The sequence below is a fragment of the Rattus rattus genome, chromosome 7, assembly GCF_011064425.1.
Source record: "Rattus rattus isolate New Zealand chromosome 7, Rrattus_CSIRO_v1, whole genome shotgun sequence".
Classification (NCBI taxonomy): Eukaryota; Metazoa; Chordata; class Mammalia; order Rodentia; family Muridae; genus Rattus; species Rattus rattus.
The window spans coordinates 40,854,652-40,926,740 of record NC_046160.1 but is presented as its reverse complement, the minus strand read 5'-3'; the positions used below and the strand labels follow the sequence as shown (position 1 = coordinate 40,926,740).

At 44.6% G+C, this 72,089-nt stretch overlaps 1 protein-coding gene across 1 annotated transcript; it reads left to right on the top strand.

Annotated features, from left to right (window-relative positions):
* The first annotated feature begins 45,727 nt into the window (after window positions 1-45,727).
* Sox11 (SRY-box transcription factor 11) lies at window positions 45,728-54,072 on the top strand. The gene has a single exon (XM_032907554.1). It carries the CDS (start codon window positions 46,398-46,400, stop codon window positions 47,583-47,585), a length of 1,188 nt encoding a protein of 395 aa, XP_032763445.1. The 5' UTR covers window positions 45,728-46,397; the 3' UTR covers window positions 47,586-54,072.
* Window positions 54,073-72,089: the final 18,017 nt, after the last annotated feature.

The window sequence follows — 72,089 nt, the reverse complement described above, 5'->3', positions numbered from 1 at the left end:
CCAGCAAAATGAAGGGGAAAAAGAAAAAGAAAAAGAAAAAGAAAACCCTCAATTACAGAAGAGGAAGCAAACAAAAACAAGAAACGTGGAAAGGAAATTCTAGAAATGGTGATCTCAGATCAGGATTCCTAGGTAATCAATCCACACAGGAAGAAGGGTGACTTGTCTGAAGAGGGAGGTCAAGTGGTAAAATGTGTATCTACGTGATTGAAAACACACAGAATCCTAAGACAGAAATCGTTGCTCTGCCCTCTGGGTGGGGGTGGGTAAGTGGGAAGGCAGGGAGGGGAAGAAGAAGAGGGAGGGGGAGGGGTAAAAGGGAGGGAGAGGGGAAGAGGAAGAGGGAGGGGAAGCAGAAGAGGGAGGGGGAGAGGGAGGAAGGAGGGGGAAGAGGGGAGGGAAGAGAGAGGGGAGGGGAGGAGGAAGGGGGGAGAGGGAAGGGGAGAGAGAGAGAGAGAGAGAGAGAGAGAGAGAGAGAGAGAGAGAGAGAGAGAGAGAGAGAGATGTTGGTTACTGCTGGTCAGGTTGTCTAGGAACCATGAAACAGTAGTGAATGTCAGCTCACAGCTGGGTGAGTGTCTTAGTCTGAGATACAGATGGGAGTTACTGCAGACAAGTCTTCTAGACAGCGGGGTGGGACTGTGGGGCTGCCTGCTCAGAATATGTGTCCTGATCATCAAGACTCTTTGTTCTTCTCCTATATAATACAGATTAGTGTTGTGACAGAAATTAAAAGGAGCAAACTATGAATAAAGAGGTTTTCTCACAAAGAGAAACCCTGAGGCCCTGGGATTATGCAACTCCACTCTGTTTAGGACTTGTCTCAGACACCCAAAAGTTCATGAACTGCCTCTAAATCCTTACCATGCAGAGAGTCAGTATATTATAGACGAGTTTTCACACCTACCACGATGCTCAGCAGACAGCTCTGGCGACTGTTTCTATGTGGAGCTTCTCGCTGCTGTCTGAAGAGTCAGATTTACAGAGACAGAGCAGGAGGAAGGCAGGAGGGGCTGCTGGGGGAGGAAGTGAGGGATTTCAGCAGTGTCAGGTTTGCAGGGGAAGAGGTCCACAGACATGCACCAGGGAAGGTTTCATAGCTGGGGGCTGTTCATAGGGTTACTGCACTGTGCCCTGGAAAATGGCTAAAGCTAAGATAGTAAACTTTACCACAGTTTTAAAAGTAGGAGGACTGAGGGTGTGGCTTAGTAGAGGACTTGCTTAGCATGAATGAAGCCCTGAATTCAACTCTCAACAGCACATTAAAACAAAGAGGGAGAGGGAGAGAGGGAGAGAGGGAGAGAGGGAGAGAGGGGAGAGGGAGAGAGGGAGAAGGAAAGAGAAAGGAAGGAAGAAAAGAAAGGAAGGAAGGAAGGAAGGAAGAAAGAAAGAAAGAAAGAAAGAAAGAAAGAAAGAAAGAAAGAAAGAAAGAGAGAAAGACAAAACAAAAACAACAGGGATGGTGGCCTCTATGCTGTAATCCTAGGTGGTATCAGGGATTCCAAAGTCCAGAATTATCCTCAACCATATATGGGTTTTGAGGGGTCATTTAGGGCTCCATGAGAACTTGTCTGAGTAAATAAAGGAATGAATAAATAAATGAGTACATTCTCTCTAGCAGTTAAGAAGTGCATATTTTAAAAGATAATTTTTAAACTGTATACTCCTAAACTTGGGTTCACTGACTGGGTTACCTGGGCGTCCACTTATGATATAAATGTGTTAAAATAAGAGTGAATCAGAATTGCTTCTTTTCATTGTGAATACCCTTGGTCAGCAAGTCTATCGGGAAAACTGCATTCACAGTAGCTTCTGACCTTGAAGGACACAGACTGGACAGGTGGAGAGAAGCTTGAAGTCACTGGGTCACAGTGACAAAGTCACTGTGTCTGGGATTGCCATCCTTGCGCTTCTCTCATATCAGCCACACAGGACTGGCTTGGACAGCCAAGCTTACGGTGAAAAGGTCATCCTCTGGACACTAATCCCCCTGAGACTGTGGACTCTTCCATGGTATCTGTGTACAGCTATCACCCTTTCTCCTACACCACGGCTACCTGGGGCTGGCTTGACAGAGACAGCCAAGCCAAGCAGAGCCTCTGGGTCAGGGCCCAGCAGTTGCCCTGGAGGAGGCATGTCAGGTATGCAAAGCAACAGCTGCCGAGCTGCCCTGGGTGGGGGAGAATTCCTACCCACCATGAGGAGGCCACCCTGGCCCTGCAGGACACCAGAGTGACTCCAGGCTCCCGGGTGCAGCCCAGCTAAGGGTGTGGCCATGCGACGCAGCCAGCCGCCTCTGCAGAGGGCAGGTGTCAGGGAAGGGCAGGGAAGGGCAGGGCAGGACAAGTGTAGCCACAACGGAAGCAGCACTCAAAAGCCAGGTCTCCTACACAAAGAGTAACTATGTGGGTCCTGGTCGTGAGTGACTCACCAGGGTGCTCATACCACGGCTATGTCTCAAGTCACTGCAGAGTGGTCCAAAAATATCTCCAGATTTATTTTACACATGGAGATCATTTTATTATTATTTTTGTTATCATTTTTATTATCATCATTAGCATTGAGTATAGGAAAGAAGGTGTTATCTGTGAGGCCAATCCAGGATGAGTCTTCCCCCTCCCTGATACAACTTACATTTAAGGACAGGAAGACACTTGTCTTACAAGAAGTGACAAATTACTACAAATTTATTCATTTCGGACTTTTCTTATATAAGAATGTAATATCTTGACTTTTTTTCTACCTAACTCCATTTTATGACTTCTGATGTACAAGAAGCCACTGCCCCTGCACTCTTGTGTTAAACCAACTAATTGCAAATAAATGTATTTACGGTCTATGCTGACCACGCATGGCACAGTGTTCCTGTTGTTACATCTTAGCAGGATCTAGAGACATTTAAAGAGTACAGGAGGATGTGTGTTGGTTAGAAGCAAAGTCAATGTTATTTTCTAGGCATGAATAGAACTCCTAGGGCTTTTAGTATGCACAGGCTCCAGACCCAATCCTCCCAGGGCAATTTCTGAGCTGTTCCACTCTCTTATTCCTTTCTTTTCATTTTCATTTTTCTTCTCTGTGAAGTACTTTGTAATTTTTTTATTTTTCCCCCTTTGGCTCAGGTATTTTTAGGAACATGCCACTTAAAAAATAGTTGAGGGTCGGCAGAAGTCTCAGTGAGGCAGAGTTTGATTTACGGAACCCACGTAAAGGTAGAAGGAAAGAACTAAGTGTACAATGTTGTCGGAACTTTACAGCAGAGTTTCAGCATGTATGTTGGTATGTATAGACACACACACACACACACACACACACACACACACACACACACGGCGAAGGGAGAGAAGGATAAATAATATTAAAAATTTGTAAGTAAAAATAACCAGAAATATCCAGGTACCTCTCTATCCTTGGCCTTTAGTTGAACATAGCTTGTGCTTAAAGAACACATCCCATGTAGCCTAAGTGCTTGAGCATGCACTCTGGGTAACTTTTAGGGATTGTATAATAGAGTCTCATGGGAATGCTTCACACAATTTGAAAGAACCCATATTTTGCTTTTGTCGGATGGGAGGCTGTGGAGGGGCCTAGTACATAGGATTGAGTCAAGTATATCTGTGCTCACCAGGTACTAACTAAAATGATGTGTCTGACTATTTATGGATCTCTTATCCCATGAGACAAGACATATGTATAAAATATATATTTCATCTTTTAAAAAAAAGATGGCTAAGCTTTGTCTTCCGTCTTCTCGGTGGTTCTCTATGTTCTCCTTCCATCTGTTTCCCAAAAAAAGTTGGTGAGCACAGCAGTAACTTTATTTGTCTGAGTCTTTTTCTTCATGACAATTAGCTCAGAGCACACCCAGCACCAGTATCTCCTTGCTGAATTGGCCTCGGTCATATACCTTGCCTGTTCTCCAACAAACATTAAACAGAAAGAGATAATTTAGCAGATTATTTAAAGTCCCTGCAGCTATTGACAGGGCTGAAACCAAGTCACCATCTCATTTGTTTTGTATTTTAAGATTTCCTCCTTTTTTTTTTTTTTCAACACAGTTGTCTGTTTTAAAACCTAGATTGGAATGCTTTAGAGAGCCTGCTTTTGATATCATAAATTGCTGGTTAGCAATGGTGGTTTCCCTTTTAGTGATTCGCCCACTGTTTTCATTGTGTTCCCCCAACTTATCATAGCTTCATGTAGAATATAAGACTTTACAATCACATAATTTCATATCTCTGAGCTGTTCCGTTCCTTTATTCCTTTCTTTTCATTTTCATTTTTCTTCACTGTGATTTTATATGATTTTCTACTAACAGTACCATGCATTTTACCTCTGATATACCTATATGGCATTCACAACAAACCCCATAATGCACTGCTTTTATCACCCACAAGGCATTGCCTTTTTTTTTTTTTTTTTTTAATTAAACGACTAGCTTCTCTGCACGCTGACTTCCTCAACTCTGTTTTGACTTCGTTTAGCTAGGATTTCACTGTGTAATCCTGGCTGGTTCCAAACTTGCAATCTTCCTGTCTATCTCCCATGTGTGAAAATTACAAGTCTGTTAATCCCATTTCCTTTCCATTGGTCTTTACTCCATCTCCTTGGCTGGGATATGAGCTTTGGAAGGGACGGGCAAAGTCTGGGACTTTGTCCCTTGGCTCTCACATCACTGGCCCATGTTTTGTTTCACTCTCTGTGAGTGTCTGAGGACAGAATGGATGGGTGTTCTTGGTGTCCATCTTAGACTCATGTCCTGTATTTCTTCCAGGTCATTAGTGACCCCAGTATAACCACTGCTGTGAAAGTGGGTTTCGGTGAGTGTATTTTGAGTCCAGGGTTGAAGACAAGCAGATAGAATATTTGAACTCTGCTCTTCTTAATCTCATTTGAGCAGTAAATAAAGACGCGGAGGCTCAGGGAATAGAACAGCAGATGTTCTGGGGTAATCCTGTCCTCTTTTAGTCAGATCCCTGGCTGGAGCACTGACAAATTCCCCTTGAGTTTTTAAGTCCTTGAGTTTTTGAGTCCCTGGTGTAGGTCCTTCTCATATAGTGATAAGAATCCTTTACAGGACAGCCCCAGTAAGGAAGTGAAGGGATTACTGATTTCCTGTCTGGGTTTGCAGCTCTGTTTCCAACCACATCCATGCCTTGCTCTCCCCCTACCCCACGCCCAAAACAGCCAAATGTAAAGAACAGACAGCACTGAGACATACACACACACACACACACACACACACACACACACACATGCACATGGAGGGAGGGAAGGGGTCTATGAGCACACATGAGCAAGCACACATGAGGAAGCACACATTCTGCAGGGATTATCGTTGTCATTCCACAGGGTAGGGAGGTGACTTGCTGTGCCTGAGGAAACATTAGTGTGTTGCTGGGAAGACTTTTCAGTCTGTTTACTTTTGCCAGCAGAGTTCATGGTCTTTCCACTGTATCTCACCATTTTCGGCCAAAATTTATAGGTTAGCTTTGTATAAAGCACAGAAGCCTTGGTATTGAATGACTCGTGGTGTATTAGAGTTGTAGGCTTATGAGGTCACATTGGACGTCTTGGTGTTCTAGCTTTGCCTTGTTTTAAATTGATTCTTTAGTGCATCTTCAATGTCTTCATCTGTAATAAGATTTTATATATATATAAACACACACATAAGCACATACACACATACACATGTATATACAAAAAAAATCCAAGATGTTTATTTAAAACCGGAATGATTTTATATGATTTTATATGTGATAGGCAAAATAGTTCTGGCTGAAGAAATGGTGGCTGAAATGGGGAGGGAGGACCAGCCATTTTAGAACCTGAAGCAGCATCTCAGAGTCACCCAAGATGTGAGAGGGAACAAACACTGAAAGGGTTGTTTATGGTTAAAATTGGAAGACCATGGGACTAAATTATTTGTGATGTTGTGAACTCTGTGAAGACCTTCAGTCTGTGGCTTTGGCCAAGTGCAGAACTGTCCGAGCAATTAGCCCAAAGTCGGGTGAAAGAGGGCCACTGGCCTTGTTTATGAGTCTGGCCTGACTCTTCCTGTGGTCTTTCTTTCAAGGTTGAAGAGCCTTGGAAGAGTCTCACTGCCTCTGCCTGTGCTGGCTGAGATGGAATGCAGTGAAATCCTTCCCCAGCTGTGAATTCTGTTCATGTGAAGCTCTGCTAAGCACGGTTTTTATCCCATAAGGGCATTTCTTTCAGCAAGTACAAGCTACATCTACTGGGAATGTTAGAACAAGATAACTAGGTTAGAAACAGGAAGGGAACGGGATTAAAAATCAAACAGCACATAGCACAGAGCAAGCCAAGCAGGAGGCTGACCTCTGCACTGGGTTACAGGAAAGAAGCTGAGACACAAAGCTTCTTTCCTCTCAGGAGCCAGTGGGGATATATGGAGAGGCTTCTCTGTTGCTATGGTGATGTTGTCACCAAAGGGGGCAAGCAGTCCTCCCGAACCATTCACTTGGCCAGTGAAAAAGCCCAACCAGAAGAAGCACCACTTTGTGGGTTTACTACCTTCAAGAAAGCAGATGAGTGTGGGTGGGTCTGGCAAGGAGATCCTGGGAAAATCCCTGCAGCAAACATCAGATAAAAAAGTACATTGAGATTCTCCATTACAGTTACATTTCATGTCTTCGAAGATTAAAAGTGAGCTTCAGGATAATTTTCAGAGTGATTTGTTCCTCCAGGTCCCTGAGTATCCTTTCTCAAGACTACAACTCCCTTGTCTACAAACTATGGGATGTAAAATTGTTCAGAGGCCCAGTTCTCATGCCAGAGAAGTCATTCGGAGCTTCAGTCAGCTACTCACATATCAGCTCCAAAGACTGTAACTAGGAGAGTTTACGTGAAATGAATCAACAGTACTCCACAGTTGAGAACACACACTAAATGCACACACACACACACACACACACACACACACACATGCATACACACAAATATACACATGTGCCCCCACACAAATGCATATACAAACTTGCACACATACACAAATATACACACATGCACATACACAATACATGCACACATTCATACACACATGGACACACACTCAGGACCTTTTCACTTTTACTTCGCATGCACTTATTTAGTTATAGAAAACAAAACACTGTACTGAGATGCTAAAAAGAAAAGCTTGACTTTCAAGAAGCCTAGGGTGACCAAAAAACAAAGAAAACATATATAATATGCTTGTTATTACTTACACGTTTAACTGGGAGTAATCACATCCTCATGTTTCCCACATGCACACATTAAGAAAATGTCAGTAATTAGTGGAAAATTCAACATAATGAATCCATGTCAAAGCAAGGTTTTAAATACAGCGTTTACACAGGTTACAAATTCCAACTTGACAATCAGAGCTGTACTTTTTTTTTTGAGTCATCGGGAAGGGCGGCCTTTGATATTTGAGTCCTGCTAGTTTACTCAAGCTCCAAATAGGTATTCTGGCATTTTTCAACCAGGTTTTAGTCTTCACAGTGAGAAAGGGTCAATCTTACAGTTCACTGTAAACAGCCATGTCCCGGAGATGAATGCTATGAACCCATACTGGGGCAGTTGGTAGATCACAGTTTCAAAGTCCCCTCCTCAGGTTAATCTAGGGACACATTTTCAGTTTGGGCAACTAATGATGTGGACCGTTCTCTAAATACCAAAAGCATTCTCAGCCATTGATAGCTGCTCAGTGACAGAGCTTACCATGCTCTGAAAACCCAAGAGGCAAGAGGAACTTGGTTGATCCCTTAGGTTGAAAACGTTCAAAACTAAATACGAACGTCCCTGATTTGCTTGTGAAAATAAACTGCACTTTTCATGTTGGAATATCTTTTAAAAGCAGCTATGTTTATGCAACTGGGGCTGAGTGTGTAGAGCAATGCAGGAACCCATTCTCAGTAAGGAGTTTCCCTGTAGGGAGAGATCAATGCTTTCCTGAGAGAAAGGGGAGAATTATACTACTCACAAGAGCTTGGCTTGGCACAGACATGCGTTCTACAGTGGCTCTAGCCCAGGTGAGTGAACCTAAGGATTAACTTGTCTAGTTTTAACTAAACCAAGCTCAATGGAAGATTAAGTGGCTTAGAATGTTTCCTGCAAAGAAATAGAAAATTCAGATTTTTAGGAAAAGCTAGAAGAGGGATCTATTGGAGCAGCGTATGTTATTGTCTGCCACATTAAACCAAGAACAAAATGGATAAAAAATTGAAACCTGGTGGTGCAGGCCTGTTACCTCAGCATTGCAGAACTGAAGGTGGAAAAACATCTGTGAGTCTGACCTCAGGCTGGGCTACACAAGAAGTTCAAGGTCTACTTGCGTTCTACAAGACTGTCTCTCCAACCAAAAGCATAAAGATAAAACTAAAGAAATAAGGTAATAGGCACTAGAAAATCAATATGCATGTCTTTTAGATAATATTTAGGAATGTAAGTATGAGATTGCTAACTAAGTAGATGTCAGGAGGAAAGGGATTGCAGTAAGCTGCTGTCAGGTGTGATTGTGTGAGGTCTCAGACTACAGAGTTTTCTAGTCTCAATTTCAGTGATCAGCCAAGAAAGAAATAGCTACTTTGGGTACTATTAACCTTCCCAGCAGAAGTCCTACCTATATTCTATGTACTTAGCCTGACACCCAAAGATGTGGGTGACTCTTACCCCTCCCCAATGAAATACTTCTTTCTGTAGCAGAGAATATTATAGAAAGTTATAGTGGTGCAAAGTGTAGAGAACTAGGGGCCATATGATGCCAAGCCCCAAATGAGACATCTGCAACACAGCACCTTACTTATGGCTCAGGGAACATGGCGGAAGAGGGAGCAAAAAGTTCTCAAGAACCGAAATCAGAATATTTAACCTGAAAGTGTGTCTTCTCTCTGTGGCAGAGAACAATGAAATGTCAACAGTAGGGTCATGTAAGGAAGACCCCCACAAGCATCCCATAACATATGCACACATATACCCACATACACATGTATGTTCACACACAGAGGGCAGGGAAGCTATAATAAGATATAATGCAATATAATGTAGACTATTTTGATGTATATTAAGATATAGGTATGGTTCTTGAAAACCCTTTTTAGTGAAGGTTGCTGGTTTCTATGGGAAAATGATTTAAATGATAGGCCCATCTAAAAATAAAGGTTATGGATTTCTCTGACAGAAAGAAGTACGTCATGCACACTCTACAGGGCTTTGTAGCACATGCTCAGCCGCTCACCACAGCCTGAGCCATTAATAAGAGGAGCTTTTGAAAAGTGAACTAAATCAACTGTAGCTCCAGGAAACACCCCTAGAGTGGACCATCAATAAAAAACTGAAGTATTCCTGGGGAAGCTGAGGCAGGAGGGTGATGACTTCAAAGACAATCTGGACTACAGAAAGTGTTCCAAGCTAGCCTAGGCCATATAGCAAGAAGTTGTCTCATAAACAAACAAATGAGAGTAAGGTTTGTTCTCATCTAGTTTCAAAATATAAAAAGATGTAAATCTATATGACCTGATCCACTTTGACAAAAATGACTAAGCATCTGCAAGTTCTTGGATATGATACCTTGCTGAGAGGAAGAAAAGACAAGGGTATTGGGAGGGGGAGGAGGGTGGCATTTGGTGACATGATCAACAGTGTTTAGCACCTGAACAGCTGAAGGGCAAAGATATAGAAGACAGGACCACAGTGGCCTCTGGTGCACAAGCTGCTTGGGTACCATCTGCAGACATCTGAGGCATAGCTGAAGCAGGGGACACACCTCAGGGACAGACCCTTTGTCAATTTTCAATAAATGGCTTCACTGAATGCCGACTCAACATGAAGAACAAGCTAGTCCACTAAATTGGGTGTAAAGTACAGCCTCCCTTTGCACATATCCATGGTCTATCCCCTGTAAAGCTTCCGTTTGCACATATCTGTGACCCTATCATCTGTAAAGCTTTTATTTTGTACATATCCATGGCCCTATCTTTTTATAAAGCTTTCTTTGCACACATTTGTGGCCCTATCTTCTGGATCCCTCATGAAACTGTTTCTTGTCCTCTCACCAAATTATGTCAGATAAAAATGAAAGTACTACAGACATCACGGGACTGGGCAGGTGAGGCTGGGCAGTCCAGGGCTATGGGGAGAAGGGTGTGCTTTATTTAAGACTCTGCCTGCACTCTGCTTTTGCTGGTATTGTCCCCTGGGTCCCCTCCCCCAGGGACTACTCTCATTACTGAGTTTCCAGTTCCTGGTGTAACCCTCGGGCTAGTAATTCCATACCTGTTTCTCCAATAAGCTTTTCATTGTGAGCACACAATATTTTACTGAGAAATCGGGTAGGGTCTCAAAAGTGTCTGGTGACACTGAAAAGAAGGTCTCATTCTTGTCTCAGAAAGCTCTCTCTCTCTCTCTCTCTCTCTCTCTCTCTCTCTCTCTCTCTCTCTCTTTCTCTTTCTCTCTCTAAAAAGCCTATCTAGATGTATGTTACTTACATTTTAACAGGAATGTTTACATGTTTATAGATACTTGAAAGTAAATGTGAATGAACAGAAAAGCTCTTTGGTCCCTGTGATCTGTCACACACTTAGGAAGCATGGCTCTTATACACATCAAACACGCTATTCCTTTATAAAATGATCAGAGGAATACCTCTCTTGGCATTCATAAAACAAATAAAAAAGCAGACAGCTTCCATTGGTCTTCTAGATCCTTCCTTCTGCAATGTGTTACAGGAGTATCTACTTTGTTTATGAAGTGTGCAGACTCTATGTCACATATAGCTCAAACTCTACTAGGAATTTGATCCAGGCAATTAGATTTTTTTTTCCTTTATTGCTTCCCTAACTGGAAGAAAGGCTAATTTCGTCACTCATCCTTCCAGATGAGCCCACATTAGGTCCCTGGAAACCATTACTGCTGTGATCAGAAGTCTTTCTCAGAGCTTCTCTGAAATATTGCCTGAGAATATCTCTCTCTCTCTCTCTCTCTCTCTCTCTCTCTCTCTCTCTCTCTCTCTCTGAATAGATGATATACTGATAGATAGATAGATAGATAGATAGATAGATAGATAGATAGATAGATACACAGATACATAGATGCATAGATAGATACATAGATGCTAGATTGAAAGACAGTCAGATGGATAGGTAATAGATAAACTCTCTCTCTCTTTCTCTCTCTCTCTGTGTGTGTGTGTGTGTGTGTGTGTGTGTGTGTGTGTGTGTGTTCATAGCTGTGGAAAAGGTGGCAAATTGTAGCACATATCTGAGTTTCAAAGTCAGTCCATTCTCATCATTATCTATTTAGCTTCATGACTATGAAATCTATGAACTTTGGTTCCCAGGCTTTGGGATGGGGATATCAGTGTCTATAATACAGAACACGACACACGTGAAACAAATGAAGAGCCAAGTGCTCTGAATGCGAAATGGGGTAAATGCTCAACAATACATCAACTCGGCACAGAATGACGGCCACAGACAAAACCAAAACACACATTTGTAAAACTGAAGTCCAACCCCATGGGTTGGTTCCATAGAATTATTAAATCCAGACTGGGTCTTGAAGCATTCTGGGGCTTACTAAGCCAATCTTAGTAACTGCACAAAGTAATGGAAATGGATGCAAAAATAATAAAATAAGGTGATATTCAGGCCACCATGTATTATATGCTGAATTGGTAAGCACAGACCCTGAGCTGAAATGAAACTGCCTGATCTAGGCAATCTCTCAGCTCACATGCCACAGATTTTACCTTCTAAACCCACCCTGATAGCTGGTGTGTTGGCCTTTCTTGCTTAATCACATCTTTGAGTTAACAGATACCATTGCATATATCGTGTGCTGGTCTAGGCTCTGTTCTATATGCTGGCTGGAGACAAAATATGTGGATACCAACATCCTTTGTGCACACTGCTGTGTCTCACTTATGTTCAACAAGTTCTTTTTGGTTCTTTTGGAACCAAATGGAATAGGTATAGAAATAGGGACATAGACGCAATGCGCATACTCCAATTTGCATAACATGCTTCACAACTAGTAGGAAGAAACCATGGACAACATTCTGTTTGCTTCTCTCTCAAACACTCTCCAGAAGGTTTTTCTCCCTATTCCTGAGTGAAGACTATGAGAACCGAAAGGGGAGGGGGACTTTCCAGCATCCCATGTTTACAAACATCCAACAGTGGTCTTCTAGGATCCTGTATAACTGAGTCCGTGTGCCTTGCTGACTAGAAAGGGATGTAGGGCAGTAATCCAGCAAAGCATGGTACCCCACGGATTGACTGAGGCTTTTCTGGGTGTTCATCCTTAGTGCAGAGCCTGTGAGCCTTATCCTAAGGTCACAAGCATTGTCATCTAGGTCTGAGTCCAGGTAAAATAAAATCTATTCCGTGTAGGAATGTCTACCTAATGAGAAAAGACTTTTGAAAAACAAGGAATCAATACTGACATCAGAGGTCCAGCAACATGAAAATGACAGGTCCCCTTGAGTGCCAGAGTCACAGTAAACAGCTACCAGTGTACTACGATTCTAATAAATCCAGCTAGAACCTACCTCAGTAGCCTTGTCCTGAGCCTCTGCTTTCCTGGGAGCCATCAAATAAGGAAGGCAAAGCTCTGGCAGACATCTGAGTCCACACAGCGGCTTCTGGATACCTATAAAAAGAAATATGCTGCCTGTTTGGGAAGATGGCTTAGTACGTGAGGGCATTATCACTAAGCCGGATGACCACAGTTAGAGCTCCAGGACTCACTTGGTGAAGGGAGAGAACTGACACCTACAAGTTGCCCTTTGACCTCTACAGGTGTTATAAACCAAAATGATTTAAAAAGTGACGCCTTAGTTCTGCAGCAGTAAGCTGGATGCAGAGTTCTCCCTGACCTTGGGAAACTGTCAGAAGCAGCATGTTGGGGTTTAAATTTTTAAGACCTTATAGGGTGATTTGAAAAAAAAATGTAGAAACTGAAGTCTGAATCAACATGAACACATTAAAGACGACTTTCCCTCTGTAAAACAAGACCCCAGAGGAGCCATAATGTTGCAGCAAGGGAAGACCAAAAATAAACCCACCACCCCCTCCACCTCGTGTCTCAGCAGGAAGTTCTCAGTGGAGCTGAGGGAAGTGTGGGGAGACCGAAGCAGTAGTGGGAATTTACAATCTGAAAAGCTCCGGTTGTGACATTCACTTAAAGTTAGGTTGCTGTGATACCTGGGGAAATGCGAGCACGGTCCTGGTCGTTCTAAGGACTTCTGCCTTCAGAGCCCACCCAGAGAAAGGAAGAAGCTATGGTGAGAACAGGATGACAACCATGATAACCATAGAGAATCAACAAAGCGAAAGGAGGAGTCTGCTCCATCGAGGGCCCAGATCAGAGTAATCAGAAAAACATCTTCCTAAACGACCCTTCTCATTACACATAAAGTCATAAGAGGTTTGAAATAATCTCGGAAAGAAAATTCTGTCCAAAAAATAAATAAATAAGGATCAGCGTGAGTGGAAAGAAAACAAGAAAGTCTCCTCAAATTGAAAAATACAATGCAAAGAATTGCCAACTCAGAGGCAACTTGACTGTTTTGAAACAGCTGAAGAAAAGATCTGTGAATGAGACAGGAAAAAAAATTATACAAGATGCCCTACAGAGAAACAAAGAGTTCATAAATAAATGCAGAGCTTAAGACAAAATTAAAAAGACTGTGGGAAACTTTATACATGCATTTTTCTAGAGTTCCAGAGAGAGTGGCTACAGAGACAGCATTTTTATTTGTATTTTATATTGTGACCAACAATTTTCTGAATCAGAGGAAAGACAACAGGAATTTCTCAGCTCTGTAACACCACAGAGTAAAACCACAGATGTGGCTTAGCCTAACAATGAGGGTCTAGCCAAGAAAATGCATCATTACTGAAAGTTTAAGTTCAAACACAGGCAATAATTCTAAACCTACTGAACTTCCTAGTTAACCTTGGCCCGCCCTAAATACTCACAGGACGCTCGCTGATCACCAAGCAAAGTCACAACGCAGATGGCCGTTGCGTGTAAGATGTTCTTGTCCCACACAAGACACAGAGATGAGCTTTGTGTAGGCATGATGAAAAAGACAATGTGTTCCAGTCCTTGGATCATGTCCACAATACAGCATGCACTCTGTAGTTAACAGGAAGCCTCTGCCCACTGCTGATACTCAGCATCTCAGAAGTGACTACACATTCAAATATATGAGCCTACAGATGCCATTCTAGTAGTAGTAGTAGTAGTAGTAGTAGTAGTAGTAGTAGTAGTTTGTAGTTATTCACTTTACATCCTGATTGCAGTCCCCCTCCCTCCTCTCTTCCCAGACCCACCCTCCTATCCCCCTTTTCCACTCCCCCTCCCCTTCTCAGAGAAGGGGGAAACCCCCACCCGAGCTTTGGCACATTCTCAACCTGCATCAGGACTACATGCATCCTCTCCCACTGAGGCCAGACCTGGCAGCCCAGCTAAGGGAAAGCCAGGCAACAGAGTCCTAGTCAGAGACAGTCCTGCACCAAGGATCAAATAGACCTAGGAAGTAGATGGGTGTCATTCTTATTCAAACCTCCACGCTGGGGAAAAGGTCTACAAATGAGCCATGCGGTTCCTAGGGTAGACACAGAGGAGGCAGCTTCCTATCTCTGGTGTAAGCATATTTTCGTAAAAAGGCACATATTTTCCAGTCATGGCCACACACATGCACTTCCTCTTGAAGCTGGAAGTAACATCTACTTTCTATTCTTCACTCAAAGAGATAAGCAAATGTTTAATGGCACCTAACCATTTCTAGGGACACTTAGGTTCTCATGGTAAAATAAAGAATGATATAGAAAGGTCCCATCTTTATAAGGTACATATCAAAACATAGAAATGTATCCCCACAGTTCAGTTGTGGAAGGGAAATTTCCCACTCAGCCAACACTGCCTTGTGTTTGCCCATGCTAGCATATGAATAATTAGTCGAAATCATCCAGTTGGTAACCCTTGGGAGAGGACAAGAGGGCTGGGTTACATTCAAGACATGTACCAAATATTTGAGGGCATTTTTAGCAAATGGGCAAAATGACTCTCAGGAGACATCAAGCTTCTGTTTCTAACCTCTAAGGTTCTTCTCAGAAAGCGGAAATGGATGTCTGCTCCTGGAAAAAGTCATCCCTGCAAAGTAGACACGAGTGTGGCTGGGGTGTGACTCATTGACAGGACAAGTGGCCTGGCCTCCATTCCCAGAGAGAGGAAATAGCAGTGAGGAAACCAAAGTGGCAAGGGCGTGTGGCAGGGGTGGGGTGGGAGACTATTTCTTTCAAAGCAGGGAGGAAAACATTGCAGATCTGCCGCTCTAGAGGGAAGTTGTAGCCAGTGGGTCCCAGAGGCCAGCTTCTGACAGACTCCTGTCTACTGTACTGGCCAGGCTCCTTGCATGCCGTCTTTCAGTCACAGCTCCAAGGCAGATCAGGGAAAACAGAGTCAGAGTGAAAAAGGCCTGGTCTCCGTGCCAGGCTTTAGCCTGTGACTCTCTCCTTCTTAAAACTCTAAGAATCCCATGCCCTCCAAGTATCCCATCAGCCTTTATACATGCTTAGGCAAAAGGGAGGGTCAGCTCAGAATGCAGTCAGCCTCCTGAATGGACTTAAAATCAGGAAGGACATAGAACTAGGTACTCACAGCCCTGCAAACCTGTACCCATCTACATTTAGGGACCTTTCTGTTCTACATCAGGCTGGTCAGTGTGACCCTGACCTCTTCCCCACCCAACTTGACCCTATTCTCCACTTACTTTGTCTGTCTCAGTTAGCATCCATAGTGTCTTGAGATCTCTCCCCCTGGAGCCCTCAGACCTCCAATCTTGCAAAGGGTGCAAACCTGGGCACCCAAATGAGGGCTTTCTCCCCACCCCAACCCAGTTGTTGTTGTCCACTCAGCCATGCCCTGGCTCCTCTCCAGACCTGACTTCTTCACTTGTTTTAGGATTTACTTCAGCATCTCCTCAGCTGGAAGGCATCTGGCCCCTTCCCTCTCCATCCTTCTGACAGTCCCTATTACTTAGGCATCTCTGTATGACTTTGCCTTCCCTCCTTGGAAGGGATTCCTATCCACAAGCTTAGATTTCTGAAGCTAGCACAAACCTACTGCCTGAGACAACTTTTAATATTCAAAACTGGCTCTAGAGTTTTCAGTGTCCATTGTAAAGCTAATTGAGATTTTCAAAGTTTTCATTTTTATAACTGGAGACTAGAGATAGAGTAGTACACCTATTGACAAGAACATAGTATAACACATCTGTGAAACAGTTGAAGGTTTGAAATAGTTTGTGTACTAGAACTTGAACACTTGTATAAGAAGTACATTTCGGAAACTCTGTACAGAGCACTTTGACCAAATATATCTTGACACTGACATTATACGCACCTTTTCTTTTTCTTATGTTGTGTTTATTTTCATGTAAATATATTTTGTATATGTATATATGTATGTATATGTGTATGTGTATATGTGTTAGTTTACATACATGAGAGCGGGTCCACTCAGAGACTAGAAGAGGACATCAGTCCTTCTTAAGCTAAAGTTAACAGGGATTCATGGGTTGCCATGTGGAGGCCAGAAACTGAACCTGGGTCCTCTAAAAGAGGATCTCTCCAAGTTCTGGTATTTTTGGTTGTGAGCCTAGTCTTTAACGGCCGAGCCATCTCTCAGCCCCCTCTCCAAGTTCTTAAGCATGGAGTCATCTCTCCAGCCCCAGTATGTACCTTTTTATTTAACACTCAACTTCTAAAATTCTGTGCAGAGCAAACTATCATGTACAAAGCACAGTCCAAGAATTCTGCTCATGGACTTGTTTGTTACATTACGAAACTGACAACAATCTTAAGCTAATATCACTAAGGTATTAAAAATTAATGTGTTTTATGTTCAACTTATAAAACCCATCTAGACATTAAGAATTATTTTGTAGTTCAAAACTAAGAGATAAACTTCCTTTAATACAGTAAATGGGGAAAACCAATATTCAGCCCAAGTACTCTGTCTAGCATGGTTGACTTTGGTTTTAGGGTACTAGAAAAAAGAGAAAAAAAAATAGAACCTTATGAAACTAAACAATTGACAGTGATTATTATTAGGTCATGGGATTTAGGGGTCCCTTAAATTAAATTGTTTTAACTAATTGAAAAATAAATAAAATAACTATTAGGAAATGATTGCTATAATCACCATAGCAGGAAAAAATGGAGTATCAATTGGGCTATATTGACCACAGACAGTTCTCACAACTGCTGTTTCTAAATATCGGGAAGGAATGCAGAGCCTGGAGCTATTTCTGGCTGGGGCCATGCTGTGCTATATCTTACTCTGTGTGGGAGGATGGGTGTGTGAACTCCCAGGAATTTAGGAACCCAGATTTCCTCCATCTGTAATCTCCTCATGAACACAGTGGTCATGTCTACACTGCAACAGGAATTTCAAAGTTGAATTATATTTTTACTGTTTGTGAATCCAGTTTTCAAAATGGACAGGAAGCTAGCCATAGATAAATAACCTCTTTCGCAACACCTACCCTTAGGAAGCCCCAGAAGCCCACATTCACTGAAAGAAAGAATGACTACTCACATACAGGGCACATGGGGATTTAACATACCTTCCAAACAAGTTGGGAAACAGAATCAACAGCCCTTCAAGTGGAAGAAGTTTTATCCACAAGAGAACCTCCTGAAGTCCAGCTCGGAAATGTGTCCTGTAGGATTCCCACAGTCTGCAGAACTGGCAGTCATCTTTATGCACATCCTATGGACCCCATTCTAGCTCCAACCACTTGAAATTTACAGCCTCTTTTACTCTGAAGGAATGAAAGTCCTGAATAAATCCAAGGTCATTAAAATAAGGGTCAGTATTATATCTGCCCATCCTGAGTTGAATAAAAATTAAGTTAGAGGACTGGGAGATAGTGGAGTTAGTAATGTGCCTGCTGTACAAGAATGTGGATAAGTTGTATCCCCAGGACCCACATTAAAAAACAATTCAGCCATGTTGGGGTGAGTTTGTAATCCTAGCCCTAGAGAGGTAGACACAGGATAATTCATGGGATGCTCTGACCAGACAGCCTAACCTAAATGTTATGCCCCAGACCAGTTAGAGACGCTGTCTCTAAGGAACAAAGTGGATGGTGTCCTGAGGAATAGCACCAAAGGTTGAATTCTGTTCTTTACACACATGTGTACCTAAATGTACACACACACACACATACAAACACAAACACACACACACACACACACACACACACACACGAGCTAGAACATCCATGAGTAAAAGGTGTGGAGGAATCCTAACCACAATTAGTCTCTTTCTATTACTTCCATCTGCACTTGTCTGTCCACAAAACTGATACAGTCAATTTGACTTTCAAGAGGTTACCACAGACACGAAAGATCTAGACACAAGAACAAGGCATTCCATGCTGTCTGTATCATCCTGTGGAACCATCCTCTGTGGTCAGACAAATCTCTGGTTCCTGCCCCACCTCACTCCTCTAGGCCTTTTCTTGCCGTTTCAGTCTATACTGTAGTATCCCCTAAGTAACACCGAAGGACAGGTCTTTGGCACCAGCAGTCAGCACAAAGAACCTTCATGAAAGGGTTGTCTCAGAAGGACTCCATATTTATCCTGGTCAATTCAGTGGTGGACTCAGATTTTAAAGTTGTAAGGTGGTGAGACTCTGGAAGGTATGGATTTGGAGGATGCCATTCACTAGAAAGGATGTCTTTGAAACATATATCCTCCCAGCCCCTTCTTGTTCCCTCTGCTTCCTGGCTGCCATGAACTCAGCAGTATTTCTTTATCATGTCCTTGTCCATGCTGTTCTGACTCTCAGAACCAGACCCAAGTGCACGTGGATTGAACCTCTGAGATTTTCTTCCTCGAGTGGTCTCTCTAGGGTGTTTGTTTCTGACCAGAACATTTGATTCATGCGTTCCCCTCCCCACTCTTGACCCCATAACCTCACATACCCCTACCCTCATCCCAACCCTATACCCTCCAGCCCCCATCCTGACCCACACATTTTTCATATTCCTGTTCCAGGTGCATGGCCAGGGCTTCCTCTCTTTGGAGTCCTTCCCAAGCCCTTGTTCTCGGGCAAGCTTGTTCACTCTGTCTCCTTTGCTACAATTCCATAGGGTCCTTGTCACAATGTCAGGTATTTATAGCCTTGATTCAGAGAGGCCAATTAGGTGCCAAACTCAAATACATAAATTGAGAAATTAAATTCCAGGAAAGGAAGTCTTTATATGCTTCCTTAAGAAAAAAAAAAAAGTCATGTGTACTGAATTTGTATTTGCTCTTTGGAAAATGCCACAAACCCCTATTCAAGCTTACCATGGTCCTCCAGGTCCTCAGCCTTTCTTCATGCTGAAAGGCACAATGTTAAGTCCAAATTGTCACTTTCTGAGGGAAGTAGATGAGTCTCTATGGCCTGTAGAAGGCCACTCTGTCAGGACACTGCATAGGTTCACAGACATAGCATGGCAGGATGTATTTCCTCCTCAAATAAAAGTCATAGGACTATGAAGTTGGAGGGGTGGGGTAGCTCACTGGGTACAATGGTGCAAGAGCATGAGGGGCCAATTTCCAAGTCCAGAACCCACACAAAAGCTGGGCATGGCAGAATCCTCCTTTAACCTTGTTTCTGGGGAACAGAGGCAGATAGATCCCTGGAACTTGCTGGCTAGTCAGTTCAGCCTAACCTACTGAGCATCAAGTTGAGTGTGAGACCTTGTCTCAAAAACTGAGGTGGAGAGAGACAAGAAAGGATATTCAACACTGACCTGTAGACACATACAAGAGTAAGTCCACACATACATAGACACACACACCATAACAACAACAACAACAACAACAACAACAGCAACAGCAGCAGAAGTATCTTCCTTAGTTATTATTTATATTTGGGAGAGCTGAGATGTCACTGTTGTGTCCATGTCCCCAAAACCAATTCTAGTATCTCCTCAGCTTCCTAGCTCTGGAACAGGCAGGGTCTTAGTTGCGTACTGTGGGACAGATTTTACATCAGTTCCCCTGGGAGCTAGATGCATACAAAGTATTTACTATCTCCAGCTCTTTTTCTGGACAAAGAGAGAGGAAAGAGCAAGACACACAAACACACCACCATCAGGCCACAACTTTTCCTTCTCATTCATCTCCAAGATCCCATATTTAAAAAAATAAATAAATAAATAAGTAAATAAATAAATAAATAAACAAAATTAGGAGGCTGAACTGGCTGCTCTTCCAGAGAACCCATGTTTAATTCCCCAGCACTCACATGGCAGTTCACAACTGCCTACAGCTCCAGGTACAAGGGATCTGACACCCTCACGTAGATACAGATACAGGCAAAACACCAATATATGAAGATGAAAATAAATTTTCAAAAAACATAATGTTAAGAGTCTCACAGTCTCTACAAATTAAAACATATAAAAGTTCAGTCCCTTTAAAATATCCATCTCTTTAAAACTCCAAAATCTCTTTAAAACTTCAAAATCTCTCAACTATGCGTTCCTATAAAAGTCAAAATTAAGCTAAGTACTTTCTCACTTCCTAAGGGAGGAATCAGGGCACACGATGTGAACAAAGCAAAACCAAACCCAAACACTTAAACACAACGGTCAGTCATCTGGGATTCACTTACAAGTTTCTAGGCTCCATCAGGGAGTTTGGGTCAGTTCTCTGACTCTGTCCTCTGCAACACGCACAGCTCGTCTTCTAGGTTTCAGCTGGTCCCATTCCATATCTACTGCTTGGTGGTCATTCCGTGGTATTGGACCTCCAAACTAATGGACTCCCTTGCTGCTACTGGGTTGCACTTTCCCCGTTAGTCTCTTCTGGGCTCTCTTTAGGGACTCCAGCCCTGCCACACAGTGCCAAGCCTCAGCTGCCCTCCATGACCCCTCCAGGCATTTAAAACTGTGGTACCACCTGGGTGATTCTTACACTACCTTGGCTGTCAGCATAAGGTAGAACCTTCGCCTCTTCTGGAACACAGATTCTGTGTGCTGACCCTGAGGCAACACTTACCAGAAGATTTCACCTCCACAATGCTGGTCTCTTCTTAATCAATGTTAATTTCTTAGCGACAGTTAACCAGCATCAGTTGTCCCAACAAAGCAAAGGTTTTTCCTTTAGTAGTTTTAGTCTCTTGTTAATCAAAGCTGATTATTCAGCCCCAGCTGATCAACACAGATTCTTCACACAAATGGTGAGGTAAGAGTTTTTGCTTCTTTCTGAAACTTAAAAGCCAGGCCTCCATGGTCTGCACTGCCCTCAATATTCTTATCTTCCAATCACCTAAAGAACGTCTCGCTGAGCTGTCAACATGCAATGGTTTTTGTAGCCCGAAATTCTTCCATGATCCTCCTCAAAAATACATGGTCATGTCAGTCACAGCAATTACTCCACTATACTGGTACCAACTTATCTTGGTTAGGGTTTCTATTGCTGTAATGAAATACCTTAACCAAAGCAACTTGGGAGAAAAGGATGTATTTGGCTTACACTTCCATATCATTGCTCATCATTGAAAGAAGTCAGTACAAGAACTCAATCAGGTAGGAACCAGATGCAGAAGCTGATAGAGACCATAGAGAAGGCTGCTTACTGACTTGCTCATCTTGGCTTGCTCAGACTACTTTCTTATACAACCCACAATGGGCTGGGCCCTCCCCCATCCATCGCTAAGTAGGAAAATGCTCTACAGGCTTGCCTACAGCCTCCTGAGGTTATAGAGGCGTTTTCTCAATTGAGGTTTCTCTCCCCTCAGACGACTGTTTATTGTGTCAAGTTTACATAAAACTATCCAGCACATTAGCTGAAAATTAAAAGATGCATATCATCTCTGCACATTAAAATTCTTCATGAGAATACATAGAATTTCATCAGAGTGCCAAATCTAAACATTCTGGGGTGGTACAACCTACAGCTCTGTGAAGAATTCTCATTCAGAATTTTTATCCTGACAGATGGTTCTTGAATTCACTGAGTATAATTTATTTAATAGCATTACTATAAACATATGAAGAATTGTATGTAAATACAATTGACATGCAAATTTTCCTTGCATTTCATTCATAGGTAATAATATATATCAGAACATATTTTTTTTTCTGGAGCTGGGGACTGAACATATTTTTATTTTGATTTTTTTTTCTTTGTGTTTAGTTTTCATGGTTTTTGTTACTTTCTGGCATCATACAGTCTCTTAGATTCTCTTATATTAATATCCTGTCTATTTCAGCTTCCAAATTGAGTACTATGCATGATTAACTCCACCTTTTTAATATTTTATTACATTTTAGTGGGCATCAGTACGTGTACATTCATATGAGCCCAGGCTACAGTGTGCAAGTAGAAATCAGAAGTCAACTTGCAGAAGTCAGTTCTAATATCCTATGGGTTCTGGGATTGAACTCATGTAATCAAGCTTGTTGGTAGGGTCCTTTACCCACTGAGCCACCTCACTAACCTGATCTACTTTCTTGTTTCCATTATATTGTATTAGTTTATAGCACTTCAATGTCCTCTCTTTCTTTAATGTCTATTTATTTTATGTATGCATGCATTAGGGATATTCCAAGAAGCTAAATGAGGTGGTTTGAATGAGAATAGCTCCATTGGCTTCTATGTTTGAATACATAGTTCCCTGTTGGTTAAATTGTTTGGGAAGGATTAGGAAGTGTGGCCTTGTTGGAGAGGGTGTGTCAATAGAGGTGAGCTTTGAGGCTTCAAAGGCCATCATCACTTCCAGTATACTCTCTGCCTTCGGCTTCCAGATCAAAATGTGTGTTTCTACTAGGTGGTGGTGGCTCATGCCTTTAATACTAGCACTGCAGGGGTGGGGTGGTGCAGGGGCCGGGGGAGGGGCAGGGGCAGGGGCTGGGGCAGGGGCAGGGGCAGGGGGCAGGGGCAGGGGCAGGGGCAGGGGCAGGGGCAGGGGGCAGGGGCAGAGGCAGAAGCAGTTGGATCTCTATGAGTCCAAGGTCAGCATGATCTAAAGATTGAGTCCCAGGACAGGCATAGTTACACAGAGAAACGCCGTATCAAAGGAAAAAAAAAAACCAAACAAACCACAAAAGCAACCAAAACCAACAACAACAGGAAGGCACACTCTCACTGCTGCCTGCTGCCCTGCCTTCCCTCCTCCATCATGGATTTTAACCCTCAGAAACCATACACCCCAGATCAACCTCTCCATATTTTATCATAGCAATAGAAATATAACTAGGTATCCACAGCACACGTTCTGGTTCCTCATCATCAGTGATTCCCAGATTGCACATGGACCTGCCAAGCGCCTCAGGCTTCGGAGAAACGATGTTAGGGCCACCGTGGGGTTCTCTGTTCTTGAGATTGCCTTGATTTCTAAAATTATGGTGACTTTGATAATGTTCCTTCTGGCACAGCAGTTCAAGCCTGAATAACAGCTTTAGCATCGAGTCATGAAGTCTAACAGCAAAATAATCTCCATCCACACCGGGGACTAAGGCTAGCCTGTCAGGAACGATCTTCCCATCACAGAACAAGCCTCTCCAGTAGGATCAAAGAACATTCCAGGGGAATATCCCCACCACACGGAAGTCCCAGAAAGGATGTAACTTTATCAGCCCATAACACTGTCCTTTGTCCAATAACTCTGTCAGCATCCCAGGGCCAAAGCTTTCCAAAATGATCCCAAGTTACCTCCGGCTCTCAGTGTGTTATTACTGTGAAGAGATGCCGTGACTACAGCAGCTCTTTTAGAGAAAAATGTTTCATTGTGGCCGCCCTACAGTTTCAGAGATTTACTCCACTGTTACCATGGTAGGAAGTGTGGCGGCACACAGGCAGACATGGGACTGGAAAAGTAGCCGAGAATTCTTTATTTGGATTGCGCGGCAGTAGGAAGAAAGAGATGGGTTTCTGAAACCTCAAAGCCCATCCCCAATGGTACACTTCCTCCAACAAGGCCACACCTCCCCCAAGAGGCCACATCCCCTTATAATGCTACTTCCTGTGAGCCTGGGGGGTGGAGTGGGGGTGGTGTCTTTACTCAAAAGGAAGCCTGTGACCAAATGAATCTGAAAGAAAGAACACAAAGCCAGTATTTCTTGCCCTTAAAGCCTCAGGAATCAGACTGTACCTCTCACTTTAAGGTTACAAGAGCCCAGAAGTATCACTGAAATGGACTCCTCTAACAGTAGCCACAGTGCAGCCTAACTTCCCCACCCTGAGTCTACTGTTTGCCCCAGTGGGGACCATCAGGGTGCTCCCCTGTTCTTATAGCCTTTGTTTGGACTTTCAGTGGGCTTCCAGTCCTGTTGGCACATTCTTTTCATCCCATAGTTTGCAAGAGTATTTCTCGGCCCTCCACAGCACCTATCTCTCCTCAAGTAAAAGAAAAATAAAAACAGAATCGGAGACTACTCTTCGGAGTCTTTCCATTGGAGTATTAACACAATCTATTAGGTCACATTATAGTCAATTGTGCAGAGGAAGAAAGCCTATTCAACAACATTATTTAATGGCGTTTGGATGTGCGATTGGCTCGACACGATGATGAATGCAAGGACTGAGCAGTAAAGCGGTACAGAACGCAAACAACTCTCCCGCGATGTTTATTTCCCAGGCTTAAATGAGCTCAGATCGCACGAGTGATTTGCCGTGACACCGGAATCCAATTGGAGTCTGGGATTACTGTAACTGTTTTCGGCTTGGGTGATTTAATCAGCAAATCTTCAATAGTGTAATATGCGTGTACTGAACTGACTCCAGGCTCAACAGTCTGATTTATACCCACTGCCTGCAGACGACCATTTGTGCGGCGCATACTAGCATCTGTCTGCCTGCTTCTTCGGAGCACAGATGCCCACAGAAATGTGTGAGGACAGTTGAGGTCCATGCTGTATATCACACACCCAAACAAAGAGAAAAACACACTGGGAACACCAAGGGGGAGAGCTCAGTGGTATTATTTGGAGAGTGTTTTCAAATAGAAAATTATTCGCTTAGCCAATATATAATTGCAATGTAATGAACATTATCCTAGACACATGAAGTTCATAAAGAAATGCAGGGGCGGGGGTGAGGGGAGGAGGCATACCGCTCTAATAGCTACAAGACTAAAATGATGGGACTGCAGAGATGGCTCAGTTAGTGGCATAGTAGTGGTTGTGATATAGGTTTGCTTCTATAACACTCGCAATCCAGGGCCTTGAAGCACATTTTTTAACTCCAACCCCAAGGGGAACAACAAGATCCTGCAGGCTGCTGGCTGGACAGTCTAGTCAATCAGTGAGCTCTGGTTTCCATTAAGAAAGCGGTCTCAAAAATTAAAAAGTGATTGAAGAAGAGACCCAATGTTAACCATTGACTTCTGGCCTTCATACATAAGTGTAAGTATACACGCATTGACACACACACACACTATGTATATATACATATATATACACACACACACACAAACACACACATGTGCACCCGTGCATGCATGCAAGTATGATATCTTCACAGTGAACACAGTGTGAAGAAAGATCCTAGTCTTCTTAGCATGTGAACTCTGACCTGACGCCTCTCTAGTTGTACACAATACCCAATATATCAGTGATATTCACTCCTGCTCCTGTCTCTGCTTCTCTTCCCATCCGCAAGTAGAGTGCTCTGGTGTGAGAAAGGAAAGAGCTCACCAGCCTCCTAGCTTCAAGTTCTAAGAACGTACGGCAGCGGTAACATTGGAGATAAGCGGTCTAGGAGATAGTGCTGAGCAAGATGGGGTTTCTGTCTTCTACTCACCTCTGCTCTGGGCAGAGAAAAGAGGTAGAAATGAGGTTCAAGGTGGAAATAAGGTTTGTCCCCTGGTTGCAAGCAGGAAAAGCTCAGCCAGGTGATAGTTCTGAGAGATCCAGGGAGATGGGCTTTGGCCATTAGTCAGCATATTCTGGGCCTATATAGTCAAGGCTCCCTAGAGGTTTGAATAAGAATGGTCCCCATTGGCTCAAAGATTTGAATGGTTGTTCACCAGGGAGTGGAACTATTGGAAAAGATTAGGAGGTAGGGACTTGTTGAAGGAAATGTGACACTGGACATGTGCTTTGAGGTTTCAAATGGTCATGCCAAACCCAGGTTCTCTCTCAGCCAGTGAATCAGAACATCATAAGCTATTTCTTTAGTACCATTTCTGCTTGTGTGTTGCTATGCTTCCTGCCACGCTGATAATGAACTAAACCTCTGAACTGTAAGACAGCCCCAATTAACCGTTTTCCTTTATAAGAGTTGCTGTGGTCATGGTATCTCTTCACAGCAATAGAACACCAACTAATACAGAAACAGAACTTACAGAATATATATGTATATACTTGGGATTTATTAAAATAGTTTACAGGCTATGGTCCAGCTAGTGTAACAATGACTGACTACCAAGAGAAGGTCCAAGAATCAGGTAGTTGTTCAGTCCATGAATCTAGATGTCTCAGCTTGTCTTCAGCACACATCGCAGTACTGAAGAAGTTGGTTCTAATATAATAAAGTATATTACTTTAAGTAATATACTATAAGTAATACAGTAAAGGAATGGATTTGCCAATAAGAGTGAAGGCAAGCAGGCAAAGAGTGGGAGCTTCCTTCTTCTATGCCCTTTATATAGGCTTCCAGCTAAAAGGTGAACCTTCCCATCCAAAAAGATCCAGTTAAAAGTGAGTCTTCCCATTTCCTATGATTTAAATAAGAAAAATCCCTTCCAGGTAAACATAGTCACTTGAGAGAAAATTCATGGAGGAATTGAAGAGAGTGGCAGCTGGACACTTTCTGTTTGCCAAAAAGAAGACACAGTCCTTGTTTGTTCATCTCATCTTATCAGAGAACCAAAAGTACAGAGTATGCATGTATTCTCCAGCTTCAGTTTACCAACTATAAGTAAATGCAATAGAAAAAAATAATAAATAACACAGACTCTTTATGCAAGATAGTGTCTGCTTGTAGAGGACTTTTCTAAAAATTAGAATCAATATTTACTTATTTATTTATTCGTGTGTGTGCATGTGTGCATTCATCTGTTGAGCTGTCACTTCAACTGTCACTTCTGTTGAGCTCAGAGGACAACTCATGGAATTAGTTCTACACCTCCACCATGTGGGACCCAGGTATCAAACTCAGGTATTCAGGTTTGGTGGCAAGTGTTCTTATCTGCTGGACCTTCCTGGTGACCCTGCATATAGAGAATTTTATCGAACAACTTTAATGTTCTTCAAACCCATGTAAGGCTATGCCTTACAAAGATTCCTGACTTCGATGTGGCTACACAGTGAAGATGGTGTCCCTGAGCTCCTTCCCCTGCTATACACAGTGCGCATGAGTAGGGAATCAATGGCCATTGGCATTGGGAAGAGTATAGAAACCATGACCCTTGGCTTGAACACATTCTAGAATCCGTGACCCTTGACTTGGCTGGATCCTAGAAGCCATGGGAATGACTGCTCAGGTCTCCTCTCACTGTCATTAGAATTAAGAGGTTTTCTGGATTGGCAAGTATCTTCATGTAGACATGACTTCAAATGGATTGCTAAAACAGTAGATTGAAATTTACATTTCATGAATGAAGTCATCGGTAATGAACTAGGGCCCCTCCTACCAATGAGGAGAAGTGGAAGGTGTAGAAAGCAGGCCCTGACCTTGGGCAGAGCATAGAATCCATGGCCTGAGTCTTGAACCAAGCATAGAATCATGGCCCTTGGCATTGGAAAGAGTAAGGAATCCATGGCCATTGGCATTGGGAAGAGTATAGGACTGATGACCTTTGGCTTGGACACATTCTAGAATCTGTGACCCTTGGCTTGGATGAATCCTAGAATCTATAGCCCTTGACCTTGGACAGAAGATAGAATCCATGGCCTTTGACTTTGGATATATAACATCCAATCTTTCTGTTCTTCTATAAGCATGAATAATACTTTGAAGTTCAAGATGAAGCCACAATGCCTCTCTTTTCCAGTCTCAACAGTGCCTGAGAGACTCTATCAGTCTTCAAATCCATTGACAGGGAGATTCAAACAAGAAGGCAAATGACCACTGTCACCAGGATGAATTTAGTATCTTGGTGGATACAGGTTCACTTCTGGGAAATCTCTTGTGGGGTGCAGATCCATTATGCAAAAGCTAAATGCCATTAGTCCCCTCAGCATCTTGATATGCCACTGGATATTTAGCTCCTGTGGAGCGCAGAGTTGTAGGGTAAAAGACAAAAGTTTAAGAACCAGTCCCGAGAGTAGCCCACAGGTCCCAGGATTCATCAGAGGACAGAGTACAAAACTAGGCAAGATGATAACAAGGAAGGAAGGAGGGGAAAATGAAGAGAGGGGAAGCAGAAGAAAGGGGGAAATAAAGAGAAAAATGAAGAAGGGATGAAGGAAAAATAGTTGGAAAAGGAAAAAAGGAATGAGGGGATACATAAAAAGATAAAAAAAGAAGGGACAGAGGGAGAGGAGGGTGACAGAGAGAGAAAAGGAGAAAGGAGAGAGAAAGAAGAAAGGAAGAGAAAGAAGAAAATTAGAGGGAAAGCAGAAAGAAGAAAGGATGGGAACCAGGGAAGAAGACAGAGGAAGAAGACAGACAGAGCTACTGGTGTTCTATGACTTTCTTCTTCTAGACAGACTTATTAAATGTTTTCTGATATTTGACACATGACTCGAGATTTTGTAAAGCGAAATCTTATTCAGCTGACAGTACTGACCGAGAGTGGGCATCTCCTTACACACCTTCAGCCCACCTCCTCCTCCAGTGAAATCCTACCCCACCCCACCTCAATCCCAGGACCACACACTGTTTGCTTTTTGAAGCTTTCCTTAAGCCTGCTTGCGGCTCCTTCCATGAGACAGGAAAAGCTACCTGCCTCCCTTCAGTCTCCCTCCAGGTAGTAAAATCCTTCTAGGGGGAATCAAGCTATTCCAAATGCTACTGTACAAGAGATTGTATCAGGGACCTCCCAGCCTATGAGTGGTTTTTAGAATGAAATGCAGGCACTTCAGCCAGGCAAGTCTAGTAGGGTTACACACACCACTGTTCATGACATTAGCAATGGCACTACCCAAGTCTCAGTTTCCTCACTTTCAAAATGCCGGTTAACTAGTTGTAAAATGGAAGCAGGTGAGACAAATCAGATGCACAGTCAGCCTAAGTACTTCCTCCTTTTAATCCATCATCCCTTGTGGTCATGCCAGCGTGGTCCACCTTAGGAAGGGCCTGCCTGGGCATCTATGGACCATTACCAGTCAGAATGCGAAGCACAGTTCTTCCTTGGGCCCTTCAGTGTGTTCTTCCTGGAAATAATTTGTTCTCTGTTGACCAAGGTAATAAAATACCCAAGTCACCACGGAAGAATTCTGCAAACGTCTTTTTAGAAATGGCTTCTGGTGGGGGTGTAGGTAGAGAAAGACTCAATTTCTTTAGAGGTGGGCCACTGGGAATTTAACCATGCTCTACTAAGTGTTCGAATAACACAAATCAGACTTAGTTTTTGTTATTGTTGTTGTGGTGGTGGTGGGTGGTGGTGGTGGTGGTGGTATTGGTGGTGGTAATGGTGGTGGTGGTAATGGTGGTAATGGTGGTGGCGGCGGTGGTAGGTCAGAAAGAGGTACAGCAGACATGGAAGGACTGGAAAATGAATGTGATCAGGATATATGAGGTGAAATTCTCAAAGAATCAATAAAATATTTTGGAAACAAGAAAAAGAAGTAGCTTCTTCCATGGCATCTGTGAGTCTTTCTCACAATTACTTATCCAGTGATGACAAAGTTTAGAGCTACGGGCAGAGGCAGACAAAGGCCACTTTGGGGTATTTATTTGATTTGCAAATGACACAAAATGATCTTAAAATACAGAAAACAATCATCTTCTCATCAAGGGGGAAGGATTAGGTGCAGGTGTTTAAAATCAAGGTGTGCAGGGGCTGAAGTGATGACCCAATTAATAAGAGCTGGGCTTCCAAAGGATCTGAGTTCTGTTCCCAGAACCCACACAGTGGTTCACAAGCATCCATAACTCCAGTTCCAAGGGATCAATGTCCTCCCCTGAACTCCTCAGACACCACATGTATGTGTGGTACACAAACATACATGCAGGCAAGACCCATCACACAAACATATAAATAAGTAAATATCTACATAACATTGAAGCCTGCTCACAGAAACGTGAGGGGCAAGGCCTCGATCACTGACCCAGTGTGGTCTTCCCCTAGGGTCAATGTGGAAGAGCTGAATTTCTGCCTCTCTCGTAGAGTTCAGTCTTACCCTGTGAGCATCAGCTGTGAGGTTCCTGTTGACTGAAGAACTGCACAGCCTCACCTTGCTCTGAAGGAGAGAAATGGGCGTCTGTACATGATGATGTCACTTGCTTTTAAACTACTGGAAGCTGCTTTTCTTAGATAATAGACTTGCACATGGGATAGGGATGGGATATAACTCTCCATGTCAGGTCATCACAGTAGCACACTCTGCAAATGCACCTGATCCACTTGAACTTTGGACACTGAACTGTGATGGGATTCTCAGCCTTTTTGCCTTGGACATCTATACTCTCCTCCCAGGAACCCAAGTGTTCGTCCTTCTACTCAGGACGGGGGGGGGGGTAGGGGGTGAATTTCTGTGAAGAACTCCTCAACTACATTTTGTCTTGCCAGAAGACAAGATGTCACCAAGGAGCTGGCCTTGAACTCACAGCAATTCTCCTGCTTCAGCCTCTTGAGGGCCATGCCAGGTTTTCCACTGTCTTTTTGTTGCCTCTTTCCCTCTCGTTAGAGCTTCTGAGTTTTGTCTCTGTTCTGTGTTTTTTATGTTTAATATACAGTGTGTCAGCTGCCTGAGTTCTATTTGACAAACGAACCTCCCTGTCAAGATAATACTCCTTAGGCAGCCAGCTCAGGACCTTCTGAGGAGGGTAGATTTCTCTGGCCCTTCTTTAGAACCCTGGGGAACATAAACATGATTGTCTCCAATCCTGAGCATAACCAGAAGGTAGGAAGGCTTTAAGGCAAGAGGAGGTTAGGCCTAGACCACAGAAGTTCTGGAAAGACAGGGTGGGGACCTAGGCCTTGGTTAGACATGTGATCACCTGTGTGTTCATCCTGTTGTAGCCTTTGTCATTGTCATTGCTACTGCCATCTGAGACCAGAGGCCAGGATTCTGCATTTATAAGCAACAACCAGATGGTGTCCATGTTGCTGGTTGGAAGGCCACATTAAAGGGCTTAATTCAAGGAGGGAGGAAGGAACAACACAATAGGTCAGGGGACTCCCAGCCTCAGGGATTGGGGGTTGGGACCCCTACAAGGTGCATCTATTTACTACTTGATCGATGGCCCTGGGCAACCGGGCTTCCTGCCTGCTGCTCTGGAAGGAGCCTGGCTTCGTCAGATGGCTGACATGCCAGGGGAGGCCTGGCCAGCAGCCAGCTCTGCTGTTCACAGCCTCTTCCCCCTGGCTTCTTCTGCATGCAGAGGTGCCAAGGTTCATGGAACACCTGGCCTCACACGCCAGTAGCCACAGTGCCTGCTGCCTGCTGAGGAGCACCTGCTGGCTCTGGCCAGCAAGGGTAGGGTGGCACCGCAGGTGGCCAGGCCGACACTTAGGATGGCAGAATGGGCCAGGGAGGAGGCAGCTGCAGAAACAAAACCATAATGCAGTGGCAGAGCCTAATCACCAGGGACTCTGGAGAGCCTCAGAGCAGGCAGGTGGCTCTGGAGTCCAGCAAGTCCTTTCGTAGTGGCTTGCCTGAACCAGCAGCTGGCTAATGCAGGGCCACTCTTGCTGGGTGTGTGTGGGAGACTCTGAAACGGACAGAGCCGGCTAGGAAATCCCAGTGGAGGCTTGTCTTTGCAAGATGCATTCAGCCTTCACCTAAATCAACATCACCCTACTGGCTCCACTAAAATGAAACCTACTTTTCTGACTCTAGAATGATGGCAGTTTAGGGCTGCCTGTTGAAAATGCAGATAAAACCATTTTTCCTCGTTAAAATGAGTGTCCTTACTTAGACATGTCTTTTCCTCTCTATAACGTTGTAGTGCCAGCAATCGCTGAGGTACAAAGGTGGTGATGTATGTGTGAACATTGGCATGAAGATCTGCCCTTGAGCAGGAACTCAAGGCTGTAGTGGAAACCGGCTTTACACTTAATTCTAATGAGGTCACTCTGCTTTCCTGCACTGAGATGTGCACTCGGAGACATGCGTCTCTGCAATATGTCACGTGTGTATTTCTTGATCTTGTGGTATTGTCCACCCATATCCCATAGCACCCTCTCCTGAGAATTAATCAAAGCAGCTCCTCGTTCTACATTGCCTACAAACACTCAGGTCATCTGAGCCCTAGGTAAAGGACTTGAAGTGTGCGGGATTTAATATCCATGGCAAGGGTTGATTCTTCAAGCAATGTCCATGCTGTAGAGATGGTTCAGTGAGTAAAACTATTTGCCTTACAAGCATTGAGGCCTGAGTTCAAATCTCTGGAACCAAGATAAAGATAGACACTGTGTGGCATTAGTGGGAGGATTAGTGGAAGGCAGAGACAGTTGAATCCCAGAAGCCGGTGGGCCAGTTACCTGGGCGTATGCATCTGTGAACAACAAAAAAGCTTGCATCAAGACAGAAGCTGAGGCCCAACAGCCAAGGTTCTCCTCTGCCCTATACATTCATGTGCCTATACTTAACACACACACACACACACACACACACACACACACACACACACACACACAGGAACACAATGCACATATACACAGTAGCACACACACACAGCACAGGAGCACATACAGTATATGGGCACACACATTCATACAATAACACATGCACACACATGGAGGAGTTATTTTTACACAGGAATAAACACAGTAGCACACAGCACGTATACAGGAGCACATACACAAATACACACAATAGCACACACACAGGATCACAAATACACAATAGCACACACACAGGATCACATACACAATAGACACACACAGGATCACATACAGCACACACACACATACAGGAGCACACACATACAGAAGCACATACACAGGACAGGCACACATTCACCATATACGGGAGGACACCTTTCAACTTTCTCTCCCTTTCTTTGCCACAAATTTGCCTGTGTTCTCCTGTGTGTATGCTCCTGTGTGTGTTCCTCTGTGTGTTCGTGTGAGTATGTGTGTGTGTGTGTGTGCATATATAAACAAGCCTACAGAAAAAAAAGAAGCATATAGACACATTCATCCTTTTCATAGTTTAGTCTGATTGAAAGATCTTTTGAAGTACAGCCCTGTATCTCCATGCCAGGTCAGACATCACAACACCGTTCTGGGCAGTTGTCAGCTTGGTCCCCTGATCAGCAAAGAGAAAGCTAAGGCTTTGATCCTTCTTACTCTGTAGGTGGGGAAGAGACACAAAAGCAACTATGTGACCTTCCCACAGTCAGCACGGCAACAACTGATGATGTAATTAGATGTTCCTTGGCTTTGGCTGTGTTCTTGTTCTTCATTAGGATTCAGGTTGTGAGAAAGATGCTAGGACCTGGCTCTGTTCAATGTGATGATGACTTCCAGAAGGGGCAAGGATGACCAGGCATTCTCATCTATGAGTCTGTCACTGCCTGACCACACTGCAAAGCACTCTGAACTCACCAAGGAGTATGCAAGCTTCTGGCTCCTTTGGACAACGTTGTCATCTACAAAACTCATACTCAAAAACCAGGAAACCCAGTTAAAAAGAGGATTCTGTTCAGACATCCTGGCCTTGTATTTGATTTGGGAAATGTACACATAAGAAACACAATGATGTCACAATGTTGGTTTGGAGGCTTTTCCCCCCTTCCTTCCTTCCTTCCTTCCTTCCTTCCTTCCTTCCTTCCTTCCTTCCTTCCTTCCTTCTTTCCTTCCTTTCTTCCTTTCTTCCTTCTTTCCTTTTTTCCTTGCTTCTTTTTTCCCTTCCTTCCTTGCTTTCTTTTTAACAAGGTCTTGATATGTAGCTTTGACTTGCCTGAAACTCTTTTTTGTAAACAGGTTTACCTCAGATTCACAAAGATCTACCTGCCCTTAGAATAAAGGGACAAAGGGTATGTACCACATCTGACTTGGGAGATTTTTTTTAGATTTATAGAGCTAAGGACAGCCTTGAGCTTTTGAACACCCTTCTTGAGTTTACCTTAGAGATACAGGTTGGTTTTGGTTGGTTGGTTGGTTGGTGTGTGTGTGTGTGTGTGTGTGTGTGTGTGTGTGTGTGTGTGATTATGATTATGTGCTCCTGAGTGCAGATGTTGTGGAAGCCAGAAGAGGCTATTGAAGCTAGAGTTATAAGGGGTTGTGAGCTGGGAGATGAACCCAGTTCTGCAAGCAGTAAAAGTTTTTGCCTGCTTAGCCAGTCCACTAGTCTCCTTATCAATATTTATGATTCCATCAAGAGTCAATCTTGCTTACAATAGCTCTGTTTTTACTAAGTCATTGTAATGAAATTTGTTCAAGAATCCAGGTTATTTAATGAAAAGGGATTTTTTTTTTTACATTCTTAAAAGAAACAATGACAGGTTCATGAGTTGCAAACATATGTTTATGTATCATGGGTTGCTCTATACTTTCCACCTGGGTGTATCAATATCATTCGTTCGTTCACTCATTCATTCATTCATTCATTCATTCATTCATTCATTCATTCATTATAAGCTAGTTGCCATCAGAAAGGCCAAGAGTCTGTTCAGTCTATGAGGCTGGATGTCTTCATTGGTCTTCATTCTAAGTCTTCAGAGACAAACGTTCGGAGCCATTGAGATGATTCTGTGGGTGAAGGCGCTTACCATGTAAACTTGAAGACCTGAGTTCAACCTTCAGTATCCATGTTAACCTGGAAGAAGAGTACTGCCTCCACACGTGTGTCCTCTGATTCCCCATGCATGCCATGGCACACTGGCATCCATGTACATCACACACAAACAGTAATAATAACAAAATTACTGTTGCTGTTGTTTTTGTTGTTGTTGTTGTTATATGATATCCCAGTTTACACCGTCACAACTCTCTCAGCTTCTATGAAAGTGAAGAACGGAAAGTCAGACTTAGGGAAAAGTGACATTCTGCAAAGCTTAGCACTGTGTTATGCTTTTCAGACCCCTATGTTTAGTTGAAGGTAGAACTTACCGCTGGAGGCAAAGTTCCCCCAGAAGAGTCCTTCCATCATTTCTTCTCTTTTTTTATGTATGGTCTCCTGCTGCCTGGCAGCCTGTGATGTAGCTGATGGCGCAGAACTCTCCTGTCAGCATAAACAATGTGAATGAAAAACTGGGGCACCAGCCAAGTGCCTACTCAGCCTGCCGTGTACCTGCAGACTTGCTGCCTGGTGGGACACAGACCCCACAGACACCACTGACTGTATAGCTGTCACTCACACTGAGAATCCCATGCCACTGAAAGTTTATAGCGCCACTTCAGCTAGGCTCCTAATCACTCAGGGACATCTTCCCTAAGGCGAGACTGCAGGATGGACTTCCAGGGTGTATCTCCTTCCTTTCTACTTCCTAGAAGTATTAGAAAACCACTTCCCTAAGCAGCACAAACATGTGCAGAGGAAATGTCTGAAATCCCACTATTCCTAGACTCATCTCCCATTACCCAGTGCTACAGCACATGTTTGTGTTTCTACTTTATAATCATACTGTTCAAAAAAGGTCCTGGATGGTTTTGAGTCTCACAGAGCCTTTAGACACAGGTCCAAAGTATTCAGCCATTTGGTCAACATGGAAACAAAGATGTCTCCTAGGGATGGTATGCCTGGCCTTCGGTCCTGAGAATGGGAGATTCTGTGTCACCACGTTGAAGCTTTTGGCTGGATTTTCTGGGCTAATAAGGTCCTACAGTAGTCCTTCAGAGTGCGGCATGCATCAAAATGTCACAAGCATTTGGTTGGTAGCACACCCTGGAAAGCAGAGCCTACATCCCTAAATATGTCCACACAATTACTAAAGATTGTTATGAAGGGGATGAGATGTGGGTTCGGCTGCACAGGGCAAGCATTACAAAGTGTCTTCAGACTTCAGACTGATAATATCTTAGCATGGGAAAGTTTTCATGTCTCCAGTTTACTCTTCTGGAAGATATACCTAGATTTAGGTATATTTAGATTGATTTAGATTCTATCTGTGTCAGTGGGGAAGGATATATATATATATATATATATATATATATATATATATCCAAAATCTTCTACATGGTTAGACTTCAGTATGTGGTATAGGCAGTTCTCAGAGCATTTTGGTATGGGACATAGTATTTTCTATAGAATTGTAATCAGCCTTGACACAATAAACAAACTTCCCCTAAGGTGGCTGAGCGAGGAAATACATGCCCAGGAAATACTGCAAATGCCTTTCCTTTTATACCCTAGATCTTATTCTTCACAGTTAGATCCAAAATTAGACACCCAACATCATACTCGTGCAGCCATTCATTCACCCAGAATGCTATTAAATACCCTCTTGTTCTCGGCCTACGAGAGGTTAAATATAGGCATACCATATGCATTGAGGAAGATCACATTTAAATCCTGAGAAAAATACCAAGTGTACATGGGTAAAGAATATGCTTCTCCACAGGACAGAATGAGAGAAATGAAAACCAAAACCAAAAAAAACCAAAAGACAAAAACCCAAAACAAAAGAAAACAAAACAAAAACAACAACAACAATAACAAAATGTTAGAGCTGAGAAGATACAGAACTATTGCCTTCCTAAGGTCAGGATTTCTGTATTAACTCAGTGGTCTGCTTGTTGCCTGGTCCAGGGAAACAGGGCAGAGCATCTATGGTTACCAGCTTCCCTGCCCTCACACTCTACCCTATTTATAGATGCATCCACCTACTGCAGAGAACAGCACTTGCTTTGTGTTGTCTTCAGACACCCTCACACTTACAATTACGTGTACACACACACACAGACTCGTGCAGACTTTTATAGTCTAAGAGGCTCCCAGAGCCTCGTTTCATAAGGAGAAATCTCCGTGTTAAACTTATCCTTCAGAGAAAGAAAACCAAGGTGCTGCAGTTGGAAAAATACATCAGTGGTGACACATGAAACATCTTGTGTTGCCCTTAATTCTCCAGGCCAGAAAGAAAGGGAAAGGGAAAGGGTGGGAAGGAGGGAGGAAGGGAGGGAGGGAGAGAGATAGAGAGAGAGAGAGAGAGAGAGAGAGAGAGAGAGAGAGAGAGACCATCCACCACAATAACAATAACACTGGCTGGCATCAATTCACAATAACACTGGCGAGATATTGAGCACCAAATGTAGTCCCACGGGAAAATACAGTTTCAGCCAAGTTCAAGGTAAAGGACAAACAGTAGATCTCGGGCAATGCACTGTGCCTGAGAGGGAGACAGAACATCCTCCAGGGAGAGGGGCAGCACTCACCTCCCGTCTACTTGATTCTCTGTCTTTCCCAGACTCTCTGAGTGATTTCTGACTTATTAAAAGATTGAAGCATGCATATACTGCTGAAAGATTTGGAGGAGAGGGGCCTAGAACTGAATTATTTCTATGGTTAGCACTGATGGGAAATGCTGCTCCTCCTTCAAAGGAGCCCAAGGAAAACAATGACTTCTCCACTGGCTACCATGTTCCTGTGATTCTGCCCCCAGCACCTGTTCTCATGGTGCTTGTAAACTGAAATTCACACCAATTGTCTTGCATTTTGTCTGCTTTTCCTGCCTCCGAAATTCACTAGGGAGCTGGGTGAGAGGAACTTCATTGTATGGAAGCATCTCAGGCCTGAAACAGATCTTTATAAATAACCAAGAGGAACTTCCTGCATATCCCTCTGGGCTCCGGGCACATTTCTGGCATCCATGATCTTGGCTTGGGTGGGGCCAACTGTGTAGATTTGGTCTCTGGGGAAAACTGGAGTGTCAATATGATGACAGTTGGAAAAGGGAGCACGTGTGCAGTGTCAGGGACTGACGTAAAGGTAAATTCTTCCTGCAATGAGAAATGTTTGGAAGCTAGAATTTCTAAAAAGCCAGGTCCTGGATTGGAGAGATGGTTGGGTAGGTGAAGATTTGCCATATAACCTGAGGGCCAATGTTTGGATCCCCAGAACCCACATAATACTGGACACAGTAGCATGTGACTATAACCCCAACAATCCTACTGTGAGATGTAGAGGTAGAGACAAGAGAGTTCCCAGAAGCTCCTGGGCTAACCTCAGTGGAGAACGACAAGGAGGCTCTGTTCCAAGCAAGGTAGAAAGTGAAGACTCACACGAGATCATCCTTTGACCTCCGTGTATAAGCAGTGGCACGCATACACACACTCACACACATACACTGCACACATAAGAGTGCAGGCACAGAGAGACAGAAAAAGTTAGAATAAAAAGGCTGCGTCCTTGCCCATAGTCCTCAGAAGAAAGAGTAAGAAGAGGTCCTGCTACAAGGGTGCACTTTGGCCTGAGTGACATGGAAATTCCCCCTTTTCAGTTCTTATAAAACTTTTGCCTAAGACCCCAAACCACCCAAATGATGCTATAAGGTCTGTGCTCTTTGACGCTGTAACAACTGGACATAGTGATGCTGATTGCCTCTGCACTGACAGGACCTTCCCACATCAATGGCCACCACGACATGGCACTCACAAAGATGGCTGGAGTGGCTAAGCCAAAATTCTTGCAAAGCATTTTGCTAGAGGACAGTATTCCGGGGTTTACTGTTCTCTCTCTGGCTGAGTTTCCTAGGGGGGTTGGGGGGTGGGTCTTGGGGCTGTAACAAAGGAAACAATGGAACTGTAAACTATCCAGCCACTGGCGAGGTCGATGTGCCCATATCTCAAAGAACTAGATAAAGATTGACCATATGATGCAGCATCCTAGTTTGCTTTCTGTTGATGTGATGAAAGGTAGCCCAAAAGAAACTTGAAAAGGAAAGTGTTTACTTCATTTTACTGGTTACAGAATATCATTGAAGGAAGTCAAAGCAGAAACCAAAGCAGAGACTGTGTAGCAGCAAAGCTTAATGCTTGCTTCCTAGCTTGTGCTCAACTTGCTTTTCCATACATCCCAGGACCACTTGTCTAGAATGGTATTACCCACAGAGAGTTGTGTGTGTGTTGGGGGGAGGGGCGTACTCCTACATCAAGTAGCAATCAAGAAAGTGCTTTATAGAAATGCCCTCAGGTCAACGTCATGGAGGAAATTCTTCAAGGTTCCCTCTTCCCAGATGTGCTGTTAACAAGTGAAACTATACAATCCAACGAGAGCCTCTTCCACTCAAAGTCAGTGTACCACAGAGATGCTTACACATCAACGTTTAACTACAGCACTATCCAAGATCTGAGCTATGGACCTGCTTAGGTGTTTCTCAACAGAGAGGTGGATAAAGAAAATGTGGTGTATGCACACTGGAGTGTTTTCGGCAGTAAAGAAGAGTGATTATGTCATTTGCAGGAAAACAGATGCAACTGGAGAGATCATATTAAGCAAAATAATTCTGAAACAGATGTATGGTGTGTTTTCTCCCATAGATGCCCCCTGGAAGCTGCACTGGTTAGGTCTTTGTCAATTTGACCAAGGCTAAAGAAATCTGGAGAAAACTGGGTTGTCAATATGAGGAATGCTGGACTGAAGACACATGCAAGGACTCACATGGAGGGAACTTCAATTAAAGAACCTCCTCTGTCAGATTATCCCAGAACTTAGACAAGAAGAACTATCTCATCTCCTAGCCTTGAAAACTAGAAACCTGATGAAGCTGGAGGGTGCAGCCAGCCTGTCACAGGGAGTCCAGAGAAATAAATGTTTGCCACATTTAAATGGTACAGAAACTGAAGCAATAAAGAACATCCAAACAGCAAAGCCACAATTAAGTACCCATTTCCTAAAATATGTAATGTCCAAGATGCATGGTATGTCACCCAAATAATGCTTCCTGCTTGCAATTTAATTGGAATCTTTCTCCTAGTATTAAACATCTAAGATACTAAAGACAGGAAATTGGGGCCATCAAGATGGCTCAACTGGGGGAGGGGGAGAACAAAGAAAGAAAAGATGGCTCAATGGTTAAAGGCACTCGCTGCTATTTTGAGAATTTGAGTTCAAGCCCCTGATCCCACAAGGTAGGAGAAGAGCAGACTTCCAGAAGTTCTTCCCTGGCATGTACGCCTACACATAAACATATACATGGAAGAAAATAAAAATGTCCTACCAGCTCATAAACTGACCTCAGAAACACCTCATGAAGGTCTGCCCCAGGCTGTGCCCCTTCCTCTCTTTGCATGCAGTAGCCTAAGGTGACAAGAGGTGATCTCCTTGCTGTCTTCCTTCCCCTGCCCCTCAGCCATTAAATACTTTTGTCTTACTGTTGTATAGCAGTGTATAGCTTCCTACCCACAGGAAGAAGTCCCTTCTCTCTGCAATGAGCCAAATAGCCCAGGCATAGTACAAGTTCACTTCTTTTCCAGTGTCCTTGCCCCATCTTGGTCTTCTTCACCCACAATGACACATTCACTGCTAAGAACAAGACACTTTTGCTAGCTGAAGAGTGGCTGAGTGAACACACTTAAATATTTGGATAGAATTTGGGCTTCAAAAAAAAAAAAAACCCGGTCTGGTGAACTGTGCCTTCAAAGCTGTTTCCTTATACGTTCCACTTGTGCGCACACAGGCCACCCATGCTCTCACGCACAATCACAAACACAATCCTGTTCAAAATGATGAATATTTTACACACAAAGCAAAGACAGTGCTGCAAGAGAAGATCCAGGCTGAAGGGCCAGTCCTCCTCATTCCCGGGATGAGAATTAGCCCTCTAGGATCCCTCATCTAGCCCTCTATCTTCCCTCACTGACTCTGGCTCTTAGGTTCACCTAGCCTGCCTCTCCCGTTCCCATGGAGGAATTAGTATAATTTGCAGGGACTCTCTTCCCTCCCCACCACTTCAGCCCAGAGGCCCTCCTTTTGGGAGCATACTAGGCCTTAAGGAAACGTCAGCAAGTCAAGACAGTGATCTTATTATGAAGTACTAGATACAGCAGCGGCACCGAGACACATGCATTGAGGAGACACTCCCCCTTCTAGGCCTCTTAAACAATACTAATTTAATTTCTCACCTGTTAACTGAACCCCTGGGGTGGTCAGGAAAAGTCTCTCTCCGGTCTATTTTATGCTGACACATTTATCGCCCCCACCGTGCGCGCGCGCGCCGTGCGCGCGCGCGCACACACACACACACACACACTTGCACAAGGTATTTGCAGTAGGTCTTTTCATCACACTCAACCTTGTTGGGAGCAGCCAGGATGTCCTCAGGATGTCCTGAGGCTGTGCCACATCCAGACAGCAGAGAACCACTGCGTCTGAAAATGCAACCAGTGCTTGCAAACGTAGAGGACTTTATGTGCAGCCTGCTGTGGGGAGAGAGCTGGCCTGAAAATGTAATGTGCTAGGTAGTTCCCCTACATGACGTCTATGGAGTAGTGGGGTGGGAGAGCGGTGGATGAGATCAGGGTATGGTAGAGGCTAGAGAGAGAAGAGGGCAAAGAGATGGAGCAGAAGATTTTCACCTGAACTCTCTGGATGAGAGAGTAACGATGATGGTATAATGACACGTGCTGAGTCTGTAACATCGCCAGCCCAGGGACCATAGCTCACATCCTGTGGAGACTCGTAGCTGTGAAGGTTGAATACTGGTTCACAGACCATTGATATATGCACCACTATGTGAGGGATGCCGTACTGGGGGAGGTTGTACATGCATGAGGGCAGAGGTTACCTCGTCACCTCTTGTCATTCCCGCTCAATTTTGTTGTGAGCCTCATGTTTCTTTCAAAAAACAATCTATTTAGAAAAGAAACAGTAATGCCTAGTTTATATTAATAATAGAAAAAGATAACGCATAATTCAGAAAGAGCAAATGTTTAGAATGTTTTACTCATTATCTAAAATCTGAGGGACGATTCATGGTAAGATCCGGGCTGGGGGTCAGGGAGAGACATTGGCGCAGTTTTCAACACAAGGCAAACTGCTTCAGGACCTTAGGTCTCATCCTATACAGTACTCAGTATCTCACTTTGCTGGTACCTCATTAGTGTCACAGTTCTCTAAAGCTATATTTAAAGAAATGGATGGCGATGGGATAGACTAGAAGAATAAAATTGAATCCACTCAAATCGCAGAAAATGAGGCATGATACAATTTATGGCCCTTTAGTCTCACATGTAGTATGTTCCTGGTCATGAGGAAAACATATGTCTCTTGTGAAGCTCCAAACCTGTGCTGACCACTGCTCATACTTTAGCAGTGCTGGGCGGAATGATGTGGAGAATAAAAGACCAGAAGATCAGTGCAAAGATTCTCAAGTGTGTCCTGATGGGATAGCGACTGTATTCCCCATCACTTGTGTGTGTGTGACTGTGTATGCATGCATGTTGTGTGCCTGCAGTGTATGATGGCCTGCCTACGTGTGCATCCCATGTTTGAATATATGTGCTGTCCCTGTATGTGTGTATACGCATGCAAATATGTTTGTGTGCCTGTATGTGCATGCCTATGTGTATGGAAAGAAGACAGAGCAGAGAGACTTGTACTGAAAGTCATTCGGTCAGATCTTGCATCCACAGTATAATCCTGTCAGAAGCCTCGGCCTTTCAGCATGTATGAACAGGAGTGTCTGGTGAAGAGCCCACAGGGACTTCTCAACCTCCTTTTTGGCCAAGTGTGGTGTGCACACACACACTCAAGTGTTCCTATGAGTTTGTGCTGTACCCAAGGTAGGGTGGGGCCAATCTGTGCCCACGGATACCTCTGAGGGACATTTGTGAGGACCTGGCATGCTGAGGCACAGCCATAGCAGAACAACTCGTTTAGGGAGAAAAGGTGAAAAAGGAGAGTCAGTGCTCTGGTTGCTGTTGCTTATTTCAAGAGGCCGAGAAGGGGGAGTGGCTTAGTGCCTCCATCAGTTAAACGAGTCAACTGTTTAACCAGGAACGCTCTTTAAGATTTATCTGTATAATCAATTATGTTTTTTTGAGGCGAAAGGGAATAATTCACATTTATTCGGATGTATTATAACGTTAAATGGTTTTGTAGAATATCATTTTATACGTTAGTATTCTAGAAAAATGTGCTGAGAGAAAAAGCTAACAGTTATAATTATAAAAGTACAGCCATGGGGGGCCCCAGACAAATGTGACCATTAAGACTCTGAGAGTTAATTATGTATTCAGCAATGTTTATCCCTAACAGGGAAACCACATACCTCAGCCATGGGCAGAGAAAGGAAGTGTGTACTGGATGGATGTAAAATGGTACCTGGCTTACACTCTGAAGTTCAGAAAACAACAGAAGCATTTTCATGTCACCAAATAAAACCGGAAAGATTAAAAACTACTAAAGAGTAAATGGCTCTTAGACAACAGCCCTTTAAATAGTTTATTCCTGCTGATGATAATTTGACTTTTCCTTTTAGAAAAGTGTGTGCTGTTCCTGCTGCAAGCATCACGTAGGGCTTCAACCACATTCCCTTTCTTTTTCTTTATAAAAGAAAATTTATACTTAGATTTTTTTCTCTTAAGGAAAAAAAAGTGTATACAATATAATTAGAAAAATAAAAGATGTTTACAGATTATTTTTTTTAATTCTTTTTCTTTCCTTCCCAGTCCTTGAATAACTAGAGAGGACATCAAAAAATGCGTGTGGATCCTTATTATAGAATATCAATCTAGCTGATCTTTTGCAAAAGCTCTCCTAAAGGAGAGGACAGCAAGGCTTGCTCTCAGGTCTGCTCCTGCAGCTGGCTTCTGGAATCCCCAATCTCTGCCACTGTTTACTAAAGGACCCAGCAAGCCTCTCACTTGTCACTTTGAGCCTCTAGACTCCCACAGTAAAGCGCTGCCTCTTTAGCTGGGATCCACTTTCTCCAACAAATGATTCTTCAGTCTTTGAACACAAGTTCTGTGTGTTTTTGAGTGGCATCCCCACCCCCAGAGCAGCCTTCCGAGAACGAAAACACACACACACAAACACACACACACACACACACACACACACAGAGGCTCTGTGACTGCCTCTCCTGGGGTCATTCATCTTCTGAAGCTGTGCACAATTTCATATCAGGAAGGTAGCAAAAATAGGTGCAGAATTTAAACTGCCAGAGATTTTTCAAACACGTTTTCTGTTAACCATATAAGATGTCAGGTGGTCTTTGAGGTTGAGGCAGGTGAAATGCCTCAGACTAGCCTGAGGTGTATAGAGTAAGATCCTGTCTCTAAACAAAACAAATCAAAAAAACGGGCCAGAGAGGGCTGTGGAAGGGGAGGTCACACGATAATAAAATAGTAACAGTGATGGTATATGCCCCATGCTTCACAAGGGGAAGCTAAGACGAAATACCTCCCTGTATGTACAGTGTAGATTTCCCTTGTGATGGGGACTAGCTGGCCCCACCCCATCCTCTCCTGATGTCCCCAGTGCTGGGAAATCAGGCTGTTCAGAGGAAAACAGGAGAAAATGTCTGGCTTGCCTCAAAGATGGATTTCCACACTCCTCATGGGTTTTCTACATCTATAGACATCAGGTTAACCAGTATGGCTGCAAATTTTGGGTTCCAATGGCCTTAAACAATAAATAAAATGCCAACGTTATCAAGACTGAGGTTAGCTTCAATATTACATGTGCTTGGGACAGTGCTTTTCTTTAGGGTGAATATGATAAGGGTGAAATACAGGGACCCCACCCCACCCCCGGTTTTTTTTAAATAAAATGACCTAAGAAGACCTGGCACCATTGTATGTCCGGGGGTCGGGTGTGTGGGAGATGAGAATCGTAGTGCCCTGTGAAGTACACCAACCTGAAAGGAAGTGTGTTTAGATAATTCCACTAGTACCGGGCGGCCGATTTCTCGGGTGAGCGACTCCGGGTGGGGTGAGGGGCTGTAGATCTTAAGAACCAGCCCCCCAGCACTGGGGGTGGGTAGGCATGAGGAAAACAGGGTGAGCAGCCAGGTTAAAAAGAAAGCAGAAAGACTTCTTTTCATTGTCCTCAGAAGAGCCATAGGTGGGTAAGAGACAACACAAAGAAAAGCGAGTTTCCAAGGAGCCCGGCAAAAGCAGTAGGCTGGAGCCGCGACTCCAGCGGCCGCCTTAGCAGGCAAATAAGAAATATCTTTGCTTTAAACGCGAGTACACCTCATTTTAGCTTTGGTTTGTACCGTTGGGTTAAAATAGCAAATGACCCAGAAGGTGCGTGCTGGGAGGCAGAGCCAGGGTTTCAGGACCGAGCTGCAGGGGAGGAGGGCGTGGGTGATGGACAGAGGAGGCGGGACGCGGGGGAGGTGGGGAGGTCTATGGAGTAGAAAGTGGGGGAGGGGCGGCGGGTGGCGATGCTGAGTCCCGGGCCCGTTGACCCGTCCCGCCTGAATCCCTGAACTCCTTTCGGAACCGCTCCGGAGCCGCCTGGACAAGGCGGTCTCTGCAGACCGTTACTCGGGCCGAACCGGGAGAGGCGCGCGATCAAGGAGGAAAAACGAGAGGGGGAGAGACGGGACAAAACCCTGAGGGTGCACGGGGGAGGGGAGCCGGGGGGAAGGGACGGCAAGGAGGCCGGGCTCCTGAAAGGGGGAGAAAAGGAACCAGAGGATGAGCCCACGTGCGCGGCGCCGCGCGGTGTCGAAGCGCCACCTTCCGCCGGGCAGGGGCGCAGCGCGATCTCGCGCGGGTTTAGGGCGCGACCCGGTCGGGACGAGCGGGGGCACCCACTCGCAGTGCCCGAGTGGGTGCATCTGCACCGGGGTTCAATCCATCGTCCCTTGAATCCGCGCTGGTCTCTCTCACTCCGTCCTGCATCCGCCCCGGGGACACGCGCAGCTGTGCGCACTCGCGGATTTCTTTTGAAAAAATAACATATTTCTAGACACCCCCCCCCCCATCTTTGCAAACTGGCCAGGAGGCGGGGCTGGAGGTGGGGCCGGTGGTTAATAACGGGAGATAGGCGGAGTCGAGACCAGCTATTGGCTGGTGGGAGTAGTGATGTCACCCATATGACACCCTGATAACGAGTTGAGAGAGAGCCCTCAACTTTTTGCAGAAGAAGCGCGCGCGCCTGGGAGTGCTTGGGGTCCGGCGCTTGCGGCGGCTGCCAGGAGTGGGAGAGCGAGAAATCAAGCGAGTGAGAGAGAGAGCGCGCGCGGGTCCCGGGCCGCCGCCGCCTCCTCTCCGGTCGCCGCAGCCGCCGCCGCAGCAGGGAACGGGACCGGGGGGGAGGGGGGCAGCCGCGGACCCGCGGGGCCAAGGACTTTGCAACTTGCCGGAGAAGGTGGAGGGGCGGGAGGGGGAGGGGCGCCCGCGCAGGAGACCGAGCGCCCAGCCCCGCCGAGGACCATGGTGCAGCAGGCCGAGAGCTCGGAAGCCGAGAGCAACCTGCCCCGGGACGCGCTGGACACTGAGGAGGGCGAGTTCATGGCGTGCAGCCCGGTGGCCCTGGATGAGAGCGACCCGGACTGGTGCAAGACGGCGTCGGGCCACATCAAACGGCCCATGAACGCCTTCATGGTGTGGTCCAAGATCGAGCGCAGGAAGATCATGGAGCAGTCGCCCGACATGCATAACGCCGAGATCTCCAAGAGGCTGGGCAAGCGTTGGAAGATGCTGAAGGACAGCGAGAAGATCCCGTTCATCCGGGAGGCGGAGCGCCTGCGCCTCAAGCACATGGCTGATTATCCCGACTACAAGTACCGGCCGCGCAAAAAGCCCAAGACGGACCCAGCCGCCAAGCCCAGCGCCGGCCAGAGCCCGGACAAGAGCGCGGCGGGCGCTAAGGCAGCCAAGGGCCCGGGCAAGAAGTGCGCCAAGCTCAAGGCGCCTGCGGGCAAGGCGGGCGCAGGCAAGGCGGCGCAGCCTGGGGACTGCGGCGCGGGCAAGGCAGCCAAGTGCGTCTTCCTGGACGACGATGATGAAGAAGACGACGAGGACGACGAGCTGCAGCTACGGCCCAAGCCGGACGCAGACGACGACGACGACGAGCCCGCGCACTCGCACCTGCTGCCGCCACCGGCGCAGCAGCAGCCCCCTCAGCTGCTGAGGCGCTACAGTGTGGCCAAGGTGCCCGCCAGCCCCACGCTCAGCAGTGCCGCCGAGTCCCCCGAGGGCGCGAGCCTGTACGACGAAGTGCGCGCGGGCGGCCGGCTCTACTACAGCTTCAAGAACATCACCAAGCAGCAGCCTCCGCCCGCGCCTCCCGCGCTGTCGCCCGCGTCCTCGCGCTGCGTGTCCACCTCCTCATCCAGCGGCAGCAGCAGCGGCAGCGGCGCCGAGGATGCCGACGACCTCATGTTCGACCTGAGCTTGAATTTCTCCCAGGGCGCGCACAGCGCCTGCGAGCAGCCACTGGGCGCGGGAGCGGCGGGGAACCTGTCCCTGTCGCTGGTGGATAAGGACCTGGATTCCTTCAGCGAGGGCAGCCTGGGCTCCCACTTCGAGTTCCCCGACTACTGCACGCCGGAGCTGAGCGAGATGATCGCGGGGGACTGGCTGGAGGCGAACTTCTCCGACCTGGTGTTCACGTATTGAGGGGCACAGGGCTCCTCGGGAGGCAGTCGTGGCGGTCAGGATAAAGAGGATGGTGGGGGGAGGGGGAGAAGATGCTCATGGTCAGAGATGTGGCGCAGAGAAATTGGAAACGGTGATGAAATGTTGGAGTTAAAGTGAAATGAGTAGTTTTAAACAGATTTTCCAGGTTTTTTTTAATCTTTTAATTTTTAAAAAAATTTTTTGGTCTCCCCACTCTTCCCTTCCTTTATCGTGTCTCAAGGTAGTTGCACACCTAGTCTGGAGTTGTGATTTTCCCCACCCGTAAAAAATCGTGTTTTGTAATTTCTATTTCTTTTTCCTGAAATTCGTGATTGCAACAAAGGCGGAGGGGACCGGGCGGGGGAGGGGAGGAGGCCCCGCTCCGGAAGGCGCTGTTTGAAGCTCGTGGCTCTTTGAAGTCTGAAAGACGTCGGCAGAGGACCCTTTAGACGGCACAACTGTTACTCTAGGGAGTTGATATTTTTTTTTCTTAAGAGATTTAAAAAGGAACTGGTGATTTAAAAAAAGAAAAACACAAAAAGGGACCATTGCAACCTTTTTATTTTCTTTTCTTTTTTGGAGGGAGAAAGCTGATGTCTTCTATGCATCCGATTTCTTAAACTGCAGGGAGCTTGAAAAAATGCAGTCTGTACAAACGCTTACAAAAATCATAACTGTGAACTGACTTAAGACCAGAGTTTACTTTTCAGATCAAATTGTTTATGGTTTTACAAATGTGATTTCTACTTGGCAACCTTTTTTTGGTAACTCGTTCCCTTATACCTCCTTGATTGAATACCTTACAGCCTAGACCTCAGTACAAAAAGGTATTGAAACATTTTTGATACATAACAGACCTCAATCTTTTTTAAAAATTAATATATTTTCAGGCGTATTTTTGTACAGTGAAAAGGGAACAATCTTGCTGTGTTTTTTCAGTAAGACTTTCAGGCACTTCTTCCCTTTTGATTTCTTTTTCTTTTTTCTTTTCTTGTTTTTGTTTTTCTTTCTTTTTGTTTGTTTTTTTAGCATGCAAATATGTTGGTACGTTATGTCCTGGTTTAAAAGGATTAAAAATTTAAAAGTAATCCTTGCATCTAAAGGCCTTGTGGTTAAAAAAAAAGAGCAAACTTTTTTTGTACAGCTATAGTAGAGATTTGTTCAATATTTGTAGGTAAAGATTTATTGAAAATGGTGACCTAGACCTCAGAGCTGTTCTTAGTTTAAGACTGTATGTACTGTATCATAGTAGGACCTATGTATCTCATCGCTGTGATGTGTGGACGGGGCCCCAGACGGAAGGTTTGAAACTGGATACTCGATTTTTATCAAAAAGAAAAAGGAAAGGCACATAGTTTAAAATTTTCTCATTTTGTGCAATATAATCTAAATAAACAGACCATTGCATATTTAGTAGCAAATGGTGGCGAAGCAGACTCAATGCACTGTCGAAGTCACCGCCGGGGTTTTTGGGTTTTTTTGTGTGTGTGTGCTGAAGTCTGTGTCTTGATTTTAATAAATCAGCAGGATCTGATAGAAGCTCGCATGGCCCATAGTCTCTCTAAGTCCATCCCGGGGCCGCGTGTTCACAGATCAGCGGACGCGGGTGTCCGAGGGCGGATGCCGCTTCTAGAGCCCTTAGGCTGCCATGTAGGTGGCAGCCCGGTGTCCTCCCTTCTCACCCCGCCTTGCGTCTCCATTCCCGCCGTGAGCTTCGCGCCGGTGTGTGCGTGGCGAGTCCGGAGCTAGTGTCCACAGGGCTAGGCCTCCGCTTCTGGCTTTGGCTTTTTTTTTTTTTTTTTTTTAAATCTCCACCCCATCCGCGGGCAGCCTCGCTGCGCGCGCGCTCAATGGGATACAAGTGGAGAGGGCCGCGCCCTTCTGGGTTATCCACGCGGGTGGGGCAGGAGGAAAGCAAATGCGCCTAGAGCCGCCTCCACGGTACAGGGTGGCTTTGGTTTCTTTGATGGAGCATTTGCCTCCCGGGGCCCTCCACTCCCCTCCCCTAGCCAGCCTGTCCCTGGCGGTGTCCCGCGAGCAAGCCCAACTCCCCGGGGCCGCGGCGCCCGCGACCGAGGAACCCTTCCGGCGGTGAATTGAAACTCGGTGCCCAACAGCCCGACTCTAGACCCACAGAAACCGTTACGGCGCGGGCGCTGACCACGGGGACTTGGCCAATAGGGATCCAGGTCGGGGCCCCACGCAGGACGCGAACTGCAGGTAGAGAGCTCCTCTGAGCAGCTCGATCTCACAGCGCGCGTGGGTGGGGCGGCGGCCCGGTGTGGCTTTTTGGGACTTCCAAGCCCACCCCTCCCCCACAGCGCGCTGCTGTGAACCACGCGGGGACCTTTAAGGCGAGAATAATCCCACCAGCAGTTTACAGGGGACAGTTTCTGAAGCCTAAGGAAAGGGCATTCTGAGTGTCTTGAGATCTTTACATTTGCATGTGTTTCCTGTTTTCCAGCGGGCGTTTTCCATGGTGAGGAAGGAACTTTTAAGTAAATTAGAAAAGGTGTGAGGATTTGGCTTCAGAATGGAAGCATAGCTGTAATTTGTATTTTAAAATTATGTGGCCGAGTTTCTTGGTAGGAAAATAAGAGACAGTTCTTGGTTGGAGATCAGAAAAAAAAAAAGATTTTTTTTTTTTTTAATCCCAGTTAGAACTCAGGAAAGGCGCTTGAATGCGCTTTTAAACAATATTTAAAGCAGTTTAGACGAATGCATTGTGAAGACCATTCCCAATGAACTCTATTGAATGTCTAATACACAGGTATTCCAGCTACTGGCTAGGCTTCAATAAAAGTTTAGCTGCATTTTTTTCCTCCTAAGTAAGTCTTATTTTTAACTGAGCATTGACAGTATCTTAAAATGGTAACGTGGGCGTGGGCGTTGTGTGCATAGCAGTCTAGCCGGTTGGGTACCCTGCTCCTGTACCTAGTTCACAGACTCGAGTGCATTTTTTTGGCGAGATTTCCATCTTTGAAGAAAAAAAAAATACCTGAACCAGCGTTCTCTTATTAATTCTTTAAGCTGTGGAAATGATTTCCAGTTTCTACATTCTCGATATGCATCCTTCTTATTAAAAAGAAATAATACGAATGAAAGGCAGTATGCTTAAGGTGTGCTTTGCAAATACGTGTTATGAATGACTACGGTCACTGGGCAAATTATTTGTAGAATGATTAGCCTTTAGCTAGAAAAAAAAAATCATTGCAGCTCTTTTGGGCCTGGATAGTTCTTTTTAATGTTAATGGAGGGAAGTGATTTAAATATGCATGCTCTTAGCAGTCAGGATCTGACTTAGTTGTTTTGAGAGAAAAAGAAAAAAATCAAAAGGCAAGGTCTACTTTTTTTCTCTGGGAATTGAAACCACAATCATCTTGATAGTAGAATGGTGTAAGAAATGGACATTTATTCTTCACTTCAGAATTCAAATGAGTTTTGCCCAAGGAATCTGGGGAATGAGGCTAATAAGTTGCTCAATTTTCAAGTAGTCATTCAACAGGAGTCTCTTCCATCACGCAGCTTTTTATTCTCTGATGGGGTATTATGTATAGTCTCACTGTTCTCTCCTAATGGGCATGTGTATCTTTGTGGACACTTGGAAGAGAGGTTTTCTTGTACTCTCTCATTTCTAGAATCTTTATACTCTTTTTTCCTGCGAGGTTCTCTGCTTTTAACAGATTTCTGAGGCAACTATATTTGTGCTTTTTTCTTAATGTAGGAAGACCAGCGAAACTAGCTTACCGAGTTGTCGATTTTATCAGTAGATAAAGAAACTTTGTTTATTACAGTTTCAGGGAAGGTTTTTCAGGATATTTCTCAGTTATTCTAAGGGCCAAATTTTATAAGAAAAAAAAAATCTCCATTAGGAATGTCAGTTTCAAATACCCTTTGTATAGCCTATGGCCTGTGAGGACAATACGACTGAGCCTTACATGAGTCCGAACAGGAATTCATAAGTCCCCAAAGTAAACGTCTCCATGTAACGACTCTTGACGTGTTTCTCTGAGAGTTGGCTTATTTTGATTATCGATTCTTTCTCACTGTTCATTCCTGTTGATTTATTCTGCCGAATTTCTTTGGGTTTGATGAGCTCAACATTTTTTTTGCTCTTTGGTAACAACTCAGGTTTTGGTTTGGGGTTTTCATGCCCCCTTTGTGTGTTGCTTACGTTTTCCACCACAGTATAAAATTACTGAAGCCAAGCTACTTCCCATTCCCTTCCTATTTCCCCCCTCCCCCCCAGCTCCTAACACACCTTCATTTTTCCCCCCCATCGTCTTATTTTTTTTTTAACACTACCTAGATGCGTTAGCTGCCTGATTAGTTTATCTATTCCATGTGGATGCAGTGAGTTTATAAGAGAATTTCACAAACAAGTAGTTTTTTAGTGAACTTAAACAGAATTTTAAAGGAGACCTATTTTTATACTCAATAAAAGCACAAAAGTGCATAAAGTATAGCATGGCGTACAAAGGGAAATCCACTCATAACGTTCCATGTATAGAAGTAATAATTTTCTTGGATAGCGATATTCTTTGAAGACCCAGTGCCTGTCTGCCTGTGCATAGACAGGATGGTTTCCACACACTGGGAACTTCCGGTTGCCGGCACTTGACAAACACACTTCACCACAGCCACGAAGAGCAATAGGCAGGAGCTGAGATGTGCCTCCTGATGAGCAGTCGGCCACTAGGCAACCTGGATGTGCACATGCGGAGGCTCCAGTCTCACTGTTTGATCAAACTTCTTTTATGTAGTCTCTTCTGTGAAAAAAAAAAATGACAAAACAAAGCAATATGACAAGTTTGAAAATGCATTTGAACATAGGATTTCCTCCAGGGTCCTCAAAGAGATTTTTTTTTTTAAATGTGACAGTTAATTTTAGTAGGCACATTACATGCACCCCCCTTCAAAAACAGAACGACTGGAAATAATCAAGACATACTGTAAAAAGAATTTTGATCAAATGGCTATTGACAAAGGGCCCTCGATTCCCATTTCTCTTCACCCAGCTTGCGTTCAAAAACCGTATGCCTCGTCCCCTGAATCACACAGGGAGAAGCGTCCTATGCCATTGTCACGGACTCCCCACTTTGTCTACTTTTGCTCTTGTACATATGTTGTGGGTATCGGTCGTTCCCATTTGTTCTGTAACACCCTTGTTTGAATGGACTGTTTTGAAACGGAGGCCTGTGTCTCAGGTGTGGGACACCTAGCGGTCATGGCAACCCATCCCGTAAGGCTTTGTTTGCCAAGCCTCCGGGACAGAGCCACCTGAAGTCTGAGAGCAGTTATCAGCATGGCACTGTTAACTAGTGCTTTGTTTTCCAAGGCCGAGAGAAACAACTTTCACAGCCGCTCCAGGTTTGAGAGAGGAATAGCTGGAAAGCCCTTTTGTTTAGAAGTCTGAGTGGGTTGTGGGGGGACCTTTTATAGAGTTTGCATGCCAGCGCAGGACCTGTTGCTGTCAGACAGAGAGAAGGAGAAGCTACCTGAGGCAGTGCGCTGGGGGACCATGTAAGTGTCCCATAGCACTAGGGAAGCAAATGCATGGTGAAGTCATGTCTTCTGGTAGAGGTTATCTAGCATGCAGAGTGTAGTGTGTTGAAACTGTATGACGTTGCTGTATCAAAGTTGTAAAATTAAGCATTATTTATTGAAAACTATGTATTTTTTTGTAAAAACCTGATCACACAGAGAGTATCAGTGGCTTGTGCTTTGTGCTTCAATCAAACCAGCTTCGTGACCGCCCTCCTTGGAATGCAGTGTTAATGCTCAGGGTTGAATTCATACACTCCAATGTCTCTTTTGCAGGAGTTTTTCACAGAGGAATACATTTGTTCAAAAGACCAATAAAATCGTGTGATCAATCTCCACATGTGGCTTTTATGTGACTTTTTTTTTGTTTTGTTTTGGTTCGGTTTGGTTTTGTCCCCATTTTTGCATTGGGTAACTACTGTGTGACTCCTAAAGTGTTGTCTCGAAGCTGAGAGATTTGAAAAGTCCTGGTGTCTCAGCGTCTAACGAGGACCCACAGCCTGGGCAGGACTGGGGCCCTCAGGAAGTGATGCTTCGGGCAGGCTGCCGAGCTGCCCATAGTGAAGCAAGCATGGTGATCGTGTCTTGGTATTTTTGAACTGGCCAATAGAGTGAATAAAAAGCATAGGCAAGGTATAGAGGGGTAGATTAGCCTGTATGTCAGAGTTAGAGGGTGAAGAGACTATTCAGGGGCAGTTGCTGATGTTGAATCCAATGCCAGCAAACTCCATTCCTCAGTGTCTTTTTTTTTTCTCCCCCTCTATAAACAATTTACAGTGTAAATGTATTTTGACATAGAAACCATTCTGTATTAAAACTCTTGCTATAAGATGTTTTTATGAAAGCCTGTAAGTGGTCCTTGGAATTATTATCAGATTTTTTTAAAGATGTGTTTACATGGTGAGTGTTTGTTGCATATTAATTAAATTTGGTTTTGTAGAAACATCTGTGTCGTATCATGACGGATCTCTACGGGCACGGCTTACACACTCACATGCGTGGCTCCCACACCCACTCCTAGGCCCTTGGTAAGACCAATGTCAACTTTAAGCAAAGGAACAAATGCCCAGCTCTACATGTCGGACAGCCCTCTGGTTGCTATAGGAGACATTTTTCTACTTCATAGATGACTTTCTCAGGCTGTCACCTTTTGGTAGGATTTGACTTTTATTTTGAAACAAAAAAAAAAAAAGGTGGACGTCAGCCTTTCATCTTAAAGTAGTTTTTTTTTTTTTTTTAAGAATTCAACAAATAAATTCATTGGCATTTCTTTCTAAACTGCCATTGATTTCCTTTTTTTTCTACTTTTGATAACATGAGAAAGTCTCACAGCAGATCTAGAATGTATACTGGGTGGGGCTTGCCTGTCACACACCATGACTGTCTTCATACAACCACTGTACCAACTTTGAAATTGGACAGTAAGTACTGCTGGGAAAACCCCCTCCCTACCAGAATGTAAACAATTTCAAGGATTGAGGAGTTTGGTGGACTTGAGGTAGCCGATCCAAATTTTGACATTGGTCAAAGCACGTGGAATTTCAGTAGAATTATTATACTACTCCAGGGTCAAGGGGAGTAGAAGGAGGTCCCAGGGAAATATTCCACCATGTTGAACATTATCTGCCAGGACCCAGGACGAAGTGTATGGTGACCTGTGAACACACAGCTGCACTGACTGTAAGGGGCAGCGTGTAGTCCAAAGATAACGTGGTCCCTTGGGGCTGGGGATGCAGCTCATTTGCTATGATGCTTGCCTGACAGGCACAGCATTCTTGGTTTGGTCCCCAACATTACATAAACTGGGCACGATATCACTTAACTGCAATCCCAGCTTTTGGGAAGGCAGCAGCAGAAGAACCAGTCAAGTCCACCTGTAGATAGAAGAGAACCTTTAAACCCCCTTCTCTAGGAAGCTCAGCCAGCTGTCTGACTTAATCATTCTGTTAACTTCATGTAGCCCCACCCCAAAAGGATGTTCCATTCTCAAGTTCCTTGAACAAACAACCCTCCCCTCAAGAGCAGACTTCCTGCCTACCTGCCTCTGGAACTAAGCGACTCTGTTGTCATACTCCTGGGCCCCAGAGTTGAGGCTGAGAACACAGACACAAAACTTGGTGCTTTGGTGGCCAGGCTTGAGTTGGGAAGCTGAGGAGGAAGTGGGGAGGGAAGAGAGTCCAGACACGAAGAAGAATGGAGAAAGCAGAAAGGTCACCCAAGAAGCATCCTACGGTTAGACAGAGCAAAGTCCCAGACAAGGGGAGTCCCCTTGATACCACCATCTAGTTAGGTTGAGGCCACTGGTGGTTCTTGAAATTATTAGGCACCTCTTAATTCTCTCTCTCTCTCTCTCTCTCTCTCTCTCTCTCTCTCTCTCTCTCTCTCTCTCCCCTCCCTCTCTCTCTCTCCCTCTCTCTCCCTTTTAGACACACACCCTTAATTTTGGCTTGAATGGCAATATAATCAAGCAAAAATGAATTCCACTCTCTTGTGAGAGGGGGGCAGTTTGCACTAAGATGTCAGTGGAAACCTCCACCAGAATGAGGCCTGGTGGTGGGTGTGGAGTGTGATATCAGCTTCCTTTGCCCCTAGTCCAGCAGACATGTACACAGTTCTTGCTGTCATGAAGAAAGGCAAAGGGAGTTCCTGTCAAAGGTCCTTACTAGTCACCACAGCTGATCACAGTTCCAGGTTTGGAAGAACCGGAGTTGCTCATCTTTCCCCATATACGTGGCCAACTCTTCATAGCCGTATTTCCCTTGGGAACCTTGAGAAGATATGAATGGAGTTTAAATAACTGAAGAACTAAGAAGGCAGGTAACACACTGGGGAGTGCATGGAGGGGGTTGCCAAAACTCACACTAAGTGTTTCTGCACTCACACACTGGACATTGGGCTGTCCTCTTTACACTTTAGATTTGTTTACGAGACACTTACTCATTGAGACAGTTTCTGGAATGACTGCTGAGCTTTTCAGCCTAGGGTGATACACAATCTCACTGCTTAGACAGAGCCTTTGTTGGTTACTATTCTAGAAATTTCTCCACCTAGGCGCTCAATCACCTGGCCTCTCCAGTACCTCTGGCTTGCATCGAGTGGCATCTACCCAGTGAAGTATTCAAATATTGTTTGTTTCTAATCCCTCCTTCTCTGAGAGTTTGGTTTTTAGTTTTCTAAACACATAGATTATAAGTAGACATGTGGAGGGAAGAGTTGAGAACGTGAAGTCAGATTCATAAGGGATGTGAAGAGATAAAGAGGAAGAAGAAGGAGAAGGGAGAGCAAGAAAGGTAACGAAAGAAAGGTCAATTTCTCAGGGCCACTATAGAAAGCATTCAAAGAGCTCACAGCCAGAGATTGGCTTGTGCTGAATGTTGGGATAAGCATCTGGATTCAAATGAAGCCAGTTCTCTGTTGTGTCATACTGTGAAACTCAGGCTTCGATGCTAGAGAGGCTAAGCTATCAGAGAAAGCTCCAGTCAGGCTCTTCCTGTCATTTTTAAGAAACCAGGAAAGCATGGAATCCTGTACTGGATCATCCATCACCCAGTTCTAAATGGAACTGAGTTCTGGGAAGATCACGCTGTCAAACACTCTTTTCTCAGGAGTGTTTTCCTAACACAAGTAATTTGGGTCCAAGCTCTAGCGCCATTTGATTTGGAATCAAATATGCTGACCATCTTGTGTCTGGTGCCTGGAAACTTCTCCTGAGCAGGCAGTCTTCACCTCTGGATAGAGTAGAGCTCAATCCAGAGGGTTTGCAGAGACAGTTAGGCTGGCCCAAAGAGTTTTGTGAAATTGAGAGTTTGATCCCAGTGGACCAGGAACTATAGGGCATGTGTATAGAGAGGATAGAGGGCCTTAGGAAGGAGGAGTAGCCTGAAACAATGAATACTCCTTAGAGCTGATCCAGACTGGTAGGTCCACCATCACCTAGCATAAGGTGAGACAGTGTTCTACAGCTAGGGGGAAAAAATGGATTAAGAGAGTTACTCACAGAGAGGTGAGCACAAGATGCAAGGACAATGTTTGATTGCATTCTGGTTAAGAAAAGGGGGCGGGGGGTCGGAGAGGAGATTGGTGTAGTCAGTTCACCCAACATTCATAACAGTAGAAGAAGTGTCAGAGGACTGCTCTAGGGATGAGGTGAAGAGGAGCTTGGACTTCAGTGTCTTTGAGTCTTTCTGACTAAAACAGGTGGTGCAGGCCAAGTCTTGAGTCTAAAGTGAGTTAACAAGCCCTGTCCCCTCTCCTTAATTCCCCTTATATGACTGTGAAGTTACTTGTGATCTTGGGGCCTCAGTACAGTTGGGAGTGAGGGCCTAAGGTGACCTGTGGCCTTAGAAACAAACTCCACAATCTGAAGAAGGTGGTCTTAACTCTTCTTCTTTCCAACCTTAAGGGCCATTCAGGAACACTCAATCCTCACAAAAGTGAATCCTGGGGGATGGTGAGGGCTCTGCACTCACAGAGCTCATTCAGAGGGTAGAATTTTAGTGTGCAACATGGCTGGCCAGACTCACTGACCTGCACCTCAAACCTATGTGCTGAACCCACCAAGTGAACAGGGAGGGACTTCATGGAAAGAGCGTGCATTGATGCCTAAGAAGTTCCCTTCCGCTGCAGTGGTCTCCAGAGAGGCTGCCAGCATCATCAGCAGCCTGGTCTGAGAACGTCTGGTGAAAGAAAGCACTGTACTCATTTACAGCATTTCCTGCCAATATATAACTCTGGCTAAGGACAAGAAAGACACGACCCTTTCCTAACACTTCTTGATCGGATCAATCATTTCACCCGTGCATACGTCAAAAAATAACATCCTTGTTGGAAATGCCTACTCACAAACTTTGAAGGAAAGATCTGAGGCAAGGTAATTAGTGAGGTAAGGTGAGAGGCCACTGTTCAGAAGGGAGGAGAAATTCTACTTTCTGTATTCTGTAATAAGGGAAACGAGGTGACACTTGGAGGAATGACCCCCAGTTCTGCTGAGCTACCAGTTTGGCTGTGCAAGGTCAGAGAGTTCACTTTGTCGTGAATTAGTTGGTGACCAAAGCAGGCTACCCTAGGATTCTTTTCAGTCCAATAGTTGGGATGGTCACTATAGATTTACAATAAGTGCTGCTTTGCAGGTGTTAATAGCTCTCAGATCCCAGGTGCAGAAATGAACACACTAGGGACGTCAATGTCCTTGGGATGGAGGAAGCGAGCCTTCGCCAGAAAATCCACCTCAACACTTAGTGGCCACAGGCTCTGGTTTTGTTGCTTTGGGTGAATCTATGGGTTTGAAGCCCCCAGCTGCTCTGCTCTGTCAGAGCCATAGACATAAAAATCACAAGGCAGGACAGCAATGAGGAGGCTCCCCAGGTCAGCAAACTATCGAGCTCAAATTTGATATGATTCTTTGGATTTGCTTTCTTTGAGACAAGGTTTCATGAAGCCCAGGCTGGTCTGGATTCCTGTGTGGCTGAGGGCATCCTTGAGCTTCCTCCTGCATTTCCTGATTTAGGTGAGTACTCTCTCTCCTGGTTCATCAGGATGGAATTCAGGGCCCCATGCATGCTAGGTAAGTACTATATCAACTGTTCCAGTTCATATTCTGTTTTTAAGACAAATGCCATAACCGAAAAGCGAATTGGGGAGGAAAAGGTTTATTTCTGCTTACAGTTTACATTCTTTCATCTAGGGAAACTGAGGTGAGACCTCAAGGTAGAAGCTTGAAGCAGAAACCATAAGGAGTGCTGGTTACTGGCTTGCTTCCTGCTGGCTTGTCTAGTATGGTTTCTTATACACCTCAGATCTATCTGCTCAGGGGTGACAACACCCCCCAGTGAGCTGTACCTCCCACATCGATCACCAATCAAGAGGCCAGCTCTGTTAACCAGGGTACCCACTAAGCTACTGCCCTTGTCTATTTTGACATGACTTCCTCTCTGTTTTGCTACCTCAGTAGAGAAACAGAAGCATGCCCCATCGTTTGCAGAGACAACCAACACTCCTTGAGAGAGGATTCTGGCTTCCAGACAAAACCAAATAAGCAGATAGATAGACCTGCTTTCTCCATAGCCTTCCAGAGTGTTCAGGGAAGGGTCTTACATGGGTACATCCTCTCAGTGTGTCCAGCTGAGTCTCATGCTGCTGAGTCATGTGGCGTCTACACCAGGGCCCTAAATTAGGGAGGAATCATACAGACCTACATTGTACCAAAGCACTTTCTCTGACTCACCCAGTGAGACTTCTATTAATACACATGCACACGCACATAAGCGGATGCACCACGAATGTTGGCTGTGCCCCACTTCTGCCATTGTTTTGGGAGCACATACCTTACCTTTGGGGCTCTGGTCAGATGAGGCAATTTGAGAGACATATCTGCAGTGGCATGTGATACAAAGAGCTGGGATGAGGAGAGAAGAGGTGACATTGATTGTGGACAGGAACAAAGCTAGCAAGCACCCTGCAAAGGGTCAAAGGCCCCAGAACTGCAATTAGCTTGGCTTCCTGGCCCACAGGATGAGCACTGAAAGATGTGGAGTTGGGAGACAGGAAATGCTGCAGTTGGAGCTTAGCTTTCTCTGTGACCCAGAACACTGTGCTTTGTAAACGATTCCTACTTCTTCAGTCTCTTTTTGCTGGTCCCATCCTCAGACTGGACATCTATACGGTAGAGATACAGCGGGCGAGTTGGAAATCAATGAACTATTCCACATCTGGATCATCTCCTTGCCAGATGGCTAAGTGACACTGTTGGTAATAGGATAGGAAACTGGATAGGGCTGGGGAATGAATGGAGAGTTCTTGCATATTCACAGAGATTCTGAACTGGGCATTTTTTTCACCTGCAAAGTAGACCTGAGCACTGTCTTCTGCCCAGTTCTGATGCCGTAAGACACACCAGTAGACAGTTTCACAGCTAGCATCACTACAGCTTTTGTGTTTGGTTTCTGCAATTGTTAGTATTATTATTGGGCCAGGGAGTGGCACTATTAGCAGGTCTGACCTTGTTGGAGTAGGTGTCACTCTGGACGTAGGACCCTAGTCCTAGCTGCCTGGAAGTCAGTCTTAGAAGCCTACAGATGAAGATGTGGGAACTCTCAGCTCCTCCTGCACCATGCCTGCCTGGATACTGCCATGCTCCCCATTTGATGATACTGGACTGAATCTCAGAACCTATAAGCAAACCCCAATTAAATGCTGTCCCTATAAGAGTTGTCTTGGTCATGGTGTCTGTTCACAGCAGTAAAACCCTAACTAAGATGGCTTCTTAACCATCTATAAAGTGCAAATCTTAATCCTTATTCCCTATGAGTGTTAATTAATTAACATTCTTAAAGCTTTTGGACACCTACTAACTTAAACTACATTAGAATTGAGGACACATGATAAGAGGTACTAATACTAGGCCCACCCTTGAAGAAGAGGAGAAGGAAGACAGAAATCCAGTTTAGAATAGACAATGTGGATTCTGTGCCTTCTCATACAGGAAAAAAAGCAGACTATATTCCATTATGTTTTACTAGAGACAACAAAGCAAAAATGGATGATAGATAGATAGATAGATAGATAGATAGATAGACAGACAGACAGACAGACAGACAGATAGATAAAGATAATAAGCACAGGGATGAAGCAGTGACTCAGCTGTTAAGAGCTCTGGCTGCTCTTCATGAAGCCTGGATTCAATTCCCAGTACCACAGGGTGGTTCAGAACCATCAGTAACTCCAGTTCCAGAAAACCCAACATCTCTTCTGGTCTCTGAGGGCACCAGGCACATTTTGAACATATGTATATACAAGCAAAGCATCCATACACATAAAATAAAATTTAAAAATAACTTTTCCTGCCTAAGTTCTAGGGGACAGATTTTAAAATTATAATAATATGAAAAGCTAATCTGCACACAATGGAAAGGGAATGTTTTTTCTTAAGTAGAAATGAGTAATGTGAGGGACATCTCAGAATCACTACATCAGTCAATACTGACAGACAGAAGAGTCAGTAGGAACTGGAAAAAATGCTGCATATCAAAATGGTTAGATGCTGATGACACTCTATGTGCCTGACACTAGTGTCAAATACTTCAGAAAGAAATGGACATGTCATTGCAGTTGGACCCAGGAAGCTGGGGCCTTCTCACTTAAACTAGTCCCGATCAAGAACCAACCTCACTTCAGAGAACCAAGAGGCAGACTCAGCAAAGTCCAAGTTCAAGATAGAGACCACATGATCCAATCTAGATCTTTGTGTATGAAAAAATAGTTAAATGAAAATTGGTTATTAACAGAGATAGGAAAGACTTGGGGCTCATCTACCTTTTCCTGTATTCTCTGTACTTAGTACAGGGCTGGAGCAGAGGAGTATGAATTGATGGGCATACTCTCCTGCAGGTCCTGCTTCTGAGTCCCACTCATCTCTCCCGTGTAAACCCGGATAGGAATGTCTTCAGTGTCAGGCACTCCCTTTCACCTTCCTGACCAGTAAACCTGGTTCCTGTTTGATCATCTTTAAAGAAGATTCTTGACTCTAGATGCTATATTTCCTAGTCATTTTTTAACATCCTTTTCACATTCACAACCTTAATAATGTGCTAATCTTAGGTATATGGGTGTGCTAGCTGAATATTTTATTCCCTAGATACTGCCCAGAATAATATATTTTATATAGTTCTGGGAGGGTGATTCAATAACAAACTTCTTATGTATTTATTTACTTTTATTTATTTTGAGACAGTATTTCTCATGGATGCCCAGAACTCACTACATAACCCAAGCTGTCCTCTAACACATGACAATTCTCCTGCCTTGACTTCCCAAGTATTGGGATCATAGGCATTAGCATCCCCACAGTCGTACCACCTTTGCCACAGAAAATTTGAACTTCTGACAAGCTGTTGAGGGTTAAACAGATGTACTGTTAAATGCTGGAAGCCCCTCTTACCACCAAAGGAGTCAATCTCAAAGAAACAGAGAACATGTTTCCTTTCTGAGGGAGCTGATGCTAATGGGTAACTCATGGGCAAGACAACAGGAGCATCCCATTGTGAGCGATTCTGTGATGCTGGCGCCATGGACCTCAGTTTGCTTTATTGTGGGAAGAAATACTTTTAGAGGTAATGGGGGGAGGAGTAGGACCACTACTCCCACTAACATTCCCTCTGGCATGCTTTCCTTTCTTCCCAAATTGTTGGGCTCTCATCTCTGTGAAGCCAGCTCTTGACAGATGATCAGCTAATCTTATCCATTGTCCTATCAATTGGAAGGAAAAATTAGGAATTTGCTGGTTTTTTTGTTTGTTTGGTAATTTAAGCTGACTTTTTCCCCACTGAAAGCACACTGTGATTGCTCTATTCCCATGATCGATAGGGCTTCTGTAGGCACTATATCTTTGTTGCGATTATGGTTGGTTATTTTTCTTTTGGTTTGTAAAGGGGTTTAATAATCTTCCAAATGAAATACATTGTGTAATGAGTCTTAGTATTATATTTAATGTATTACAGTACTTAACTTTTAAAAACACCCTGGCGAAAGTCATTTATTTAATTTCCGACATGGAAAAACATTAACATATTAGTATAGTAATAAACGTGCTATACCATAGTTAGATGGTTAGCAGTGGGTGCATGATGGGGGCTAGTCATGGTAGGAGCATATGGTGATTAGCAACAGACAAGTGGACATCCTGCCTGCCCATATAATTCTCCTTGGATATCTCTGAGTATTCCTCTAGATCCTGGGAAACAGAAGGCACCCTATGCTGAGGAATAGTGTGATGCTGAATAGGACTCTCTGAAATATTTGGCTTTCCCATTAGTAAGATTCAAACGATGCTAATAAAATATTTACTAGCTATTACTCTTCTTGACCCACTAACAGAGTTCACTAATGGACTCAGGCTTCCTAAGCAGAAAGCTATTTCTTCATCGTCTAGACCAGCTTCCGCACATGCATGTCTGTAGTCTTGGAGTTCACAAATCCCACGGTCATGTCTGGAGCTGAACTGAATGTCCTGCCTTCCCACCCCACACTCCCTACCTCCATGTCCTTCAGCAGCAGTAGAAATCATCTCTGGTTAGAGACTAGAAGTCACATTTATGAGGCAACTGGTCAGCAAGGCTGCAGGACCCGCTGCAGGACCCGGTTTGCAAATAGAGAGGGAGAAAGAAGTTGAGCCAAGGCCAGTACCACCAGACCAATGAGTGCTTGAGCAAATAGCTCTCAGTGGCTACCCAGGCAGCTACCCTGGGGACTCTTCTGACATCCTTGCAGCTGGGAACACCGAAATGGGCTGCCACTGTTTGCACTCTCCATCACAGGGTTCCTCTTTGCTTCTGAACTCAAGTGCGGGAGAGAGTCTTCTCATGGGCTAGGATCTTTGAATTTTAGTTTACATAGGGTGAGGTAGGTGAGGCCCCTCTTCTGGAACTCAGCACTTCTAAGGTAGGGAGTTTCTTAGAGACAGAAAGGAAGCTGACAAGGTGAAAAGAATAGACCATAAGCAGGTAGATGCCACATATAAGCATCTGTGTGTGAGATTATGCATATGTGGTATATGGGTATTTCCCTGGCTTTACACCAGCTTTCTAACACATCCATGAAAAGGTTTGGAAGACCTTCCAAACCCTTCTGGAAATCTACTTAAAAACAGTAATCTTGCAGAGAAACCTTTATTATATGAGGTGTCATTGAATGAGGGAAATAGAATGAGTATTTCTATTTGTATATGTACACTGGTAGTTTTTATAGGTTCACATTACAAAGAGTTTTAGACTAGTGGAAATAATGAGGTCAAAACCAAAAATCACACACAACCAGATATGCAGAACCAGGCACTGTGCGTTGTGGATGTCAGAGCTGGAGAGGTAGTTCAGTGGTTACGGGGGCTTGGCAGCTCTTCCAGACTTGGTTGAGTTTGGCTCCTAGCACCCATGTATGGAGGCCCACAACTACATGTAATCTATCTCCAGAGGGACCCAATGCTCTCTTTTGGCTTCCATGGGTTCCTGTACTCTTGTGTCCTTATCCACATAAATGGTCTTTTCCTCTCTTCCTCCCAGTGCCCAGAAATGATAGTGTGCCCAGGAACAAGTAGTAACCATGGTAATAGCTCCATAGAGGAGAGCTCCTCCATGGGCTGAAAAGCCTGTTACTTTCTTTACAACTAAACAGGAACTGGGGAGATATGAAGAGCTTGGAGAGTGTGATGTGTGAGACTCGGGACCCAGCCTGGAAGCCACTGCATTATGCTCCCTGTTAACCAGGCACACACACTCCCTAGGGAGCAGATTCTGGGCTTGTGGGAAGTTGAAGCACATAAGCCGAGCAGTCAGCCAGGCTGCAGGATCCAGGCCCTCACCTCAGAGAGCACAGAGGCAAAACTAGAGCCGCTTCAAGACGAACACATTGTTAATAAGAAGCCAGTTGTCAAAGAAAGAGCAGAAACTGGTTCTCCATATACAGCGAACGGCGCATCACATGAGGTTGGTTCCCCAGAGCTTTTGAGCAAATACATTTCCCTGCTCAGTAACTTACTCCCATCCTAAAAGGGTTTTCTCTTGTCTGGCCTCGGTGGGAGAGGATATCCCTAATCCTGCAGAGATGTGATGGCCCAGGGAAGGGGGGTGTGGGGAAGAGGAGGGTGGGGGATGAGGTAGGGCTGGGTGGATGGGTGACAAGGCTGGGTTGGGGGAGCACCCTCTCAGAAGCAAAGGAAAGGAGGGATGGGGTGAAGAACTCTTGGAGGGGGTCCCAGGAAAGGGGGCAACATTTGGAATGTAAATGAATAAAACAATTAAAAAATAAAAACAAAATTAAAAACTTAAAACAAAAGAAAAAAGGTGTTTTCTGTTTCTTATTAAGCAGTCTTCGCTTTCGCTGTCTTACCATGTTATTCCTGGTACAATCCTTTGTCTCAGAACATAAGAACCTGTGAGCTTTGGTGCCTATGACAGGACCTGGGACTGACTGTCACCTCCAGTGCATGTCCTTCAGAGTCCACAGGCAAGCTATGACTGAAGAGTCACAGGAATAAGCTGTAGAGCATGCAGATGAGAGAAAGCTGCAGCCAGGTAGAAGTGGTTGGACCAGGGTCATGTCTCTGTCCTCACCTCAGCACCTCAAAAGTTGGATAAGAAAAACTTCACAGCATCCAAAATGCAGATCCAAGAACAAATAAACCATATCAGAAAGAGGGAATGCTCACAATTCTTATGATGTAGTACTTATTTATTACCCTCTTCAACATGGCTTCTTTTCTCTCTTTTGAAAATGATGCTTTTTTTTTTTAAAGACAAGGTTTCTCTGTGAAGCTCTGGCTATCTCGGAACTCGATTTGTAGACCGGATTGACCTCGAACTCAGAGATCTGCCTACCTCTGCCTCCTGACTGCCAAAATGAACAGCATGTACCACCACCATTTAGCGAATGACAGGCATTTAAGTTCACAATTCTTTTTTTTTTCTTCTTTTTTTTCGGAGCTGGGGACCGAACCCAGGGCCTTGCACTTTCTAGGCAAGCGCTCTACCACTGAGCTAAATCCCCAACCCCAGTTCACAATTCTTAAATTTTATTTTGAACATGCACAAAGGGGAAACTATTAAGTGGAATGAAATAAAAGAAGTGCTAGTTTTCTTTCCGTCCTGGGTCCAGTGTCCGAGTCCTGTGCTCCATCCCTTGGTCCTTTGATCCTTTGTATATGCAGAGTTTTAAGAAGATGCTCACGGGTGGAGTTTCCGGACCCACCCACGGACAGTCTCAGGACACGCCCATGAGGTAAACTCTTCCAACTAGGAGAAAGTTAATACCAGGATGCACTGGCCACTTCTCTGATGTCAGCAAGTCCTACTTCACTTCTCTGTTGCTGCAATGAACTACTCTGCCCAAAGCAATTTCTGGAAGAAAGGACTCCCTCGGGCCGTACTTCTTGGTCACTATCCTTCTTCTGGGAAAGCAGAGACCTTGGAAGAATGCTGTTTCCTCCTGACTTGCTTCCTGCGTTTCCTGCTCTGCCAACTTTCTTATTGTGACAATGCTCACAGTGAACTGGGTCTCCAGTTAACGATCGAGATGAAGCCCCACGGACATGCCAGTCTGACAGAGGCCATTCCTCAACTGAAGTTCTTCTTCCCAAGTGACTTCAGTTTGTGTCAGGTTGACGAGAAAAACTACCCAGTATGCAGGGCATTCTCAGTGCCCCTCAGTACAAAGGTTGACTGCTTGTTCTCTTCCCTCATTTATCACTTCAGAGATTAAGACATTACTAGGGCACTCCTGCTTATTGAGGTAATAGTCACACAGTCCAGAGCTCAGTACTGATGCTGGCCCAGGTACTTCACTGCCATGCCTCCCCAGAAGTCATTGGCTGAGAGTAGTCATGTGGTTGGGTCCAGAACTGCTGAGAGCCATCTTCCTAGGTCTGAAGGCTCACAACCACAGGTAAAACTGTCTCCAGAGGGAGCCAATGCCCTCTGTGGACCAGGAATCTACTTTCTAAGAAGAAAGGTATAGGTAGAACCAAGCCTTCAAAGAATATTAAGAATTTTTAGGATGGGGATTTAGCTCAGTGGTAGAGCATTTGCCTAGCAAGCGCAACGCCCTGGGTTCAGTACTCAGCTCCGGAAAAAAAAAAAAAAAAGAATTTTTTAGATCTTCTGTAACATAATGCAGTATAGCTCGTGTTGCTTGGTGGCAGGCTTGCTACCAGAAAATGGGAATCAGTTAGCTAAATCCATGCTTAACTGTTCAGGACTTTGTAGGAGCCAGAGTCGCCACTGTGACTCCACCCAGTCCTTCACCAGGTCTAGGGGGACATAGGAAGATGCTTGAGTCACCTGCATCTGAAATGGCTATTACACCTGTCCCCAGGCTGCATCGAGCCAGGCCGTGACATTGAACAACCCCCGGGGGCCTTGTCTTTGGGTTATCAGGTTGTCTTGTTCTCAGCTAGAGGAAAGGGAAAATGGCAGGCTTCTCACCTTCAAGTGTTTTCATTGCTGGAGACAAGAGGGCATCTGCTCCCTGTCAGCTCTAAGGTAACGCGCTCCTAGTAGTCTATAATCACCCACATTGTCTTTCGTTTGCAGAATTTCCACTTGACCAATAGGGAGTCATTGGAGAGGGTTGTTGTTGTTGTTGTTGTTGGGTGGTGGTGATGGTGGTAGTGTGTGTGTGGGGGGGGACTTAGACAGTAAGTCCTCTTCAGTGGGAAGCAGAGGCACCCAACAAACAATGGCCCCACTGGAAAGTAAATCAGCCTCTTCTCTCCTAGTAGAGGGAATCCTACAAAATAAAACATGAGATCAAGGAAAGACCCTTAGAAAAGAGAAGGGCCTGGGGAAACAGCTAAGGCTAAGATGGTCTTCTGAAATTGGGTCTTGGATCCCCAGCATCAGAAAAAAATAAAAGTAAAAATAAAACTTAAGGGAGAAAAGGTGTCCTCACAAGATCCTGTCTGTAGGAGCTGGTGGAATGCTCTAAGCTAAGGGCCTTTGCTCTGTGTAGCCTAGTGTGTAGTTTCCCCGCCCTTTAAAGGCATTCAAGAAGGGTTAAAGGCATTTGAATGGGTGGAGAGGACCCCTGCATGGCCTGAGCCTCTGGCTTTGTTATGGTTTCTAGACTTAGTGAAGATGCTTGCATAAGAAGGCAGAGGGTGTGTCAGATACCGCCTCATTCTGTAGAAACCTAGGGACTTTGTAAGAGCCTAGGGCCAACTTTTATACTAGGGCCCTTTGCACAGCACTAAGGTCTATGTTCAGGATTCTGAATCTTGCATCACACATAAGAGGGAAATTGTGGCATTCCACATGCCTCTGAGGCCCTGGAGAAGTAATGGTATCTTTCCCATCCTTCACACAGGTGTTTGCCAGCCTCATGGATAAATGCAGGGTACTGTGCAACCCAGAATAAGGAATATATACCAATTGTTGAGTGGATGGATAGGTAAATAGATGGACAGATGGATAGATAGATGAATGAGTGAATGGGTAGATGGATGGAAGATTGATAGATGGAGATAGATGGCTAGCTAGATGGATAGACGGGAGATACAAAATAGATAGATAGATAGATAGATAGATAGATAGATAGATAGATAGATAGATAGATAGATAGGATAGATAGATAGATAGGGCTATGGGTAGATAAATGGATGATAAGTAAATACATAAGTAGATGGATAGAGATAGACAGATGATAGAAGATAATGTAGCCATGATGTACTTACAGAATATAAATACAGTCTCTGTTCCTGGACAGCTTCTCAGTTGGTCTGATGTTAAATAGTCCTTTAGACAGTTTTTATTTACAAATGCCATAGAATTCACTAGCTCCAGATGCTAAGGGTAGTATACATAGGTTTGATCTTCACTATAGACTTCTGTTACCATGGCAGGAGTACACCAAGTCCTGAGGAACTGAAGAACTCCTGAGGCCAGCAAGTGGTAAAGGAGGAGTCAAAACCAGGTATTCTACGATCAGAGCCTGTACTTGGGGTGGATGGAAATCTGTACTCTATTCTTCACAGAGGAAATATTGAAGTTTCCTCTTTGGAGGAAAGGCTTTTGTATTGTTTGTTTGTTTGTTTTCTTTTTTGCATTGTTTTCTTTTCTTAAGGCATGTTGATGTTTCCTGGAGCTTCTTCCCTTCAGCCATGCCCTGGATCCTCAGAAGGATCCTTTCTACTGATTCTTTGGTCAGTTCCATCATCCTTTGTCTTACTGGTAGCTGGGTACAGCGAGGCACAGGGCACACAGGCCTTGGGAGAGCTCATTAGATAAGAGGATTGACTCGAATGCAGGGTGGATACCACAGGGCACTGCTGACTATGCCCTCTGCTAGGGCTATGTTTGACTCTGGCAGCCTTTCATTTCCCAGAGACTTCTAAGTCCTTCAGTGGGAAGTGTATATATTTTCTCTCACCACTTGGTACTTGGTGAGTTAAGTTCCCTGGTTTCTATGGCAGATTAAATCTACAGTGATCTTTGTTCTTCTATATTGCCTGACCCAGTCCATGTGACCTCCCTTCTTTGTTCCCGGACTCTATTTTCTCTGTCCCCTACCCACATAGACACCTTCCTTTTGTTCCCAGAGCCAACAAGGCAGAACTGTTTTACTGAAGTGTCCCACTTCCCAGGTCAGAATACTCAGGAACCTGCTTGAGAATGCAGACATTGAAAGCCAGATACATGCATCCAGTCTACCTCATGCTATCTTCATGTTAGCTGCCTGTATCAGTTTCTTTAGGAAAGTAGGGGATAATGATATGCCACTTCTTGTTTAAGAAAGCTGGCAGGGTGGGAAGCATTAGTTGAACACTTAGCAGTAGCCTGTGCTTAGTAATAGAGGTGTATTTTGTTAGCTGTGTGAGTGTGTACAAGTGTCTATCTGTGTATGTGTGCATGCATGAGTATGTGAGTGTGCGTGCATGTGTGCACACTTGCACAGGTGTGTATGCATGTGCATCTACCGAGGAGTAAAGACATCTAGTCAGCTAGAAGGAAATCACTCTTCCTCCTCTCAACCTACAGACCCTTCCAGGACTCAGTTGCTCTCTAGTCTCTGTTATCCATGTCCTGTGTTGATGGGACATGTGTCTTCTTTCCCAGACCTCTGCTCCTGCCCTTTAACACCAAGGGAGTTCACTAGAGCATCACTAAGTTAGTCTTGGGCCTCTGTATTCTGTTTCTGCTTACTGAGCATAGCTCTCAACAGGTAAGTGACTGCGTCACTATGACCTCCTTGAGGACAGGGTCTCTATCATGTATTTGTTCTTTCCTTTGAAGATCTGAGGGTGGCATGACTTTCCTGAAAATTGACAATACATATTGAAAACAAGAAAGGCTGTGTGTTTGAATGTAGCAGACCTGTGCTGAATCATAGGCTAACAAAGGCCACCACAGGAAAATACATATTGAAGTCCTAATCTAGTTCAGTGGGGTGCAGAGCAGTAAAAACTCAAACTAAACAGAATTTTGGGTCATGCTCCAGGCTGCTTCACATTTTCAGGGGTCCTCCATCCCTTCTCCCACCAACCACATCCCCAAACTCTGCTATCCACTGGGAAAATGACCAACCAGCCCGTGTTAACAGGCTTGGTGCTCCAAAGAAGGCTGTTTGCCGAAGCAGCTGAGCCTGGGGAACTAGCACTCCCAGTAGAATCTGTTTGTTTCTTCAGGAGCACTCAGTTGCCAGAGGCATGAGAAGAGTCTCTGAGTGGGCTTTAAATCTCCCTTTCCCTGTTTGCTCTGTCAGGAGCTGAATTTCAACAGAACCAAAGGAAAGCGACTGAGTTTCCTTTAACACCAAGGGAGTTCCCTAGAGCATCACTAAGTTAGTCTAGGGTCTCGGTACTCTGTTTCTGCTTACTGAGCATAGCTTTCAACAGGTAAGTGGGTCTCTCAACCAAGTCTGCCTCTTTACCTACAAAACAGGAGAGTGGTAGGTGCAGGGTTTCTCTCTAGGTGATGAAGCACTGTAAATCAGACAGCGGTGACACTTGCATGCACTCTAAACTACTGAAGACCACTGAGTTGAATATTTAAAAGGTGACTAACATGTCAGTTATATTGAGATCAAGCTGTTAGCTGGGACCAAGAAGGGCAATGATGTCATTCTTCACTCTCCCAAGCTGCCTGCCTTGTCTTTTCCAGGGAGGTGTTAAGTCTGAAGAAGGGCACAGGACTTAGGGCTGGCAGACGACTGGGGTGAAAGTCCCTAGTTGACAATTACATGTGCAATGCTTAGAAGAATCCCACTGTGGCAACTCCCTGGTCCTGAATAAGAAAACCTTGGTTTCCTTTGTGTTAAGTCTCCGTCAGTGAGAAGGGTAGAAGCCAAATAAGATGGAAATGTTTGCCCATAAGTCTCAGGAGACACACCTTGAGATCTGAGAGCAGAGGGAGATAAGGCAGTTACTCTCAAGCCCAGAAACCTCTCTCTCTAAAGAGTCTCAGGCTTTATCCTGGAAGGCCATCTGAAGGAGAACTAACTGATATTTGCTTCTTTTATTTAAATGCTAAAAGTATGGGTCACTTAAGGGGTCAAGCAATTAGTAGCCCATAGATGGAACCCTTGGAGCCAGGACCTATGGAAGTCCTCTTCTAGGAGACACTGGCTCATAGCAGGTACCTGCAGGCGCTTGGTGGTTCCCTGAAGGAGGTAATGTAGTGCCCATGTGGGCTGCAAACTCTTCTACTCCAGCACCAGGAATCCTTCCTGGCTTGTGAGACAAGCCCTTCACTTCTGGCTTTCTACAATATAGTGGGAATTGAGCTCACCCGAAGTCAGATGAAAGACAAGTGGAGTGTCACACAGAAGATTAAAAGGCTCCAGACCATTACGGTATCCTCCTCCTCCTCCTCTTCTCCTCTCTCCTTCTATCATCCCTCTCCCCTTTTTCTTACCTTAAAACAGGGTCTTGCTATGTAGCTCAGAGTGGCTTGGAACTCAGAATCTTTCACCTTCACCGCAACAGACATAACCTTCCAGTAACTGTTCTCCTGTGCTTTCCTTTTGGAAACCTGAGTCCAGAAATCCAGCACACTCCGTCCTCCATGTCTCCCTTCAACAAAAACTCCCAAGGATGGCAAGAATCACAGAATGAGTGAATCCAACTCAAGACAAGCCTAAAAGCTACACAGCCACAACTCAGAAGCTGTCCTGTCTGGCAAGGGTGCACCTCTGCCCTGGAGGGACAGGACAGATCTCCACACAGTATAGGGGTGCCTGGAGCAGGTGTGTCTCATCAAACACATGTTTAGATCTTCACAGGACCTGTGATTGCCATCATATTTGCAAATGGGAATTGGAAAATGATGGAGTTAAGTTGAGGTCATGGGGGAACCCCTTAGGTCAATCTGAATGACAGCCTTAGGGGACAGATACTACTGACACAGGATGCAAGCCAAGTGAAGATGAAGGCTGAGGCAGAGGTGACATTGCTGACAAGAAATGATCAGAATGGATGGCCAG

What these genes read in the sequence shown, in the direction of transcription:
- Sox11 (XM_032907554.1), top strand. Translation starts at nt 46,398, where the DNA reads ATGGTGCAGCAGGCCGAGAGCTCGGAAGCCGAGAGCAACCTGCCCCGG.